General features: G+C 40.6%; 2 protein-coding genes across 2 annotated transcripts; one reads left to right on the top strand and one right to left on the bottom strand.

The window, feature by feature from the left end:
- Positions 1-19098: 19098 nt before the first annotated feature.
- Positions 19099-54159, top strand: LOC139450498 (transcription factor ovo-like homolog lin-48). Its single transcript, XM_071232220.1, has 5 exons — positions 19099-19459; positions 44419-44777; positions 48388-48493; positions 49148-49327; positions 53424-54159. Exons 1-5 carry the CDS (start codon positions 19294-19296, stop codon positions 53774-53776), a joined length of 1164 nt encoding a protein of 387 aa, XP_071088321.1. The 5' UTR covers positions 19099-19293; the 3' UTR covers positions 53777-54159.
- A 7612-nt stretch (positions 54160-61771) lies between these two features.
- Positions 61772-62449, bottom strand: LOC139451095 (uncharacterized). The gene has a single exon (XM_071232894.1). It carries the CDS (start codon positions 62447-62449, stop codon positions 61772-61774), a length of 678 nt encoding a protein of 225 aa, XP_071088995.1.
- Between the last annotated feature and the right edge of the window lie 9640 nt (positions 62450-72089).

The raw sequence follows: 72089 nt of genomic DNA, 5'->3' as shown, positions 1-72089 counted from the left end.
CATTTCGCTTACTTTCTTGTCATTATTGTCATGTAGTCTCGAATCCCGGTTTCTAGGTTTGTCAGTTCCATACCCATACTCGTGAATGGTACGCCTCCATCATTTCGTGACTTCCTCCCACATCAACATTACACTTAATGGGGGACACCAGAAATGGGCTTCACACATTGTACCCATGTCGGGATTCGAACCCGGCGTGACGAGCGAACGCTTTAACCGCTAGACTACCCGACCGCCCCCGATATAACGAACTGAAAGGGGCCTTCTTAAAGTCAGCTCTTAATACTCGAAGTCCGTTTTTCGCGTGAACATGTAACATTTGCAACACTTGCTTGTGAATAATAACCAGGTTTGATATAACCGGACATTCGACTGTCGGATGAACATGTACACAGGAACCTACTGATAATCTTTAAAGGTAGCCATCGAACGTTCAATCGAAGCGCTGCTTTTTCACAAACCAAGGCTTACACCGTCGTGTTATCGATATCTTTAGCGTCGCTGTCTTTCTACACAGATGTGTGCTGAAAGGGAAATTCAGTGTTACCTACGCAATTAACATATTCCAGCCTTTGAGTGTCACTTGATATCTACCTTTAAACTGTTGATAATTCTATTATTCAGAAGAGTTCGTAAAAAACACCGTCAAGACAGGTACACTTAAAAATTGAACGAATGATAATGAATGCAAAAGATCTCCTTGTAGCATTCTCAAATGCGTTTGTGGCTGTTTCCACAGTTAGGTAGGTAGCACTTCCACCAACAAAACCGGCATGAACGCGTCACAATATGAAACTAAAACTTGAAACTGCGTTAATTGTTTTAGATTTAAACACCACGACGTATCTTGTGGTGTACTTAAACAGATCAGAATTGCTATATCATTACGGAAACGGGTGTATCCTCCTCGTCATGTTGCAGTTGACTGTAACACGAACCGATTTATGACGAATATTACTTTCTTGAACACACGAATGCCGTTTCAACCAACGCTACAAGCATTCAACATTGACACTTTCTGATATCAGATTTAGGAGAAAAGTAAAAGATCCTCAACATAAAACGCACATTCTGTAATTTAGATCAATGTAAGTTGTTGTTTTTTAAAAAGAGAGAAATACTTCATTCTTTTCAGCAGGTATGATAGCATCTCTTCATCCTTGGCCTTTTCACTCAGGGTGTCGTTTTGGAAATTTAATGTGGTTATCCTGGTGTTTGTTACAGACCTCACGCTTCAGTGTCCTGTAATGTTAACTGTTATGGACACGCGTAATGACAAATCCTCATTTGGGGCTGGTTTGATTGAAGAGGAATCATGAACATGGATATTTGGTTCTGACTTCACGAAGGGTTGTTACATGTTAGTCTATGTGTCTGATCAGACACATTTCAACTTGTCTTCAACTAGGTATTCCTGTTTGACCGCCACCCGCGCTGAAAGATCACGTTAACAAAGACGACAGCTATCACTGGCGCAGATTGGTTTCAAATGTGGCAGAAATCGGCGGACCTGGGCAACCGGAGACATAAACCAAACACTGTCAAATTCAAAATCGTTCAAGCAGCGATTTTGCCATTTCATCGTGGCATTGATGGGTTTTGTTTTTAGAGTTTCGTTTGAATACCTGAAATATTTATCTTGATACAGTAGCTCAGTTGACATGTAAAAAGTCGAGAATGTCTGAATGATGAATTATGATGTAAAGGATATGACATCTGCTTGATTGAGGAAACAACAAAATACCTGATACAATATGACAGGTGCGATCTTTTGTATCAGTAAAGTTTCATGTTCACCTGTCTGTGAAAGAAATACCTTGAAACTCTCTTACAGCCACTTCGGATATAACTAAGTGATTTCCCTGAAACCTGACGCTACGGGCAAAACATAATGAAAGTAATATCGTTAACATCCGATATATGGCATGTATACAATAACGGTGACTGTTCCCACTGGGGTTTAAAGCAGACGCAATAACTCGATTTATCAACATTCGACATATCCGGACTTGAGGGTTTGTGGTAGTTTCAGTTATAAGGCATTATTGGATAATAATAAAGCCTATCTTCTTCTTTGATAGGCATTTAGAAGTTTGAGTAATAAGTAATGATTAGATTTATGGATAAACAACTTCTTTATTACAATTAAGAGCGACGTTTCGGTGTAGGTTCTCACTCCGCAAGTGATAGAACCTACACCTAAACGTCGCTCTTAATTGTAATAAAGAAGTTGTTCATTCATAAATCTTATCCTCACTTATATTCTTATTGTGTCTTGAATAAACACGATACGTATTAATAGAGATGTATTGATATCTCGAGTTGTCCGTAGTTCGAGACAAGCGGGGTGCCATATTAGATCATTGTGCCTATTTGGATTTTGCGGGGCCATAAAGCTACATAGTCATGTAGTCGAGTTAACGAGGTTTCCAGATAATTGTTATACAATGACCAATGTTTGACACATCGAGAGAAGCGACTAACGGGCCGGGATCGGGTGGTCAGGCTCGCTGACTTAGTTGATGCATGTAATCGTATCCCAACTGTATTGATCAATGCTCATGATGTCAATCACTGGATTGTCTGACGCATACTCGATTATTTACAGACTGCCGTCATATAGATGGAATACTACTTAAACAACAAGCAAGCAAACAAACAAAGATGTAACAGCTGTCACGGAACAAATACAATATAATGTTCGTGAATGAAAAATGTCTACATATTAGTAACAATCTGATGGGCTTAAGAGAAATAAGGCAGTTATTTTTCTTTTGCAAATCATATTTATAGTTAATATAACATATATTACCTTCCTTAATACGTAGGGAGTTAAGTGTTTTTCTCCTTCTGAGATGTTCTTATAGTACAGCACTACAATGACACTATCTGATATTATTTACAGTAAACTACGGTTATAACGAACACGCTTATAACGAACTGACGGATATAACGAACTTACTTTTTAGTCCCGACTATGTGCTGTGGTTATGCTGTATATATGCTTATAACGAACTACAGTTATTACGAACTAAAAAAAGTAGTCCCTTTGAGTTCGTTATAACCGTAGTTTACTGTACTTCAACAATAACTCTTCCACATAAAACACAAAAACAACGTTGTCAAGTTAAAGGGGAATTACGGTCCATGCATTTTCAGTCTTTTACTTTTTAAAAAGCGATTTTTTTTCGTGGAATAGAAGCATTTTATCAGAGTAACAAGGATAAAATTTAACGGTTAAATTGATCAACATGATAACATTTAAAAGTATTATAACAAGTTCTCTTACACACGAAACACCATAAACGAAAACGTAAGGCAAAGGGCTACTATGCTCCATGCTCTGGTTTATATTTAAAGTCTAGATTAAGAGTCTGTAAAACGTTATTTTTGTGGAAGAAAGGCATTGTCTCAGTATAACGAAAAAATTAACTGTTAGATTCATCAACTTCATAACACTAAAAATAACAAACAACAGACTCAAATCAAATTTGCTAGGACTGTCAATAAACCCGAGTCTTGTGTCCTTTAAATACAGGTCATATCTCGAACGTTTTCAGATGTTTATTGACATAGCCAGTTTAGGACTTTCTTGTTACCATCAATACCCCGTGTGTGGGTCATGTGGTTCACCTGTTACATTCACTGACCAGGTGAGACCATCACGATGCGCGGATACCTGAAGATTAATTGGCCATAAACAACTACCCGCGTATCGCGTTATGGCCAGGTGGCCGGTCCATCTCAGGCAGGCCAGATTCATGTCGGCCCTCGCCATAGACGCTCTCGTCGTGTGTTGTAAGGTGAGGTGATGTGAAATGGGGTTTAACGTATATGACGTGCATGTACGTGTGTGTGTTTGTGTGGCTGCTTGTACTAGTCCGGACTGATGCCGATTTATAGTGCAAGCTCACTGAGATACCATGCCGCAGTTTAACATGAATACCCCACTCAGACACAGTATACTGACTCCGAGCCAACCAGTCCTTGCTTTAGCCCCTTAATGCCGAGCCCAACAAGTACCATCTTTTAATGTCTTTTGGTATGACGCGGTCGGGGATCGAACCCCGGACCTTCCGCTCTCCGGGCGGACGTTTAACAACTAGACCACGGAGGCGATCCTGTGTGCTGTTTAGATTATATATAATGTAAAATGTGGTAAACTAATGCACGGTTGTAATATACCAGTCTCGGCTTGTATCCTGAATTTTGCAGGAATTTCATAGAAAACTGAAATGTTTCCTAAAGGTTTGGTAGTTTTGCGTAATAGTGAATCTTTGATGGAAGACAGTTTTTAACCACATATAACGATATATGATGACTAAAATCACATAAAACGACTATAACCACGTATAACGACATATAACGGCTATAACCATATATAACGACTATAACCACATACGATATATAGCGAGTTTAACCACAGATAACGACGAATCATATATAACGACACATAACGACTACAACTACATATAACCACAAATAAGTCGTAATTTGTTACTGTAATCACATATAACGATATATAATGACATATAACCACATATAACGACTATAAAGACATATTACGACTATTACCATATATAACGACATATAACGACTGTAACCATATATAACGACTATAATCACATATAACGATATGTAACGACTATAACCACATGAAACCATGTGTAACGACTGTTACCACATATAACGACTTATAACGACTGTAACCACATACAACGACATATAACGACAACAGAGACACTACGTCGCTTACTAAGATTTACTACTGCTCTTAAACAGCTAATGATAACAGTAAAGTGGCGAGACCTTCTCATCTCGTACGCCCTTGAACTGGATATGTATTATAACGATGTAACATTATCAAATATCGGCACTCCACGTATCTGGAACCACGGATAGCTCGAGGTCCTGATTTCCCAAGCTTTCACTGTAGGTGTACATGAATATACCAAACTTAGTGTTAGAGTAATTAAGCTAAGAGTTGAGGCTGTCAGATATGAAGTTATCCTTTATTATAAAAGATATTGCGTAAATGAAAACGTCTTTTTGTTGTTGAAGATAAATTTCACAAAAAATGGCAAAAATATATGTTGGTCCGAGCCCTTTTATATAATGAAGAAAATGTATGTATGTCTTTAATTGAATGTAATATATAACAAACAATCTCGAATTTCCCTCCAACTTGACGTTTGACACTCCTTACTCAATACCCATTACAACTCCATTTCCAAACACATATTTTCTTCCTTGTATCTAAGTTGAATTATAGATCTATAACAATATATTGCAAAGCTTTAGGCCCCTGTTTTACAAAGCTGGGGTGGTTTGGTAGCCTAGTAGTTGAAGCGTTTGTCCGTCACGCCAAAGGTCTGGGTTCGATTCCTCACAAGGATACAATGTGTGAAGCCCATTCCTAGTGTCCACGTCGTAATATTGCTGGAATCAATGTAAAACCACATTCACTCATCACACGACCGCGAACCAGGCCCGGACTGAAAAAAGGTAATCGTTCTGTATTTGTCGCTGACGATCAAGTTGCAAAACGTTGGTGATGATATATAGATCAGAATCTTAAACGGTCAGATATTACAGTTGTGGACACGGGCATGGGGCTTTAATGTCGCGAGGTGACATCTCTCAACTTCAGTGTCATCTTCTGACACACTTCACGCAGGCTATCATTACACTACGAGCCCTGATGTTCGTTGTATTGGTTCTTCAATGTAAATTCCAAATAAATCTTCCGGATTAGTCTTTATACATGAGTCAGAAGTCAGTTCAGGTTGCCTAGAGTCTACAAGTAGATATGTCAGTAGATATTAAACAAATTAAGGTTGGTTGGTTTGGTTTGTTGTTTAACGCCGCGCTCAGCAATATTCCAGCTATTTCACGGCGGTCTGTAAATAATCGAGTCTGGACCAGACAATCCAGTGATTGATATCATGAGCATCGATCCATAAAATTGGGATCGATGACATGCATCAACCAAGTCAGCGAGCCTGACCACCCGATCCAGTTAGTCGCCTTTTACGACAAGCATAGTCGCCTTTTACGACAAGCATAGTCGCCTTCTACGACAAGCAAAGTCGCCTTTTACGACAAGCATAGTCGCCTTTAACGACAAGCATAGTCGCCTTTTACGACAAGCATAGTCGCCTTTTACGGCAAGCATGGGTTGAAGGCTTCATATGTTTCAATAAATGTTTTGCAGCACCGCCAACCCCAAAACACAGGAAGGTGGAAAACGATTAAGTTCCAGTGTAAAACTTTTCTTTGTTATCGCCGTCTCATAATTTCGATTATGAGCGAGTGAGTTTAACGTCGCATCGCCATTCTTTCAGCCAGTAGAGACTATATTGAAAAACATATCACAAATTGTTTCCCTGAGACTCAGACAAGCGGAACATGTTCAACGACATGTAATTGTTTGCTGAAATATTGATAATATTTACACCCTCGCCGATACTCAGAACTGTAAATAGGGACTTTGTTATATAAATAATATTAAAATGGTTCATCATTATTGTCAAATAACACAAAAAATACCAAAAATAAAAGCGAGAATTACAGCTATTTTTATCTGGTACTACTGACCCTATATTCTTACAAAAGTAAAGCCAATCTTGATAGCTAATTTTATTTTTGTTTACTTTCGACCACATCCAACGATTTTAAGAGAAAAGAATTCATAAAGTAACTAATTAAAAAAGAAAGGCCAAAGTGGTATTGCTGACAATAGAGTCCATTTGTTACCAAACTCAATTTAATGTTTGACATCAAACGCAGCAACGAGAACATAAAAGTATTAAATACCGAGAATAGATAGTTACCTGACTATCCCATTACCGCCATATAATCCACGGTCATTATAAAAACACTTTGACACGTGAACATACCACTGGATTGCACTCTTAAAGTTACCCGTGAAATCCGGGTTAGAATAGGTCTTCAGCAACCCATGCTTGCCGTAAAAGGCGGTTATGCTTCTCGTAAGAGGCGACTAACGGGATCCGTGGGTCAGGCTCTCTGACTTGGTTGATGCATGTCATCGCATCCCGATTGCGTAATGCTTGTCGTAAAAGGCGACTATGCTTCTCGTAAGAGGCGGCTAACGGGATCGGGTGGTCAGGCTCCCTGACTTGGTTGATGCATGTCATCGTGTCCCAATTGCGTGGATTGATGCTTATAATGTCAATCACTGGATTGTCTTGTCCAGACTCGATTATTTACAGACAGCCGTCACGGCTGGAATAATGATGAGTGCGGCGTTAAACAACAAACAAACAAACATTCTTAACGAAAAAATATCAACTTACAATTTGTACATCGTAAGAAAGAGAAAATGATATAAGTATGATTATTATTAAAAAGAGACCCTTAAGTCAGTCACAATAGTCAGTCACACCGACATTAAACGGGGTTGCCAGTTTCCCTAAAGCGTAATCCGTCTTTGTTAGTGATAGTGTCAAGCTAACAAAGACTCTAAAATTAACCCTTGTGTGAAACTAGAATTTACACTGTCCGCCATGGGTTCCTCTTTAGGTACTATAGGTTGTACAACTACTTTCATACAGTTACACGAGTGATATGGTGTCGCGTAACACACTTTGTGGAACATAACAGTAGTATTAGTTGTACGGCAGTAAGTATACATTCACAATACAACATCAGGTGTTGGGTGATACCAGTCTGTCTGTTTGTCATGGTCCGCAAGGTAACCGTGTTTTATTTACATGTTCCGTAATTTAAAATATTTTTAAGAATTCTCCGAAATGTATTTTTTTCATAAAATTCAAAACAAAACATTTCTCTGAACTTTAAACACGTTTTTCTTCATTACCTTCAATAAACGATCAACTAATCTTTTAACACAAACCAGAAAGATCCCCTTTTCTAAATGAAATACTTACAAAACATTGAAATAATTTGTCAAAAACAAACTTCTCTCAGTACAAACAGGTTTGATATCAATTTTTTGAAAAAAAACCCCACTCATTTATGTTATATACTCTATACTGACGTGCTACCCCGTTTATCCTGAATGATAAAACCCCTATATGATGAAGAATACAAAGTTATCAATTAAAATGTTTAAAATGTGTGATCCATATGTCTCGAATAAGTAGATAGTTTCAAAGAATGTTGTATTTTTCAATTACTGTTGAAGAAAAGACAACAACCCATAATTCAATAATCATGTAAAACTTTCTCCATCCTCTTCCATTATCACATTATGCCACTCAAACATTATCATTTTGTTTATCATCCATAATTGACATGATTATATCAAATAATATTACAATATGTGCCATGATTTGAGATTTTCAAGTTGGGGTGGGTACCCAGTGCCACACGTTTATCTAAAAAAACAATCAGATCATGTAGGATTTTAAAATATTTTCAATCGTAAATAACCAATTCTAAAAATGTAATCGACACATCTGTACGAATTAACAAAATGGTCTGGTCGAATGATAAATGTTCGAGTCAGTTTTCTTTCCAAACTATTCGGTATCACTCGTAAAATCTATTAATCACGTATAAACATGTATTGATCATCTATAAACATGTATTGATCATCTATAAACAAGTGTTCACTTGTGCCATAAACATACAGAAAAAAACATTTGTAGGCAGAGAACGGTAAATGAATATAACAAACATCTTGAAACATTTTGATTATACTTTGTTTGTTTGTTCTTAAACGCCACAGTCATCAGTATTCCAGCTATATGAAGGCGGTCTGTGAAATAATCGAGTCTGGACCAGACAATCTGGTGATTGACATCATGAGCATCGGTAGGAGCATCGTATCCCACTTGCCTGAATCGATGGCTATGATATTAAACACTGGATTATCTGCTCCAGACTCGATTATTTACATACAGCCGTCATATAGCTGAGTGCGGCGTTAAACAATAAACAAACAAACAAAACAAACACACATGAGCATCTATCCACGCAGTTGGGACACGATGACATGCATCAAACAAGTCAGCGAGCCTGACCACCTGATCCCGTTAGTCGCCTCTTACGACAAGCATAGTCTCCTTTTACGGTTAATTTCATCATATTTGAACACCTGGGAGGTTACCTCCTTGCTATTTAAATGCGGGGGTTCTCTCTTTTTCGACTCGAGGTCTATTGATTTTTCACCTCCTTCGTAACTTTAGGATAAAAGTTAAACAAGATTTAAAAATACTCCATCTAAATATCAGGCTGATACAAATCAAGTGGAAACACAAATATCGCCAAGGGATCATATGTAACCGCTATAACAACGCTAACCACGTGCTGCACGAGCTCCACGTGCACGGGTCTGTCAGTGAAGGGCAACATGAAAGTATCACGTGACCCAGACAGGTAACTCTGTACCTCTTGTGTCAAAAGTGGCACCCTTGCGACAAGACACAGAACCCGTGTTGCGTGAGGAGAGGCAATCCATTGTCTTGTGTGTACAGGTTTAGAAACAACGGATACACATTAAGCCGATACAGTTAGCTTTCTGTCACCGATGCTATCTGAACGTTTGCAACTGAATATGGACAACCACTAGTCAATATTTACGAGAGATTTTGATCCTAATCTAAGGTGAATATGTTTGTCTGAGTTTGCAAAGTCATCTTCCGAGGAATTCTTTTAAAAGAAATATACATCTATTTTTCTAAAAATATAATATGATCCTATATAGACTTATTAAATTTTCCCTCATCATCTTGCCAATCACCACGGGTGGCCCAGTCGTCTAAGGCGCCGCGATTCGCTGTGCAAAGTTGCCTCCCTTGGGCACGCCAGACACCTATGATTGTGGGTTCGAATCCCGGTTCGCCCCGATTATGTTTCTAGGTTTGTCAGCACCGTGCTCGTGGGTTTCACCGAAGTGATAAACGTCTGAGACCTGCATCACTTGGGGCTTTCCTCCCACATTAAGCTGACACGCCGTGATATAACTGTAATACTGTTAAAAGCGGCGTTAAACCTAACTCACTCTCTCACTCACTCACTCACTCTTGCCAATCACTGGATTGTCTTGTCCAGATTCGGTTATTAACAGACCGCCGTAAAATAACTGGAATTTTCCTGATGCGGCGTTAAAAAAAAAAAAAAAAAATACACTCATACTGTATTAGCTTATGAATAATCTTTCGTTAGAAACCGGTCAAATGTTATAGGGGGTAGGGGATGGGGGTGTTGCGTATGTGTGGCTGGCTGTGTGAGTGTCATCAGAGGATTTTTGATGCGACACTGGTCTGTAATTATGGCCCTCCCCTAATGCTTGTCGTATTTTTTGGATGACCCTCCCCACGTAGTATATACTAAAAAGTATATATTTTATTGTAAAATATCTATATTTACATGACCCTCGAAGTATGTGTATTATTTCTTATGACCCTCTTTATTTGTTGTTCAACGCCGCAGTAAGCAATATTCCAGCTGTATGACGGCGGTCTGTAAATAATCCAGTGATTGATAGCATGAGCATCGATCCACGCAATTGGATCCCGTTAGTCGCCTCTTACGACAAGCATGGTCGCCTTTTACGGCAAGCATGGGTTGCTGAAGACCTATTCTACCCCGGATCTTCAAGGATCGATTTCCAAGTATGACAAATGACGGATCCCTTATTTGTAATTTTTAGGGAAAGTCCATGTTGGCACATTGGAAACTCATCGAATGGGATATGCATGCATTCTTAATTTATTCAAAGTGTGTTTTATCTCTTGTTGTAACGCAAGGGCGGATCCAGCATTTTTAAAAGGGAGGGGTCTAAAATATAAAAAAAACCCCTCTCAGTCAAATCTACTGCTTACAGACCCGTGAAGATCCGGGGTAGAATAGGTCTTCAGCAACCAATGCTTGCCGTAAAAGGTGACAATGCTTGTCGTAAGAGGCGACTAACTTGGTTGATGCATGTCATTGATCCCAATTGCGTGGATCGATGCTCATGATATTAATCACTGGATTGTCTGGTCCAGACTCGATTATTTACAGACCGCCCTCATATAGCTGTAATATTGCCGAGTGCGGCGTTAAACAACAAACCAACCAACCAACCACTGCCTACAACATACATGTACTAGATTTGAATTTCAAAAGGGGGAGTGGCGGATTAGTACTCCGTAAAATGCGACAAAATGGATCGGGTGGTCAGGCTTTATGACTGGATTTATTGCGTGTCATCGTACCTGAACGGCGTAAGACGTTGCTCAGGTTATCAATCATTGGTTGGAATATCGCTGCACCTGTCTTAAACAACAAACAAACACCAGTGAAGTGACTTCGTTCCCAAATGTGCATCTGTTCACCCATTCTCTTTACAATCTGAGACCCGTCAAGATCCGGGTTAGAAAATGTCTTCAGCAACCTGTGCTTGTCATAAGAGGCGACTAACGGGATGGGGTGGTCAGGCTCGCTGACTTCATGATGCATGTATTCATTGTATCGTCTGGCCCTGACTCGATTATTTACGGACCGCCGTCGTTTGGTTGGAATATTGATTACTGCGGCGTTAAACAACAAATAAACATCAAAACATTACAATCCGGTATTGTATTTCGATACCTTTCCTCTCTAAATGAAGATATGCGGTCGTGACAGGTGAACTGTCTGATCAGGCGGTCAGCGTCGAAGATTCGGGATACGAGTGGGCGAAGCATTCAAGCAAATCGCATTTCTGAATTTCCAGTTTATTTCTTAAATATGCAGCTCTGGTTGTATACCACCCAGGGAGCTGAGAATGCAGAGTCTATGCACAGTGATGGGACGAGAGGGGTAACAGTGTAATTCATGATGATCATCATCGTCATCATCATCATCATCATCATCATCATCGCAATGGTCGTTATTCTTCTTATAGGTGAAATTCGTTTTAGTGTTGCGCCCTTATATAGGCGTAGTGTATTGCACTTACATAGCGTCGTGGATCCATGTGTGCGTGCGTGCGTGCGTGCGTGCGTGCGTGCGCGAGATTATATTGCTTGATCTTTACCGGATTATTATAACCGGGTTTATAGTGCTAGGTCAATGAGTTGCCAGTTTAACAAACATATCCAACTGGACACATTACACTGACTGCGAGCCGACCAGTCTTTTTATTATCCCCTTCATGTGCAGAGCACCTGGCAGGGTAACATCAAGTGCCATATTTTATCGTCATTGGTTTAACGCGGCCGGGGATCGAACCACAGACCGTCCGATCTTCGGGCAGATGTGCTTTATCTAATAGACCAGCGGCGGTCCAAAGCGTAAATGCAATGATAAGTATAATGTTTTAGTATGAGTATATCATTATTGTTATCACCTTCATCGTCGTCAATGGCAACACGGTGTGCAATCATTTTATTACATAATGCTGCCTCTGAACACATCGGTACATCTCAGTCGTCATGGACTAATATTGAAAAATAGTGCGAGCTTTTATGATCTGCTCCAAATTTACACACAATCTGCCTCCATGGTCTAGTGGTGGAGCGTCCGCCCGTAGAGCGGAAGGTTAGGGGTTCGATCCCCGGCCGGACATACCAAAAGACGTTAAAAATGGTACTTGTTGTTACCATGTCTGGCGCTCGCCATTAAGGGGCTAAAACAAGGACTGGTCGGCTCGGAGTCAGCATACTGTGCCTGAGTGGGGTATTCATGGTAAACTGCAGCATGGTATCCGTCTGGACTAGTACAAGCACACACACACATACACACGCACGCACGCACGCACGCACGCACAAACGCACGTGCACGCATGCACGTTGCAATAATCATGAACGCGACGTTAAACCCCATTTCACCTCAACTCACCTCACTTCAAGATGTCCTTAAAATTGACGTGGGCGGGTGACAAACCGGAATAACGTTTCCTCGAGAACATGTAACAGAAATGTAATTTTGCTTCATGTCGTCCTTTGTCAATGACAATCGAACTCATTCATCAAACACACCTTTCCTTACCACTCCTTACTGATAATGGGCGTCGCTGCTTCCTGGTATAGCCCCTTTGTTGACTGCGACAACCAATATATGGCGGCTCAAGAAACAAAACCAAATCCAGGATGGATTACTTTTTATCATTTGTGCTCAAGGAGAAATGTGATACGACCGGGAAGGTTTAGTGATATGTTTTTAAATGTGCACCACACTCATGATTTGAAGCTTGTTGCGCCGGTATGAGTAAACGGGGTAATATGGAGTATTGTTGTGCGATGCGGTGCGGTGCGGTGCGGTGCGGTGCGGTGCGGTGCGGTGCGGTGCGGTGCGGTGCGGTGCGGAGGAATGGAATTTTTAAAAATCAGAAAATGGACAACAAGAATGTTACACCAATCCATAATTGGGGAGATCTTTGAGGAGACATTGCTGTCGGTATTGCTGCCACCAGAGAGCATTTGAGAGTTACTTACAGATAAAATAATTTAAGTGTGTGCTACTTTATTAAATTGCACATGTAATATCTGTCTATTCGAATCCCGTTTCATCATACACCTAACCATAAAAAAACCGACCACTCCCCTATCCCTCAAAGAAGAAATCTAATATCGAACTACTCCATCATCAGAGATTTGATTTCAAATTGGAAAAGAAATTCACAAAATGTATTTTTTCAGTTCGAAATCTATGGCTTTTGTCAATGACTGGAGCAGGATTACCAGGCTAGTGTAAAAATCGCGCCATTTCGTTAGGGTACGAACTTACAACAAGGCAGCCAGGCATACCCACCAATCAATCAATAATGGATGTTGCGTCTATGTCTATGGTTCCTCAGGACAATAGCGGGATAAACAAGGTGTCACAATTCGTTGTGCGTCCCTTTGCTGTGCCAGGATCCTATAATACCATAATCCTTGATTGTGTCCCACATGGGTACATTGCGTGAAGTCCATTTCTGGTGTCCGCGCCTTGATATAGCTGGAATATTGTTAAAAGCGGCGTAAAACAATACTCACTCCTTAACTATGTTTCAATGTTTGTCATCACCATACCTTGGTCATGGTTTCAACAAGGTCGTAAACGTCTAAGACCTGCATTAGTTCGGGGTTTCTATCCACCATTAGGTGGACAATATAAATCGCGATATAACATCTTTTCCCAGACAAGGGAGTTAACTGACTTTAAACGTCCAGTGTCCACCCTTGCCGAACTAGGCTGGAATTATGGAGTTATATTTGGGCTGGACTAACGAGTCTATGCATAGTCCAATCGAACCGTAACGAAATCGACGTCCGGTTCAGAAACAAGATGGCAACTGTCGTGCCGAATTCGTTCGATTGCAGGATTTTCAGAGCATCTGCACCGTCAACTGGTCGTCGACAGATATTTTATAACTCTTTTCATGTTCTTAACCAAGGTGCTCAAGTTATTTGTGTGAGTGAGTATGTTTTTACGCCGCATTTTAGCGACACCAGAAATTGGCTTCACATATTGTTTCGAGTCGAGAATCGAACACGGTTTTTCGGCGTGACGAGATAACGCTTTAACCACTAGGCTACCCGACCGTCCCTCAAGTGATTTGATGCACTTCGTGAGGTAAAATCCGTTTTATTACAATCAAGATCTATATTATCGCCGCGACTGCCTCCGTGGTCTAGTGGTAGAGCGTCCGCCCGGAGAGCGGAAGGTCCGGTGTTCGATCCCCGGCCGCATCATACCAAAAGACGTTAAAAGATGGTACTTGTTGTTACCCTGTATGGCTCTTAGCATTAAGGGACTAAAACAAGGACTGGACGGCTCAGTCAGTATACTGTGTCTGAGTGGAATATCCATGTTAAACTGCGGCATGGTCGTGAGCTAGCACTATAAATCGGCATCAGTCCGGACTAGTACAAGCAGCCACACAAACACACACACGTACATGTACATGCACGTCGCTATATAAGTGCAATAATCTTGGACGCGACGTTAAACCCCATTTCACCTCACCTCACCTTATTATCGCCACCATTTTGTTTGAAGCAGATGCAAGTCACAGGGGAGGCTGGAATCTGAATGATCAGTAGCTGGGACATAGAAGGGACGCGATCGAAACCAGAAATTCCAGCCAAGTTCTGCAAGGGTGGAAACTTGACTTTTGAAGTCAGTTAACTCCCTTGCCTCGGGCAAATGTGATATAACGGCAATACTGAATTCATATATGTATAAAATTGCACTTTGTTAAGCGATTACAACCAATGATCAACACAAGTACAATCAGAGCATACAGATATGTGTTTTTTGACATTTGAATGTCATCATAAAATATAAAGATGATACATTTTCTGATGTACTTAATGTATAATTTTATATATATTATCAATGAAACGTGTATCTTAAGAAACTATATACAGTTGAGCAATAAAAGGGATAGGCTGAAGATGCAATATACAAGTTGGCTCTGAATGAGTGGACATTAACTAATGCTTCACGAGGATGTTGAACAAAGGCGACACACATCTTATTACTTAGCGCTGAAGGGACTGTTTCGTAGAAAGGCATTTTTTATGAATCAGGAAAATGTGCATTTATATGTTGCCATGCTAGGCGCTTTTGCATACCCTATTGTGTTCTATGGCCTATAGAGCCAAGCTCTATCGAGGCATATCGAAACGGCCAAAGCCTTTTCAAATTACGCCTTAGAGTAATTGTGTAACTTAAGTTCAGCGTTTTAAACATGAAACCATTAAGACTTGCATATTGTGTCAGTTATGATTAACACTTTCTGGCTACAAATGTTTGAAATTTCTAAGGAACATCTGGAGAATGGTGCCTTTTTGCAGAAACGTGTTTCGAAATGACATGAAGACACACATTTTGACAAGATAACGCCTGTTTAAGCGCTAAGATGACCGTAACTCCCATACTTTAACATTGGCTTACAATAGTCGTAGCGCTGAGGTCGCTTTGCGCAAGTGGGCCCTGAATACATACCAGACTCCTCTATTTCAACGGTAACCGGAACACTGTACACAACCCGCATCTATTATATTTACATCTTGTTTTATTTGTCTGTTTGATTGTTGTTGTGTAACGCCACGCCTAGTTCTGCTGACATCGTGCCCTTACCGATGGAGTGGGTCGCGCGACCATGCTCGTACTGTATGTTGTTTAATGCATGATGGGCGACGCCTGTGATATCGTTTGCAGCCATCATGGAATATGCATGAAAAGGATTGCATCTATTTGAACCGAATATGCTACTTGGTGAAGAGAAGCATATTTGGAACGAAATCACTTGATTGTTTTTTTGTTGTTTAACGCCGCACTGTAATCTAATTCAGCTACTTGACACAATTGTGTCTCGGCCAAACAAATTCTGAAAAGGCATTCATATTACATGATATGCAGTCCTTTTTCATATATGAAAAAAGAAGGAAACTAATACCCCATTCACGAGCACAACATTTACTAACGTAAGTAATTTTACACATGTGTAACTGTACATACGTGTGTATATGTAAATTTACGATGCGTTCACATGAAAAGCATCTTAGGTGTGTTAATAAATATATGTAAATTGTGTAAGGCACACATATTCGTCAGTCTGTTCACGACTTTCAACACAAAACAGGTTGTTTTCCAATCAAAGTTGAACGAGAAGAGAGTTACTAATGTTCGCGTGAAGCAACATGTGTTTGATTTAATTTGTACACAAAGCTTTGACTCCTTGAAATCAAAAGAAAACATCGTCCTATCAACTCTGTATATACGCATAAAGGTTGACAAGTGTAGACAATTTGTTTGGTGTTGGCAAAAGAACACTGTCAGATATTTATTAGATCATACCTTATGTTGACATAAACGTTCACATTGCAACATATACACACACTGCAAATTTACATTCACATTTGCACCTGCCTCAGACATGATGCAAATTTGCTCCTGATGTAAATATTTACACATGAGGAAACGCGTTCACATGACAAGTATACTCACGTATGTATGTATTTCTACACACATATGCACATATACACCTATATGGGGGCGCATGTGAACGGGGTATTATATTCATTTTAATGAGTGAGCGGGGTTTAACGCCCCTTTGAACAGTATTCCAGTTATATGTGGGATGAAAGCTTGATGTGTGAGGAAAGCCTAAAGTGATGCAAGTCTTTGACGTTTACCACTTTGGTGAAACCCACGAGCACGAGTATGGTGCTGATAAACGCACTTACAATCGGGACGAATCGAAATTCGAACCTACGATAATAGGTTTCTGGAGTGCCCAAGGGAGGCAACTCTGCACAACAAATATCGACGCTTTAGACGACTGGGCCACCTGGGTCACCAACAGTTAAGACACTTAGATGATGTACCGTGTGTTTATCGCTTAATGACGCACTTAACAATACCCCAGCAGTATGCCGGATGTATGTAAATAGTCGAGTCTGGACCAGAGAATCAACTGATTGACATCATGAGCATCGGCTCACGATGACATGCAATCAGCAAAGCCGTCGGATCCACAAAGTCTTCACTTACGACAAGCATATGTTGCCAAGTACCTTTACCATTACCCGGACATCCTATGGTCGATTTCTTAATACGGGAACGAAGGATATGGGCGTCAAGTGGAATAAATAATATCAGGCCAATTAACCGTGCCATAATCCAATATCCTCAAAGCACGTATCCGGATTATGTTGAGCGGCTGTTCCTATTACCATTTCTTAGATTAAACGGTATACACTCTCTGTACTGTATAATATCTCTTGAATTTCCCACATGTCAGAGTAATGGGTGAAACCAGGCTTGATAAACACACACGGATCCGTGTACATATAAACCGTTACCCAAGCCAGGATATTTCCTTTTGTGGTGCTGTCGCATACTTAAACAATTATTGTAACTTTCAGCATGGGGCGTACTAAGCGGATAGATATCAACCAAGCAGAAAGTCCCTGTTGTGTTGAGCTTTGCGAACAAAGTCGATGTGTTTAGATATTGTCTAAAAACAGTGAGTGAGTTGGGTTTAACGCCGTCGCCTGTGTTCCCGTCATATCACGGCATGTCAGCTTAATGTGGGAGGAAAGCCCCGAGTGATGCAGGTCTCCACGATCACGGGTATGGCGCTGACAAACCTAAAAACATAATCGGGGCGAACCGGGATTCGAACCCACAATCATAGGTTTCTGGCGTGCCCCAGGGACGCAACTTTGCACAGACGACTGGGCCACCCGTGGCCCCTCTAAAAACAGGATCTCTCTGGCATCTCAGTATTCCTGAAGGATGACTACACACTTTATTTGCACTTTATGTTAGGAGACAAATTCCCTGCTTTCCTATACCTTTCTTCTAAAGACGTATATAGTTATTTATTGTTTGAAATGTACAGATATATGTATGGTTTTCATATTGATATTTCCTGAAACGATGATTTACCCGTTATCGAGATGCATCAAGCGATACACGTTACCTTAGACTGCCAGAAAATATATTATCGTGATTCGAATCTGGGATTTCAATTAATTAACATATTTTCTGGTTTGTCAGCACCAACGCCGTGTTTGTGGACTAAAGCCTGCAAAAGCTAACGCTGATGTACCGTTTTATAACTGTATTGTTCACTCACTCGTAGAAGGTTGATTGTGCTTTTGGTTTTTTTCTTCGCTTAATCTTTTTCATATTATTTTCTAGTGGCAGAGATCCGCATTCACGTATTCATTTAAAAGGATACGTATTCATTTATCTACAATTGACGTATTATTCGGAAACATACAACAATATGACGTTGATCACGCGTATCTTTAAATACCACATTTGTCTTTCTAAGCACAAAGATTTCCCCCTAACCTAAATGTACTTATTATTTATATATATAAAACTGATAATAAAAACCCATCCTTGCGGATCGGCTTGCTGGTAGCAAATCTTACGAATCCTGTTTCAGTGTTATTTTGATAATCACGTTACATGATAAGAGGGAAAAACTCAGCGCGTCCTGTTTCTCAAAATAGAGGTATCCCATGTTTACAGTTATCCTGAGCTGGTATATACGGGTGAATGACTACCGTTGGCTACCCAGCCCTCTCATCCTCAGTGGATATCTCGGGTAACTGTACACTCCCTCTATAATAGCGGCGTTCACTCTACCCGCTCACAATCTCGCCAAGCTTCTCTGCTTTAACTCATTCTGTTTCAAGCGGCCAATAGGTTTAGTATATAACTTCGTAATATTAGATACGCATATTACAGATATTGCTAATCGGTTTATAGTAAAGACAAGCAAGTAATCGGCTCGGAGTACTGTTAGTGACTATTGGCTTTTAGCTGAAGCATTGCAGTGAATGGATACATTCCAGCCTTGAGGACCTGTGATTAAATGTCGACAAGATGCCGAGAAGTTTTTTGATTACCAAATATTGTCGACGTCGTGTTACATATCGTGGAGATGACGATGTTGCTGTGACACCCGCGCGGTGTAGGACGTATTCAGAGGACTGCAATCCTGAATCCAGTGATAACAGCATATCATGCGACGGGGCCACTCCAACAATAGGTAAGATGCATGTACAATATCGACAAAAATTCAATGTCCTAAAAAATGAAAGTGTAAGATGATATAATACTGTAACAGTTCTGGTGGAATATAAAATTCGTTTTCTCCTCTCTAAAAACATAAATTGCCGGGCAAAAAAAAATATACAAAAAAAAAATTACAAACGGTATCAAAACGTTAGAAGACTGAGTGAGTGAGTGAGTGGTTAATGCTTAAAACCACATCAGCAGTCTTGCAGCTATTCGCGGCGATTACCAGCATGCTAAAAACAGTCGCCGAAACACTGCAAACTTAAGGTCCACACACATTTGATACCCGTATCAAATACATCACCATCGAATAACCATTTCTCGTTTGGTTCATTTTAACCACCATCAAACATAAGTGTGTACTTTCTTTTGCCCAGCAGTATATTTTGCCAGAGAAAGAAATAATCTTTTAATGAAAAGCCCCTGTACTGTTGACATCAGAATGAAAACCTATTTAAACGTTCGCTTCATCTAGCCATGGTTAAACATTCGCATATTTAACCAAATCAGCTCCCATTTAAATATCTCCTGCCATTGTACGATTGTGTCAAATTGTATCCATTTGATAGCTGTCAACGAAATTATAAACGATAAGATGTTTTCTAAACGTCATCTGTGCGTGTATTCTCCATGTCTTCTTTTTTGTGTTGATAAAACATTTGTAAAGCGATACAAAGAATCATATGGTCTCGCAAGTAGGAACTGTTCTCTAGATCGTGTGCAGTACAACCTACATGTAGTGAATACAACCCGTAAAGCGTCATTTAACCCCAAGCGGTGTATCGCCTAACCGGTAGAGCCTGACGTAAGCGTAAGCGTATGCCTTCGAACCCGACGATGAACGCACACAGGAATCCGCACAAGTAACGTTCATCATACGTCAGTAGAGGTAAACATGTCTTTGAAAAAAAGATTTTGTGTAATAGGCCTTGAATGAACATATGTAAAAATAAACATATATTAACAAGGTATCAGTTATTAGATCACCAGTTTTAATAAACAAAAAACGTGAGATCTGGGTTAGAATTGGCCTTCAGCAACCCATTCTTGTCAGAGGCGACTAACGGGATCAGGTGGTTAGGCTTACTGACTTGGTGCATGCTATCGTATTCCAATTGCGTTGGTCAATCATATGATGTCAATCACTTCATTGTCTGCCCCAGATTCGATTATTTACAGATCGCCGTCATAAAGCTGGAATAGTGCCGAGTACGGCGTTAAACAACAAACTAACAAACATACAAGCGAGAATAAGATAACACAAAAAGTACATTGTTTTAAGCAACTTTTTTAACATAACATGGATAACTAAAGAACATGGTGCATAGGTGCAACATGGGGACATAAAGCATCCCAAGGATGCTTGTGGAAAGGGGCACCTAACGGGATCGGTTGGTCAGGCTTACTGACTTGGTTGATGCATGTCATCGTATCCCAATTGCGTGGATCAATGCTCATGATGTCAATTACTGGAATGTGTGGTCCAGACTCGATTATTTACAGACCGTCGTCATCTAGCTGGAATAATGCTGAGTGTGGGGTTAAACAACAAACACACAAACAAACAAACAAGGATGCAGTTGAATAGTAGGACCATCCTCCCATGACTCTTACGTTATGAAGACCTCCAGCAGAGCCTGCTCCTGCCACATCAACCGTATCCATATCAAGCCTAGCAAGATATCGTCCTGTTCCATTAGCATCATTCCCTTACATATTCAGGCCATTAGAGTGATCGCACCAGGGTATGACTTCTCAGGGTAGTTGTACACAGGGTAGTTCTACCCATCTGTGTGTGCCTGTCACTTTTGTCGTACTAGCTTAGAACAGTGTGGGGTCCACCGAATCATCCCAGCAGCTCATGAGCTTCTCCGTCTATGGTTAACACGTGCAGTTCGCTATGTTGTGACCCGTGTGATGGCACTCACTAATCTGATCATCTGTCTCTTCCGGTAAGAGTCTAGCCCAGAAAAAAAAGATGCAGATAATTTGATGCATAAATTATTCATAAGGCACTAACCGCTTTTTCGACAAAGACAAATCTGTTTCGAAAAAAGGCGGACAAGAGGTGTCATGTACCCAGTGAGGCTTGTTAATTTGTTACAAGTGGTATAGATCCAGTTCTTAACTCTCATGTCAACAGCACCAAGATACATACATACATACATACATACATACATACATACATACATATATATATATATATGCTCCAATACACCTGCACTGCTCTTATACACTGCTCCAATACACCTGCACTGCTCTTATACACTGCTCTTATACACATGCACTGCTCTCATACACTTCTCCAATACACATGCACTGCTCTTATACACCTGCACTGCTCTTATACACCTGCACTGCTCTTATACACTTGTACTGCTCTTATATACCTGCACTGCTCTTATATACCTGCACTGCTCTTATATACCTGCACTGCTCTTATACACTGCACTTATACACATGCACTGCTCTTATACACTGCTCTAATACACCTGCACTGCTCTTATACACTGCACTTATACACATGCACTGCTCTTATACACTGCTCCAATACACATGCACTGCTCCTATACACTGCTCTTATACACATGCACTGCTCTTATACACCTGCACTGCTCTTATACACTTGTACTGCTCTTATACACTGCTCTTATACACCTGCACTGCTCTTATACACCTGCACTGCTCTTATACACTGCTCTTATACACATGCACTGCTCTCATACACTTCTCCAATACACATGCACTGCTCTTATACACCTGCACTGCTCTTATACACCTGCACTGCTCTTATACACTTGTACTGCTCTTATATACCTGCACTGCTCTTATATACCTGCACTGCTCTTATATACCTGCACTGCTCTTATACACTGCACTTATACACATGCACTGCTCTTATACACTGCTCTAATACACCTGCACTGCTCTTATACACTGCACTTATACACATGCACTGCTCTTATACACTGCTCCAATACACATGCACTGCTCTTATACACTGCTCTTATACACATGCACTGCTCTTATACACCTGCACTGCTCTTATACACTTGTACTGCTCTTATACACTTGTACTGCTCTTATACACTTGTACTGCTCTTATACACCTGCACTGCACTTATATACCTGCACTGCTCTTATACACTGCACTTATACACATGCACTGCTCTTATACACTGCTCTAATACACCTGCACTGCTCTTATACACTGCACTTATACACATGCACTGCTCTTATACACTGCTCCAATACACATGCACTGCTCTTATAAACTGCTCTCATACCCCTGCACTGCTCTTATACACTGCTCTAATACACATGCACTGCTCTCATACACTTCTCCAATACACATGCACTTCTCTTATACACCTGCACTGCTCTAATACACCTGCACTGCTCTTATACACTTGTACTGCTCTTATACACCTGCACTGCTCTTATATACCTGCACTGCTCTTATACACTGCTCCAATACACATGCACTGCTCTTATACACTGCTCTAATACACCGGCACTGCTCTTATACACTGCTCTCATACCACTGCACTGCTCTTATACACTGCTCCAATACACCTGCACTGCTCTTATAAACTGCTCTCATACCCCTGCACTGCTCTTATACACTGCTCTTATACACCTGCACTGCTCTCATACACTTCTCCAATACACCTGCACTGCTCTTATACACCTGCACTGCTCTTATACACCTGCACTGCTCTTATACACCTGCACTGCTCTTATATACCTGCACTGCTCTTATACACTGCACTTATACACATGCACTGCTCTTATACACTGCTCTAATACACCTGCACTGCTCTTATACACTGCACTTATACACATGCACTGCTCTTATACACTGCTCCAATACACATGCACTGCTCTTATACACTGCTCTTATACACATGCACTGCTCTTATACACCTGCACTGCTCTTATACACTTGTACTGCTCTTATACACTGCTCTTATACACCTGCACTGCTCTTATACACTTGTACTGCTCTTATACACTTGTACTGCTCTTATACACCTGCACTGCACTTATATACCTGCACTGCTCTTATACACTGCACTTATACACATGCACTGCTCTTATACACTGCTCTAATACACCTGCACTGCTCTTATACACTGCACTTATACACATGCACTGCTCTTATACACTGCTCCAATACACATGCACTGCTCTTATAAACTGCTCTCATACCCCTGCACTGCTCTTATACACTGCTCTAATACACATGCACTGCTCTCATACACTTCTCCAATACACATGCACTTCTCTTATACACCTGCACTGCTCTAATACACCTGCACTGCTCTTATACACTTGTACTGCTCTTATACACCTGCACTGCTCTTATATACCTGCACTGCTCTTATACACTGCTCCAATACACATGCACTGCTCTTATACACTGCTCTAATACACCGGCACTGCTCTTATACACTGCTCTCATACCCCTGCACTGCTCTTATACACTGCTCCAATACACCTGCACTGCTCTTATAAACTGCTCTCATACCCCTGCACTGCTCTTATACACTGCTCTTATACACCTGCACTGCTCTCATACACTTCTCCAATACACCTGCACTGCTCTTATACACCTGCACTGCTCTTATACACCTGCACTGCTCTTATACACCTGCACTGCTCTTATATACCTGCACTGCTCTTATACACTGCACTTATACACATGCACTGCTCTTATACACTGCTCTAATACACCTGCACTGCTCTTATACACTGCACTTATACACATGCACTGCTCTTATACACTGCTCCAATACACATGCACTGCTCTTATACACTGCTCCAATACACATGCACTGCACTTTTACACTGCTCTTATACACCTGCACTGCTCTTATACACTGCTCCAATACACATGCACTACTCATATACACTGCTCCAATACACCTGCACTGCACTTATTCACTTCTTCAATACACATGCACTGCTCTTATACACCTGCATTGCTCTTATACACTTGTACTGCTCTTATAAACCTGCACTGCTCTTATATACCTGCACTGCTCTTATACACTGCTCTAATACACATGCACTGCTCTTATACACTGCACTTATACACCTGTACTGCTCTTATACACTGCTCCAATACACATGCACTGCTCTTATACACTGCACTTATACCCTGCTCTTATACACCTGCACTGCTCATATACACTGCCCTTTTACACCTGCACTGCTCTTATACACTGCTCTTATACACATGCACTGCTCTTATACACCTGCACTACTCTTATACACCTGCACTGCTCTTATACACTTGTACTGCTCTTATACACCTGCACTGCTCTTATACACCTGCTATGCTCTTATACACTGCTCTAATACACCTGCACTGCTCTTATACACTGCTCCAATACACCTGTACTGCTCTTATGCACTACTCCAATGTACCTGCACTGCTCTTATACACTGCTCCAAAACACCTGCACTGCTTTTATACACTGCTCCAATACACATGCACTGCTCTTATGCACTGCTCCAATACACCTGTACTGCTCTTAAGCACTGCTCCAATACACATGCACTGCTCTTATACCCTGCTCTTATACACATGCACTGCTCCTATACACTGCTCTTATACACATGCACTGCTCTTATACACTTCTCCAATACACATGCACTGCTCTTATACACTGCTCCAATACACATGCACTGCTCTTATACACTGCTCCAATACACATGCACTCCTCTTATGCACTGCTCCAATACACCTGCACTGCTTTTATACACTGCTCCTATACACCTGTACTGCTCTTATGCACTACTCCAATACACATGCACTGCTCTTATACACTTCTCCAATACACATGCACTGCTCTGATACACTGCTCTAATACACCTGCACTGCTCCTATACACTGCTCTTATACACATGCACTGCTCTTATACACCTGCACTGCTCTTATACACCTGCACTGCTCTTATACACTGCTCTTATACACCTGCACTGCTCTTATACACTGCTCTTATACACATGCACTGCTCTTATACACTGCTCTTATACACCTGCACTGCTCCTATACACTGCTCTTATACACCTGTACTGCTCTTATACACTTCTCCAATACACATGCACTGCTCTTATACACTGCTCCAATACACATGCACTGCTCTCATACACTTCTCCAATACACATGCACTGCTCTTATACACCTGCACTGCTCTTATACACTGCTCTTATACACTGCTCTTAAACACCTGCACTGCTCTTATACACTGCTCTAATACACATGCACTGCTCTCATACACTTCTCCAATACACCTGCACTTCTCTTATACACCTGCACTGCTCTTATACACCTGCACTGCTCTTATACACTGCTCTTATTCACTGCTCTTAAACACCTGCACTGCTCCTATACTCTGCTCCAATACACATGCACTGCTCTTATAAACTGCTCCAATACACAGCACTGCTTTTATACACTGCTCCAATACACCTGCACTGCTCTTATATACTGCTCCAATACACCTATTCTGCTCTTATACACTGCTTTTATACACCTACACTGGACTTATACACTGCTCCAATACACATGCACTGCTATTATTCATACCTCACATAAACATGCATGTCTCTCATATAATGCCCCTATACACCTGCAATGCTCCATCAAAAGTTTCAGTCCAGTTCAACGGAGACAAGTGCATTTTTAGCTGTCATCACTAAAGAGCATCACTGAGAACGGATGAAGCACACCACAGGAGCTTTCAATGCATAGATCATTATCAGAGCCAACACTCATCGGTAAGGTAGCGTTGTCACAAAAACAGAAAAAATGCAACAGAAAATCCCCTTTTTCCAAAATTGTTTAATGCATTGTATTTAAAACTTAGGTTGCAGCTCGTTGTAGTCTCAAGAATGAAAACATAGTAACATGAAACTTTAATAAATTCTTAATGGGTATAGCTGACGACTAGCGTAATAGAGAAGGGCCCATTCATTGACTGGCAAGACAAAAATTCCATTCACAGGCGTATCGCTATCTACATTCCGAGGTGGTATAAGAATCAGATCTTTCAAAGCCACTTTCATTATGTCCTTCACGATTCCGAACAAGCAAACATTTTACAGTTTCTTGCTGGAACCTGAGCCAAAAGCTATCTAATTTAGTACAATGTATATTCTATTATGTTTTAATGCGAGGCGCGAGATATAGCATAATAACCTACTTAGTGACAGCGAAGTGACAGGCCAACTCCTTCTTTAAAGCCAGGCTGACAAGACAAGCAGCTGTTGGTTTGTGTTCACAGTAACAACCAATCGCTTGGCACATATGAGATAACATAACGGTTGTAATTCGATCCTTCGCAAGTAACGGAAAAATATGCCCATTCATCTCTTTCTGTGTAGAGATTGGGCCTAGATCAGTCCCTATTGTCATCATGAAGCATCTTATCCTATTAAAAACAACATTATTGTACGCATAAACACTATCCTTCAGCCGTATATCCGTTTTCTCAATGAAAATCGACTCTGTGGGGGTAATACGAGACCAACTTCCTGTCTTTTCTGATTCGCACGTCTAACGGTGGTCTATAACCATTTTGAGCCTGAATAAAACACGTATACATATATGCATTGTTATCATATGTCCAAGGGGCGTAACTGCAATGAAGACCACATATCTCACTCTTCCAAACGCCCGTCCTTGGCAAGGGGACCTGCATGAATCCATTATTAAAACTGACCTCGAGATCTCGTCCCATTGTCATGTGACCACAGGATGCCAAGCCCCGAATCATGTTGCAAGTGGCGCGATGTAACTGTCTTTACAGCCATTCAACAATAGAGTAACTGTTCATTCATAAGGTCACGTGGTTTCCATTCAGTATTCCTGTAACAATAGGTCTATGGCACTGTCTGCTCGTGTGAATGACGGGACGAAGTAAAGATGGCCGGTCGCATTCCTCCACACCCTATCAGACGGTTCTGTGTTTGTAGACGTCGGGAAAGAGATACAACAAACCCAGTTAGAATAGCGGTTCACCGTTATGCGGCCTTCACGAATAAATGAATTCTGGGGGATTTCTGTAGTAGGTCACAAGGTTAAATCGTGACAGGATACTCGTCTGTATAGATATTATTTTATAGAAGGAAGGCGTAGTCAGTCAAACAGACCCTGATACCAGTGTATCCAATACAGCCCATGCAAGGCTATAATAGTTTGGCAAGTCTATGTTACTGCAGTTCAGGAAAATGAACTGGACTTCCGTTTAATATATTGTTTTAAGATAAATTATCAACGTTTTTTTCAGAAAGATATTTTCATTTTAGAGACTAGATGTTAGTCTAGGAAAGGCGATATAACATGACATATGTCATAAAGTTTGTTTGATGCTAAATCACTCTTCTTGAATAACGATGAAAACGTGTATTGATTTGTAATCGAACAGTAAATTAACACCTCATTGAGGTGATATGTTGTGATGTTGAGCGAGTGAGTATGGTTTTACGCCACTTTTAGCAATATTCCAGCAATATCACGACGGGGGAAACTAGAAATGGGCTTCACACATTGTACCCGTCGGGAATCGAACTCGGGTCTTCGGCGTGACGAGCGAACGCTTAAATCACTAGGCTACCCGACCGCCCCTATTGTGATGTTGAGGTTCTGTGGTATGATGTTGTGGTGTGTTGGAAAAAAGGGGTGAAGTGAGGTGTGTGATGGTGGTGAGGTGATGGTGAGATTATGGTGAGATTGTGGTGAGATGGTGGTGAGGTGGTGGTGAGATGGTGTGGGATGGTGGTGAGATGGTGGTGAGGTGGTGGTGAGATGGTGGTGAGATGGTGGTGAGGTGGTGGTGAGATGATGGTGAGATGGTGATGTGGTGGTAAGATGGTGGTAATATGATGGTGAGATGCTGGTCAGCTGGTGTTGAAATGGTGATGAGGTGGTGGTGAGATAGTGGTGAGGTGGTGGTGAGATGTAGGTGAAATGGTGGTGAGATGTGATGAGGTGTGGTGAGGTGGTGGTGAGGTGGTTGTGAGATGGTGGTGAGATGGTGATGAGGTGGTGGTGAGATGGTCTCGAGGTGGCGATGTATATGGATATGATGGAAAAGGGCCACGTGACAAAAAGACGGATTTTACACATATGAAACTGACGCAAATACAACAGGAAAACGTGTAATGACCGGATTTGCGTATGTTTCCCGATATGTGCATAGCGTATTTCAAATGCATTTCTGCGGATTGTCAAAGGTTCGAATTTTTCAGACTATTTTCTAAAGGGTTTGAAATGTGAAAATGTCCTTGGGTGAGGAAACATTTGTAATTTTGTAATTTTCAAATGTTCACGCCTTAGAAAGTTATGTATCAATCCGGATATCACGGGTATATGTTTGCATAGTTTATATATGCAAATTTCCGGTTCTAAATAAATGATAATGTTTAAATAGGTCTTCAGCATTCGTGCCGTAAACTGCGATATGCTTGTCGCAAGAACTGACTAACGGGATCAGATGGTCAGGCTCTCTGACGTGGTTGATGCTCATGATGTCAATCACTTGATTGTCTGGTCCAGACTCGATTATTAACAGACCGCCGTCATTTAACTGGAATATTGCTGCGTGCGGCGTTAAACAGCAATCGACAACCAGTATATGAAGTATTGGATTCACATTGCTTCATTTTCACATTATCTGATACCTTTGCCATCAAAGCTCATATGAATGTAAATATATACTACAATATATATGACGGATGATATATATTTGAGTAAGGATAAATTAATATATTTCCTCTTATATGATCCTTTCAACATGAAAATAACTCGCTTACGCTTACGTGTTTTTCCACTGATTCGTGTATTGCACATGCTAAATGTATAACCTCATGAAAATAGTGGGGCAAATTTGACATAAACGCATACAAATCAGTATGACCCGAGGCGATCGGGTATCAGAAAACAACTGAAACGGAAAAATGACAAGTAAATCAAGAAATATTTTAGATGTTGTGTCTATGTAGACACGAAGCGTTCTTGATACATTTCTTCCAAAAATGATAACCTTACAGTAAACTACGGTTATAACGAACACGCTTATAACGAACTTACGGATATAACGAACTTACTTTTTGGTCCCGACTAGTTGCTATAGTTATGCTGTATATATGCTTATAACGAACTACGGTTATAACAAACTAAAATTAGTAGTCCCTTTGAGTTCGTTATAACCGTACTTTACTGTATTTTGTAAACCTACTGACTAAACATTACAATAGTTCCTAATGAGATTTTTTTTCTATTATTCGTTTGGCGTTGCTAACGTTCTTTCAGTTCTTGATGCTCATCCGACCCTATCGCAAATTATGAAAAGTAGGGCCTGGAGTCAATGTAGTCATGAAATGTAATTATAAAATGAACTTGCCAAACACACTGATATTGTTTTATGTCGGTATATTTTAATGAGTGTTAGTGAACTCAAGTTACACAAGTGCTGTTGCAGGATTTGAGACCGAAATGGTCAACGTTGTATGAGATGGGACAGTTCTCCCACACTGACTTTGCCTACACCAACGTAGCATAGCGACACTGTCCTGAACTTGGTAGAATGAAACGTCATATCAACTGTATACCATAATTTCCGGAGTAAGACGGCAAAACGTAGCCATCTTGTTATTTTTGTGAATTATCACTTACTTGCCTGGATATGATTAATTCATGCTGCAGAGTAATACGATATCCTCTGTAAAGCCGTAGGATAATGTGCAATTATTATTTCATGATATTTTCCGGCGTTGTGTTCATGCTCATTCAAAGTTACGGATCAATATTACGACATGTGTATACGATGGAAAACGTTGTCACAGACACTAAAGAACCCTGAGACTATCTGTGTCACAACAGCACATTCTTCTTTTTACGGCTTCGATGTCAAATGTTATTGTTTGTCAACTGCTCATCTACGTTGACGATATATTTTATTCATGTGGAATATATTCGTGAGGCAAAACACAGTGGTGTATTGTCAACGAGAAATGTTATATGAATTACGCAATTCAGTGCATTGCAGTGGAAAGGCTTTCCGAAATAAATGAAACTTTGAAATGGTCATTGCTGATGTGTTCTCTGCTGTTAAGTTGTCATGTCCGTTTTGGTTGGAATCGGTGGCGTTGTTTGTGAATTCTGAGGTGGTGGTAGGGGGTAGGGTGTGGGTGTGGGGACGGTGGGGGAGGTGAGTGGAGAGTTGATGCTGAAATCATCTTAAGATTAAGTGGAGGTGTCAGGATTGTGAGATTGGGTAAGTGATGGTGAGGTGGTGGTGAATTTGAGAGGAGATAACGAGGTGGAGAGTTGATGGTGACATCATCTTAAGGTTGAGTGGAGCTGTCAGGGTTGTGAGATTGGGTGAAGTGGTGGTGAGGGGGTGGTGAATTTGAGGGGAGATAACGAGGTGGAGAGTTGATGGTGAAATCATCTTAAGGTTGAGTGGAGCTGTCAGGGTTGTGAGATTGGGTGAAGTGGTGGTGAGGGGGTGGTGAATTTGAGGGGAGATAACGGGGTGGAGAGTTGGTGGTGAAATCATTGCACTGCAAACACGAAAACGTCGTTTTTTTCCGTATATGGTCATTGGACGGAAAAACGACTAAAAATTCATTAAAATTGATTAATTGGTCAGCGTCTAGAAAGTGTCCAGAAAAGGGTCGAGTTTTTCAAGCGTAAAATGGACGGAAAAACGATGCTTTTTGCTCCGCCTTGTACAACTGTTAACGGCCAATCAGATGGCGCTGGTCCCCCGGCGCACGTGATGTCCAAGGCTTCCTTTCCGAAGCTTTAGGTTTCGTATTTCTGGCATGCCTTGCTCTAGTATCTGTCGCGCGCAGTGCAGCGAGATTTGCTGATAAGCTAGTTTTAGGATATGTTACATGTTAATGGAATTCAGACACGCGCCAAGAAGTCAAACCAAACAATGTTACTAAGTTTATTGTGGTAACGGCTATGTACAGTTACCCCTATCGGATAATGGGTTGTGTTTCATTTGGTTATAACAATAACTAATTTTTTAATGTGAAGTTTACAAGATATACGACTTGGACCCGAGGTCGGTCACATGACGTTCTTCACGTGACTGTATTCTTGAAAAGGCGTAAACACTGACTGCTTCCACATTCCTGGGGAAAACCCTTGGAATTCCGTGGTACGAATTCATACAGAAGCGTGGTTGCAAGCCCATTTAAGGATACCTTCGCTACAACCCATCCCAGAGAGAAAAACCACGAAAAAAAATCCAAACTGTCGCAGTGACAATTTACAGAAATCTATGAATTTACCTTAGTATCTATTTGACACATCTTCACAATCACCTTTCAATGATCGGCCATTTGATCAGTGATGCCAAAGGCTTGAAATAGCAACAGGTTAATTAACAACTTCGAAAATATCTCCCGTCACGTTTATCGTGTCGGCCATTTTGACGTATTGTACTTGACGTTAATGTATTACGAGATTCTGTCATTGTAATTGACTTTCTGAGGTAATTCTGTAAAAGATCTTCTCATCTAATGAGGATATTGTTTGGAATATATTCCTTGTAAACATACTAAAACATATGTTCCTCGCTTTGGGGGGAACTATTTTATTCCGGGGTGGCCCATTAAATCTAGTAGTAAGTCAAGGCACCATGAGTGATCTGTTATTTTATGTGTTTAAATTACGATTTGGGGCGTTAATAAAATACACTGAGGCAAGTATATTCTATTCAAATCAATTGGATAATTGAATATGCTTTCTTTTACATATTACATAACATCACTGCACTGTATCAGACTGATGTGGGATAAAAATCCGAAGTGGTTCAGGTCATCCAATGGGTGTTCGGGAAAAGGTGAGCGTATCCTGCCACACAAGTGGCACCCGTCACAAACACATGCAAGGACAAGTCAATTGTTCACCTGAACAAAGCACGGAAACACACAATGATGCCCGTCCTCACTTTTACCGAGCATGTAAATTATTTTGTCCGTCAAAAACATGGACGAGTATAAACAATATGTTCATTCACGTAATACATGTCATACATTTGACAAAATGTATTGGCTCGGAGCATTATTGTTAATCACAGCGTATGCAGTTGAACTCATCACCCATCCCATTATTGATAACCCTTCTTGAAGATCTATTAAATCAGAAGCTGCAACACTCTATCTTTTAACTGGCATGTCAGACTTCTATTTCATTACTCAGTTTTATTTGCACGGATTACTATGGAAGGGACATTGTCTCGTTGTCGCATTGTCGCCTTGACGCCTTGATAAAAACAAGCAAAACGTGTCAAAATACTGATGTATACAGTATATTGCAGTTGATATACTGTATACTGCATGCGATACTTATTTGCGGAAATGTTACAACTTTCAAGATTCAAGATTCAATTGCATATATTTCATATACAACAGACCGCCGTCATATATCACTGGAATACTGCTGAGAGCAGCGTTAAAACAAATTGTTTTCATAATGGAGCGCTGCAGTCATTTAAAATAGAACCGTATACATATGTACATGTAGTACCAACTCACTCTATTTGTTTCGAATATTCAGCAGAAAATATATTATTAACCAGGTCTTTGGGAATAGATATCAGATTTTTATAAGCAGCCACATAGGGATTATAAAGGACCCCTCGCTGATTAGGTTCTTGTTTACTTAAGAGCAGAGTTGGCCATGTTAGATGATATAACCAAAATCCGGGAGCTCCGGCGGAGGGCAAGCTGGTCTTGTTAGTGTATGGTATGAGCTGTGACGTTGACCCAAGAGAATAATGTAAAACATGAGACCAACTCAAGTCTATAATGATTGGGAAAGTCTAGATTTCCACAGCTCTAGCCTGAAATTAAGAATTGTTCTATGCTCCATTTTAATTGTATTATTTTCATTTTGTAGACATGGATGGACCAACCAGGAAATAAATTGATTGAATATTAATATCACATGTTACCACTGATCCAGTTAAATTCATCACACAATAATAAATTAGTATTTGACATTACGGCATTTGATTATTAGGGCATGATCATGTACATGTTCACTGTAGTAATGTACACACCAGTCAACTTGATTATAATTTTTATCAAAGTGTAGCGCGGCATCAACGATTACTTTATGATATCCTCACTTGTCATCGATGTATTGACATCGAACAATGGACGGCAATTCGAAATTCTTATGGATAGCTTCAATAGGGACAGCGCCGGTGTCAGTACAATTTTCCTAGTTAAAATAAGTATCTACAAAATATAATCTGAAGCAGACAAGAACAATATTTTTTTATTAATGCTTACTTTCATGGATAGAATTAAGGCAATCTAGGCTTGCCAAATCGTTCTAGACTTGAGCTGGATTCCTTTTAAATTTATTCTGTATGGTCTGGGAGACGAACGGGCGTCAGTATCGCATGGAGAACTGGGACAGCCTTAATCAGTGTAATCGGATATGTTGTGGAATTTCGGTTTTGGGCTGTGTGCTGAATATATAGAATTGCGAGTTATGTATACTCTGTATTCTTTCGTCATGGTAGCATATATATTTTCTATGTTGCTTTTTGAATTATCCACAAATAATGGGACTACAATGTAAACCTCTGTCTGGAGATATGCAATAATACTACTGAAGGGCATATCTGAAAAATGGGACTTCTCGACAAATATTTCTTTCTTAAATACTACCCGTTACAGGCATTCTGATCATTATATCATACTTTGTACAGTTTAAAAGTCAAATAATGGCAAATTGTGTATCTTTCTACATTTTGAATTAATTATATTTTCTGAAATAAAACCTTAGCATCAGAGAGTGATATAAACGAATATGATCTATACTATTATAAATGAATTATCAATTTCGTATTATGAATTAGATAAACAGAAATATGATAGTAAAACAAATTATTTTAATCTACTCTTGTGAATAGATAACGAGAGATCTAGGCAACGCACTAACGTAGCCATTTATGAAAAATGAAATATTAAAAGTTTAGGGGTTTGAACATGCACATTGAATGACAGGGAAGAAAGCAACGCAATAATTAAATTATGAATCAAATTATGTTATAAATATAACAGAATATTTAGAAAATATAAGTTTAATTTCTCATTGTTGGAAGGTGTTTAATAATTATATAGATTTTGTTTGATTGTTTGTTGTTTAACGCCGCACTCAGCAATATACCAGCTATATGACGGTGGTTCGTAAATAATCCAGTCTGGACCAAACAATTTACTCATTATCATCAAGAGCACCGATCTACGCATTTGGGATACGATGACATGCATCAACCAAGTCAGCGAGCCAAGTCGCCTTCGTAGAAGCATGGGTTGTGGAATGCCTATTCTAACCCGGATCTTCACGGGTATTTTTTTAAATAATAAGGTACAATGAAATTCTGTATATGTCCATAATAAGTGTGTATAAGTAGATGGATAATATGTCCATACACGCCAAGTAAATGGTATATACATTAATTTAAATGCAAATGATTCAATGATGAGTTCTTTCACAAGTCCATATTTCAAGGCATGTATTTGATATTCATAATAACTTCACAAAAGCTACACAATGGCAACAAAACGGTACCAGCATCACAGATACCAATAATACATGAGATACATATAATTACTTTAAAGTTAAAACATGTATCTAAATAGAAAATTAGAAGGATACACTTCCGACATTTTTCGTATTTTGTTTTCGTTTGGAGAGAGAAGTTGTGATTGGTATCTGATGGGTGCAAACAGGTGTTCCCTTCCGCCCAGGCCTTGCGGCAATGCTATAGCCCAAAATGAAACAAGCCTTGTTCAACAGGTTCAGACTCAAATTTCTATCCCACTTGGGCTCCTTTTAAATTTAAATATAATTTCTCGTGTCGATATGTGTCAGAAGAAATGAAATATTACAGCACTGGTGAATAGGTTATATGCGCATGTCAGCGTCGATCCTATAATATCCTTTTATGCAAAATACATATTTACTGATGAATTAAGGTAGTAATACTACGCAAATATATGTCCAGATGCATACATCAGTATCATCTCGTGATCTTAATTCGTGCTTTGAGCCCTTTTTCTACCGGAGATTCTGGGGTGTTACATCACACCAGAAAGCCAGGTCCAAATTCAAGTCATAATTTCATGGTCCGTCTTGTATGTTGGAAACCAATATCGCAATATGGCTAAATTTTGCTGAACGTGGTATTAACCCGATTACTCACATTATTATTCCATTTTCTACAGTCATCTACGAACACTAGCTTTAAGGAGGTATATCTGTATCATCCAAATGTCCATACATATATGTCCACATTTATATGTATAAAGCAAGTCGTCCTGCACTCTTCCTTAAAAGATAAATGTTAAGCATTTCCTCTGTATGGATTTATATAATGTAATATCGTTTTAATGTAATGCTGATGCAGTAAACGTACCACAGACCTGATGCTAGAATAACATCTAATTTCTGAAATGAACATATTTTACAGAAAAATACAGTTGTTTAAACAATACTTATAAAATATAAGAACAAGGAGCCAAGAGCCAAATATTGGGATGTGTTGGACATATTTGTTTCGGGGTCTTATGACAGACAAACCTGATGCCTTTAAGTATAAAGATAAGTAAGTATAGATGTTGTACATATTCAAATATGTTCGTGATTAACCCAACCTTGAAAAATATTGAAAGATGAGTGGTAACTATTTATGCCATTATTTCAAATTAGAATGAGAGCACATCAGGAAAGCATGGTACTTTAATATACGTATCTTGTTAACCCAATATTCTTTTTTAAGTAAGAGCAGCATGTATATCGAGAGCATAGGTTTGGTGCGTGACTTATCACACAGTACTTTCAGAAAGTGTGCATATTCTGTTTATCGGCAATAGATAACATAAGACGATTCATACGGGTAAATACGATTTACTTCAGAACTAGTATAGATTATTTAAGGTTAGGGGGAAATGTATGTAATTAACAGAACTTTGGCCGGGTTTGAAGGATTTGGGTCCTGGCTTGGGCTTTGTGTTGGACGTGTAGACGGCATTTCCAGGTTTGACGTATCAATGAAAAAAATGATGTCAGATGCAATTCTTTGTCTTTTCGGGTGAAAAATTGGCTTGCCTTTGGTTGTGTTTGTGGCGGGTGCCACTAGTGGATCGGAATGAGCTCGCGTTTTTGCGAGCATCCAATGTCATCATTTATTATGATGAATCATGAAAGATGCTCCTGATGTTGTCGCAATGGTGCAGTTGGCGCTACTTTTGGCAAGGGTTTCTCATGATAATGGAAATGCTTATGTCTCTTTTGTTGACCGATAAACATGAAAAGATATAATGTTAGTGTATATGGTCATGTAATTAAGAAACAAACGACGAGTGGGAGTTGTTTATTGTACGATAAACAACGACCGAGACTCGTTTATTTCTATATGAGATATCAACATTACGTACAGCCTCTTTTAGGGTGTTAAATTAGGAAAATATACACGCTTAACAATATTTACCCGTACTTAAATAATGATGATTCCTTTAATAGAATCCGACAGAGGCCATTCTAGATAAATCCATGGTCCCGCATATTCTCACAATTTTCTCGTCAATCATATGTACCTTTTCCCCCAATACCGATTGTCATATCACTCTCACTTTCGGATTCTCCAGCAACATTTATTGGGAACAACTCACTAGACACATACCTCTCAAAAATAAGGTCAAATTTACAAATTTTACTTTTCAAGTTGCGAGTGCATGTTCGAATTTCAATAAATGATGTCATGATAGAACAATGTTTTATCTTGAAATAAATATCGCTTCCTTCTTTGTTCTTTGTGATTTATCGCGTAGCTATCTTATATCATGAAATGCCAATTTCTAATAGCTTTATCATGACGTATCCGTGTCATGTAGCAATAACATACACACATATCGTTGACTTCGACGTTGAATTGTGTCATGAAATATGATTATCCTCTTGTGTGCAATATTTCTGGTTGATAAATCTACCATATTCTTACTTTAAGAATAGCGACTATACATTATTATATATCCCGTATCAGGTCTCTGTAACATTTGCAAAATGATACAAATATACAAATACAACTGAACCTAAATGTAATGTTTTAATATCCTTACGTTGCTGAGTGCAGCATTTAACAACAAACAAACAAAACATAATATCTTTAAGAATTATGTTAACAATTCCGATGCTAAAAATAATCTCACAATCTCCATACCTCTTTCTCTCTATGAAACAAATAACTTTTTTTTAATAATCTGAAGGAATAATAATGGCAATACTATCATAATTATCATCATTATGTTACTTATCCTCAAGTGAATTAGTCCTCCACACTGTACATTCAGTGAAGAAGCCCATGAACATATGAACTATGTAACATACATTCATGGAAATTAGATGAACAGTTGAAGTAAGCAAATGATATTATTCGGTCGAACGTCTATCAGCCATCTATTCTATTCATGAAGAACATTTCACGTGGGACCAACAGAGGGAATTATGACTATCGACTTGCTAATTATTTTTTATATTCATGCCAGCTCAAACGATCTATTGGCTTGATTTATTGTTATGGTATCCACAAAATAAGTAGGATCCGATTTTTTCCGTTTTTGTTGAAATAAAACTGAATAATATTTGCTGTTTACATATCAAAGTTTGCCAAATTGTTACAAAATGTTTGCCCACAGCAAGGCTACGTATCCCCAACATATTGTGCTAGGCACAGTATCACTGGACTGAGGGAGGGCGGTATTCCTCCTTGTGGGTCACCTGCTTGGCAATATGGGACGGGAAAACTGCAGGGGGTGAGGGCAGTTAAGTTGATGGTACAGACAGATAAGAGAGATCATTTTACAAATGTGAAACCTCAGTCCACAAAGGAAGAGGCGAAAGCTGAAACTTGGTGAGGTTTACAGAACAAAGGCAGTTATTTCTAGTTTCTTACTGACTCTCGAAGATACATTTAATAAAACAATTAATGTGTGTGTGCGTGTGCGTGTGCGTGTGCGTGTGTGTGTGTGTGAGGTAGAAGAATAATTGTACATCATAAAAATGGCTACGTATGTATTTGGGGTAGATATGTTGAATGCCCGGCCAGTATGACCTTTGAGTCACTACAGTTTCAGTCATTAAAATGCGTAAAACAGTATTTGAGTGAAAGAAAACACTACAAGTGAGTGAAACAAAAGACCTCAGTACAGGCACACCCAGTCCCCAAACCCCAAGTCTGCATGTATCAATACTCATACTTGCCACATCCTCAACCACTTAACTTACTCACACAATCATCTGACAACATGTTCCCCAACCCTCGTATCACAACGCATGCACGCATGCACGCACGCACACACACACAGACACACAGACACACACACACACACACACACACACATCACATTCTTCTTTCCCCACCATTATGTCTACGTCAGCCATCATGGATCCATGCGCATGCTTTCATACATAATCCATCCTCCCACCATTCCCCAACATCCATCGATCTATAACTATATCCGCCCTCATGTATCGGTATTCGTGCTTTCATACATACATACACACCCCTACCATTCCCCTACATCCATCGCAGTATAACTATGACTATAACCGCCTTCGTGCATCCGCACTTATGTTCACATTGCATTGCATATGCATCGAATTACACGTTTAAAATATCGTAAATATTTTACAACATGTACATATTATATATCAGCAAACAGAGATTATTATAACGCAATAGATTTCATCCGTCAAAACATCACAGAAAGAGGGGCAGCCTGGAATTTTACAATGGCATCTGAATGCACTAAGACGTTCAACTGGTCAGGAGGTGAGAGTTGCGGAAGATTACGGTAAACTTCAGTTACAGATCTCCATTACGAATATCTAAAGTATGAATAAAGATCACAGCTTGCTATGACGTGTACTTCATGCCTGCAGAAATAGCAATGTCCTTAGCTCTAAATTGTATGTCTAAATGCTTATGTAGACAAAGACCCAAATGTATATAGGCATGACCATATTATATTCTACGCAAATATCACCACATTTAAAAACAAAGCTAGATTGAGTCTTTGAAGGGCATTAAGAACTGATACACACAAGGAAAAATATTTATGGATGTCAATGGAGGAACACTGCGTTTCGGAATATATACTTTCTCCTTCATCAGGTGCATATTATTAAATGCTATGAGGCAGAGAACATATATTTGTACCTGTAAGAACAACAAAAGTAAAAAGATAGCAAAGAAGGGAACGCAACAAGGGAAGCCAACAGATAACTGGCATGGCGCTGATTACCCCGCCTCCCGTTTGCCCATTGTCCATTTCCCATTACCAATCATTCATAAGTTAAGTTTTGGCTTTAATTTGTTCATTGATAATGAACCATCAACGTCTATTATCTCCACCCTAAAATATGTAGTTTACTGAGAAAGTGGTATCCAAATATAATGTGTGTTACTGTTGACCACTTTCTTAAAGGCATTGTTGGTTCAAAGCTTTCGGTCATAGAAGCCGTGCCATTTTTCTCTTGTCAGAGGAGTACACAAAGTATACGTCATCTGGACTAACATTTTTGGACGGGACTCAACCCATAAAGTACGAGAATCTGTACTTTACTCAGAAAGTGTTATCCCAATTATAACATTTGTTGTCAAGAAAACACAATAAATGTATATTCGGCTTTGGATGGGTAATGATATCACAGACATATACGGATATTGATGATGACTTGGAGGAGCTTCGTAACGCACGTCTTCTCAATTCAGGGATTGGTAAATCCAAATATGTGTGTGCGTGCGTGCGTGCGTGCGTAAATGTGGGCCTGTTGGGTGTTACATAAAACATTTATCTTGAGCGGGATGGTAGTTCGAGTTGGATTAGCATGTTAACTATATGATCTTCTTTAGGCAGAGAATGCCGCGCATAAATGTATTGATGAAATTCCTAGGTACATGGGGCCTTTTCGTCCCCAGGAATACCCACAGTGGAGACTTCAATGAGGATAGGGTGTACACAATGTGCTAGCTGGTAGATTGTGTGTCATCAGACCGGACAACGTTGGTCTTTGACTGATTGTGGCGTAAAACACACTTATTCATTTACTTATATCGGAAATTGAATGTTCATCTTAATTGTTATTGTTGAACATGTAATATATTTTTAAAGAAATAAAACAGTGACATAATAACTACAACTTTATGTGAGCGCGAGTAGCTTTTTTGGAATGAGATGAATAAGTCTTATAAAGTTGTAAGCTTCTTCACAACCGTGTAACTATGAATTGACTTTATTGGGTAATCAAAAAAGAGATAGGACCTAAAATAGCCAAATTTCATACGATTTCACTTGTCCACCATCTGTGGATGCAAGGCGAAAACATTTCAGCGCGTTTGAAGCCACTGAGAATGCCCCCTGCAGAGTTGAACGAACATTCTGCGGTGGCGCGGCTGAGTTGACCAGAGGCTATCAGCAGTATTTCCCGTCCAGGTTATTTAGGTCAGTTGTTTGTGTGTGTGTGTGTGTGTGTGTGTGCGTGCGTGCGTGCGTGCGTGCGTGTGTGCGTGTTTGCGTGCGTGTGTGTGTGGGGGGGGGGGGGGGCGTGTGGGGGGGGGGGGGGGGGCGTGGGGGTGAGATTGGGGGGATAGATGATAGATTTAGCAACAAGTAAGGTCATCTTGAATGGAGGGTATTCGCAGATGGATTAGCATATGAACTATGATTCTCTTTAGGCAGAAAAATGAGGATCCACGATGTTGGACCTGGTAGAAGTGTGTTATCAAACCTCACAGCATTGGTTTTTTGACTGACTGTGCGTCAAAACAAACTCATTCATTTACTTGAACTGAATGTTCATCTTAATTGTTATGGATAGTCACGGAGCCATGATCCAGAGTACAGGGTGTCATTAGATAGAAATAAACTAAGTAATAATAGGATTACCAGAAAAACGGGGTTTTACACACAAGCCAATAAACTTCGCTCATTAACACCAGAGTAAGTCAGTACAAGATTGAAAACTGCCCCATAATTATGTATTACATGCTTGTCGGGTATTGCTACATATTTATGTGAAAACAAAGTTATTAAAATAAAGAGCAAAACTGATGAAAGTTAACAATAAACGTGTATACGTGTTATATCGTCACTGCAAAAATAATGATTGTTTGTCTTTAGTATTAACATTCAAATACGTTATATCTGTATTAGCGATATTGTCTTTGTTCCACCGGTGAGTCAGCGTTAGCCGTACTATCTCGTAGTATAATTGTATTTCTGAAGACATCACGATACAGTTTTTACAATGCATCACGTCTGCACTAGCGCTTGATAACAGCCTTGTGTTTGGGTGTTTCAGTGGTTCAAATCGCTGCTCTTGATAGTGTTGATTAAACTTTGATACTATGAACAATATAATGTTATGTGAGCGGTTGACTTTAGAACGGTAACATACTAATAGTATATAGGATGACATAAACAGAACAATGAGAAGTTCGTCCAGATTAGTGTATAGGCAACATTTAATAATTAAAATAATTACATTAAACAACTCCCCTTTTAAGTCCATTTTCCTGACTTATAAGTAAATGCAAGAACAATCGGCCGGAATACAATGTAAAGTTCTTCAACAACTCATCTTGGAATCTCCCATATCACTGGGGATCTTCAATTTAAATGGAGTTACTCGTTACGATTCCGAACCTTCACGTGACTGTGTTTATGAACCATTGTCAAATAGTGGTGACATTAAATCTAGGAAACAATACGCGAAATCGCGCATGCACAGAACGGAAAATTTGGTCAAGGCATTAAGTAATCCGCATGCGCAGAACGATTGATTTCAGTACTTCCGCTAAGCGCTTCGAGTGCAGCATCAAACGCGGGCCTGTAATCTAACACGCGGGGACTGACCAATGAAATCTGAGAAGTAGAAATACCGGTAGACGCTGTTGCTTGATTGACAATGTCAATCAAGAAAGGGAGGAGCTTAACGCTATCGTTCTCTCCCAGTAAATTCCGATGTCAAATAACGACGTTATTTGGACGGAAAAACGATGGTTTGAAAAGGTCCAAATATCGTCGTTTTTCCGTCCAATGACCATATACAGAAAAAAACGACGTTTTCGTGTTTGCAGTGTTGTGAAGTGGTGCTTAAGTCGAGTGAAATTGTTTGGGTGGTGGTGAAGTTGAATAAAGGTGACGGGATGGATAGTTGGTGGTGAGGTGGACGTTGGGTTGTTGTTGAGAGGAGTGGAGGTAACGGGGAGGATAGTTGGTGGTGAGATGGGGGTGAGGTGGACGTGGTGTGGTTGATGAGAGGAGAGGAGGCAACGGGGTGGATAGTTGGTGATGAGGATGCGTGGAGATGACGACTTGTCTTGATTATGCATCACTCCGAGGCAAGGGAGTGAAATTGACTGTAAAAGTCAACTTTCCACCCTTGCGAACTTGGCTGAAATTACTGGGCTCGATCGTAGCGCCAGAAGTGGTTATTACAAGTTATGTCCCTTCTATTTCCCCCCTACTGACCAATCAGATTCCACTTCTCATAGCACCTGCATTTGCTTCAAACAAAATGGCTGCGCCTCGGGAAGATGTGACTGTGATGATGTGATGGTGTGGGAAGTTCGCGATACAGTCACAGGAGGTGGCTGGGATGGAGTGACTGTATGCGTTGTTGGGTAGTGAAGGTAATTTTACGGTGTGCACCTGCATACATTGATGTCCGTCATTTTGACTCCCTTAGAAGGAAGGTAATCAATCTCTAATTGCAGGTGCATATGATGCTTGTTCACGCCACTCCATTTAGCAATGAAGTGGGCGACAAATATCATCCATGTGACAATCTTTATTAATGAGGGCGTCTTGGTAAATTATTGTTTCTCTAGATTTCGAGAATAAACGTAAAAAAAACATACACTAAACGACGACACAAATAAATCATTCATGTGAAGACTACAGACACAAAAAAACAAGAACCCAGTATCTTTTTCAGGATCTGTTATTAGAGCATTTTTATGCATATGAAAGCATACAATTCTGTAGCACGTAAAAAATGATGACACTCAGACAACGATGTGATATGCGACCTGGCGGACACATATGAGTTAACAGGTTACCACACATCCTATTATCAGAAAATCAACTTTATCCGGGAGGATAATAGGCTATGCCTGTTTAATGGCCATCTGCGGTATATGATAAATGCTTGATTTAGATTAGTGGAACGATTAAAGTCGTAACACATACTTGTATGACTGAAAAAATAGCGTGATGTAAATCTTTAAAAAACCCAAACAGTGACGCCTTTTGAAAGAAAAACATATTCTTTACCACCCACAGTCTGATATTGACCAGGTGTATCCATCCATCCATCCATCCATCCATCCATCCATCCATCCATACATCCATCCATCCATCCATTGATCATCCATCCATCCATCCATCCATCTATCAACCCGTCCATTGATCATCCAACCATCAATCTACTCATCGATCCATTCACCTATCAACCCGTCCATTGATCATCCACCCATCAATCCACCCATTGATTCATTCATCCATCCATCCATCCATGGCATACTTTCAGACAAAACATATGGTATTGGAACGAGAGGGTATTCTGTAATGTGTACTGTGACCAAGCTTTTGAATTCTGGTGCAACGTCATCATCGGACTAGAATATTACTGCAGAAGGGATCGTAGCTATGTATTAGCGACCTGTAGATGTCGGATAGTATAAGCGGAGTTTGCGGAGTAGGTACGATTTTGCATCTATGGTTTGCATTGCCTAGGCTGGAGTGCCAGGTCTTCTTGGTTGTAGCTTTGATACGGCTTAACTCACCATTTACTCACTCACTCCATTATACTTGCAGATGAAGATGTTCTTCTCAATACACCGGTACCACGTGATCCCAACAACAATCACTTGGAGCTCTCCTTGGTAACAGATTCCTGTTTCCGTGACGAAAAGCAAATATCTCCACATCACCTGTATCCCCCCAGATCCCATTCTCCAGATCGTTCGTCATATCTGCCATCATATCCTATTGTGACCTCACCCCACGGACCACTCCCCGGGTCATTCAGCACCTCCCCACCCGCATACCCGTGTTATTACAGTCCATATCTCCACCCTCCGCCACCCCACCTACAACATGTGCCGCACCACTACTACAACCACGACAACACAGCGGAACACAGCATCGTCACGTCACCAACCCCAGTAATACAGGTAGCGCCTACATTCATTATGTCCTTGATGTGTGCTTGAGGCATGTGTGCCAAATCGCCTGAGAAATTCGTGATATATACACTGTGCGAAGTTGCGTCCCTCAGGGACCTGTCATCCAGACTTCGAATCCCAGATTCGCCCTGGTGATGTCAGCTCCCGTTCTTGTGGGTTTTATTAAAGTGGCAATTGTCTTAGACCTGCATTCCTTCGGGGTTTTACTCCCATGTCAAGCTGACACGCCGTAAATAAAATACAGTAAACTACGGTTATAACGAACACGCTTATAACGAACTGACCAATATAACGAACTTATTTTTTAGTCCCTTTTGTTGTATATATGCTGTATAATTGTTTATAGCGAACTACGGTTATAACGAACTAAAATTAGTGGTCCCTTTGAGTTCGTTATAACCGTAGTTTACTGTACTTTTCAAACTGGCGATGAATCCAACTGTCTCACTCACATTATACACTGTACAGAAAACATAGTTTTGGAACAGAAGTTGACGTCCCAGAAGTTGTTGAGTTCATCAAACATAGAACCTACATTAGAATTTATGTTAAACCTCTTCTTGGTTACCGCCGTAATATGGCTGCAAGGTTAAAAAGGCAACATCAGTGTCGCTTCACGCAAACTGTGAAGGATCATCCGATGGTGGGTTCGAATCTCAGATTCGTCTGCCCTGGCTCTGCCAGCACCATTCCAGGGGGCATGGGTGGCCCAGTCGTCTAAGGCGCCGCAATTCGCTGTGCAGAGTTGCGTCCCTTGGGCATGCCAGAAACCTGTGATTGTGGGATCGAATCCCGGTTCGTCCCGATTATGTTTCTAGGTTTGTCAGCACGATACCCGTGCTCGTGGGTTTCACCGAAGTGGTAAACGTCTTAGACCTGCATCACTTCGGGCTTTCCTCCCAAATTAAACTGACACGCCGTGATAAAACTGGAATACTGTTAAAAGCGGCGTTAAACCCAACTCACTCACTCACACTTTACCAAAGTGCCCTTCTTCAACTGTCAGCATCATACCCCATGTTCGTTGTCTTTACCAAAGTGACCTTCTTCAACTGTCAGCACAATACCCCATGTTCGCTGTCTTTACCAAAGTGCCCTTCTTCAACTGTCAGCACAACATTCCATGCTCGTTGTCTTTACCAAAGTGACCTTCTTTAACTGTCAGCACCATACCCCATGTTCGTTGTCTGTACCAAAGTGCCCTTCTTCAACTGCCAGCACCATACCCCATGTTCGTTGTCTTTACAAAAGTGCCCTTCTTTAACCATACCCCATGTTCGTTGTCTTTACCAAAGTGAACTTCTTCAACTGTCAGCACCATACCCCGTCTTCGTTGTCTTTACCAACGTGCCCTTCTTTAACTGTCAGCACAACATTCCATGCTCATTTTTCTTTACCAAAGTGCCCTTCTTTAACTGTCAGCACAACATTCCATGCTCGTTGTCTTAACCAAAGTGCCCTTCTTTAACTGTCAGCACAACATTCCATGCTCGTTGTCTTTACCAAAGTGCCCTTCTTTAACTGTCAGCACCATACCCCATCCTCGTTGTCTTTACCAAAGTGCACTTCTTTAACTGTCAGCACCATACCCCATGCTCGTTGTCTGTACCAAAGTGCCCTTCTTCAACTGTCAGCACAACATTCCTTGCTCGTTGTCTTTACCAAAGTGCCCTTCTTCAACTGTCAGCACAACATTCCATGCTCGTTGTCTGTAACAAAGTGCCCTTCTTCAACTGTCAGCACAACATTCCATGCTCGTTGTCTTTACCAAAGTGACCTTCTTTAACTGTCAGCACCATACCCCATGTTCGTTGTCTGTACCAAAGTGACCTTCTTCAACTGTCAGCACAATACCCCATGTTCGTTGTCTTTACCAAAGTGCCCTTCTTCAACTGTCAGCACCATACCCCATGTTCGTTGTCTTTACCAAAGTGCCCTTCTTCAACTGTCAGCATCATACCCCATGTTCGTTGTCTTTACCAAAGTGAACTTCTTCAACTGTCAGCACCATACCCCATGTTCGTTGTCTTTACAAAAGTGCCCTTCTTTAACCATACCCCATGTTCGTTGTCTGTACCAAAGTGAACTTCTTCAACTGTCAGCACCATACCCCATCTTCGTTGTCTTTACCAACGTGCCCTTCTTTAACTGTCAGCACAACATTCCATGCTAATTTTTCTTTACCAACGTGCCCTTCTTCAACTGTCAGCACCATACCCCATCTTCGTTGTCTTAACGAAAGTGCCCTTCTTTAACTGTCAGCACAACATTCCATGCTCATTTTTCTTTACCAAAGTGCCCTTCTTTAACTGTCAGCACAACATTCCATGCTCGTTGTCTTAACCAAAGTGCCCTTCTTTAACTGTCAGCACAACATGCCATGCTCATTTTTCTTTACCAAAGTGCCCTTCTTTAACTGTCAGCACCATACCCCATCCTCGTTGTCTTTACCAAAGTGCCCTTCTTTAACTGTCAGCACCATACCCCATGCTCGTTGTCTTTACCAAAGTGCCCTTCTTCAACTGTCAGCACAACATTCCTTGCTCGTTGTCTTTACCAAAGTGCCCTTCTTCAACTGTCAGCACAACATTCCATGCTCGTTGTCTGTACCAAAGTGCCCTTCTTCAACTGTCAGCACAACATTCCTTGCTCGTTGTCTTTACCAAAGTGCCCTTCTTCAACTGTCAGCACAACATTCCATGCTCGTTGTCTGTAACAAAGTGCCCTTCTTCAACTGTCAGCACAACATTCCATGCTCGTTGTCTTTACCAAAGTGACCTTCTTTAACTGTCAGCACCATACCCCATGTTCGTTGTCTGTACCAAAGTGCCCTTCTTCAACTGTCAGCACAATACCCCATGTTCGTTGTCTTTACAAAAGTGCCCTTCTTTAACCATACCCCATGTTCGTTGTCTTTACCAAAGTGAACTTCTTCAACTGTCAGCACCATACCCCATCTTCGTTGTCTTTACCAACGTGCCCTTCTTTAACTGTCAGCACAACATTCCATGCTCATTTTTCTTTACCAAAGTGCCCTTCTTTAACTGTCAGCACAACATTCCTTGCTCGTTGTCTTTACCAAAGTGCCCTTCTTTAACTGTCAGCACAACATTCCATGCTTGTTGTCTTTACCAAAGTGCCCTTCTTTAACTGTCAGCACCATACCCCATCCTCGTTGTCTTTACCAAAGTGCACTTCTATAACTGTCAGCACCATACCCCATCCTCGTTGTCTGTACCAAAGTGCCCTTCTTCAACTGTCAGCACAACATTCCATGCTCGTTGTCTTTACCAAAGTGCCCTTCTTTAACTGTCAGCACCATACCCCATGCTCGTTGTCTGTACCAAAGTGCCCTTCTTTAACTGTCAGCATTATGCCCCATTCCCGTTTTCTTTACCATTTTAAAATGTATCTATTTTCATCTTCAACAGAAAGCAAACACTCTATGATATAACATAGATATTACCCGAGAACCTCAATTACTTTATTAAATAGAATATAAAGGTTTTTATTATTATTATTATTATTATTATTATTATTATTATTATTATTATTATTATTATTATTATCATTATCATTATTGTTATTTCTGTGGCAGCACATGACAAGCAATGGCGTGGAGGTCATCAACGGCGGCTACGGGATCAAGAACCCCTTGCTCGGACAGACGGCGGTACAGAAGGAAATAACACTGTCCAGCTGTGGTGTGTACCTTTTGTACGTTGTAGTTACATCTGTACGTTGTATGTACGACTACATGTTGTGTGTGTACATCTGTACGTTGTGTGCACATTCTTACATCTCCGTGTCGTCTGTATGTCCGGTGTGTAAATGTATCTTTGAACAATACCTACTTTTTGAAGAGTATAAGTTTGTATGATCATTATCTGAAGTTTCTCATGGATCATACTCATGATATAAAGTTGCCATGTTCTAAATTCTACTGAAAATCTGTGTTATATATTGCACTTTAAAATTAAATTAAAACTAGTCCTAGATACAGTATTTATGAATGTTCCCCATTTGAAATTTAGCAAGTGTGATGTTCTATGTGCCTGACTGTTCCCCAAACAAAGCAAGTCGGGTGTTCTAAATATATGACTGTTTTCCCATTGAAGCAAGTTTTTTTGTCCTAAAATGCGACTGTCCCCTAATTGAAGCTAGTTTGGTGTCCTAAATATGTGTCTGTTCCCCAACTGAAGAAAGTTTGGTGTTCTAAATATGTGACTGTTCCTCAAAGGGAAGCAAGGTTGGTGTTCGCTATATATGACCGTTCCCCAATTGACGTGAGTCAGGTGTTCTCGACTGTTCCCCAACTGAAGCAAATCAGGAGTACCATGTATCTTCCTGTTCCCCAGGTTTAGAGAACGACAACGACAGGTACGCATGTCGGGTTTGCGGCAAGCTGTTCCCCCTTCAGCGTCTGCTCAACAGACACATCAAGTGTCACAGTGATGTCAAGCGATATCTTTGCACCTTCTGTGGCAAGGGTTTCAATGACACATTTGACCTGAAGCGACACACCAGGACACACACAGGTAGGTCGAAACAGCAAATTCTCAGACTATCCACCGAATTCTAGGTCAGAACTGACGTGTACATCGCAGTTGTATAAATCCCCGCTGAACTTGGTCACAGATGGTCACAGGATATGACTATTAGACTATTATCCTGATTGGCTCGATCTTGCCAGGTCGTTGTACCCCATGTGCAAGAAAACCATCTCTGAGCCGCTTTAAAGGATGCCATTGAGGGATAACTAAAGGGTGGAGGACCTGAGGGACCACGTGATACATACTTTTAAATAGAAATTGCCTTTCTGAACACGACACCAGTATTATAGCTACCACTCAGGACGTCTGTGTTGCAAAAATACAAAGCAAAACAATGTAGACCTCAATTGAGTATTAAGCAGGGCTTGAAACGAGCGGTCGATGGTTATCTTTAATACATAGACAACACTATTGACTGATCTAACACCTCTCTTGTTCAAAACCAGGATTCTGTCATGATAAACCTCGCTGTGATACAAATACTACCCCAACATGTTTATGGCATGACAGTAACTATAGTAACATGAAAGAATCCTCATGGTCCTTAAATATTTAAGAAGTATATGTACAGGTGTAAGTTAATTTTGATCGATGTTATCTTTTACAACCTTACTATTCTGCCTTATAAATAGAATCCAGTCAACAAATTATTTGTTCTGCTGTGCTATGTATTTCTATAAGGTGATACAGGTGACACATAGTTTTTCTTAACCGTCATAACTTACTTTTGAAGGTTCTTATTTCATGTGGTATCAGAGCAGATGTTAGTCACAAGAACCGATGGAATATAATTGATCACGATCAACCCATTTGGGTTTTATTCAGCAGAGTTTATCTTGGCCATTCGCCATTCATCTGTTTTAAATCAAGGCTAGTGATGGTAGCTTAAGATAACAATATATTCCTGCGAAGAAATGGTAAACAAATATCTTGGGGAAATATGGGTATATTCGGCAGAAACAATTGTTGAGGTTCGAGAAACATGTGTAACACGAAATCAACAGGAGAACAAAGATAAGAACTGCTCGTTTAATACGAGTGAGTGAGTGAGTGAGTTGGGTTTAACGCCGCTTTTAACAGTATTCCAGTTATATCGTGGCGTGTCAGCTTAATATGGGAGGAAAGCCCGAAGTGATGCAGGTCTCAGACTTTTACCTCTTCGGTGAAACCCACGAGAACGGGTATGGTGCTGACAAACCTAAAAACATAATCGAGGCGAACCGGAATTCGAACCCACAATCATAAGTTTCTGGCATGCCCAAGGGACGCAACTCTGCACAGCGTATCGCGGCGCCTTAGACGACTGGGCCACCCGTGCCCCCTCATCATGGTTGATGTTGAAGATACGTAACACACACCAGGACACGCAGACATCAACGTGTATGGAGTTCAATGGTGTCATCACTAGTTTAATCTATTCGTATAATTATCACCACTGATATGTTTACGGCCAATGGAATCTGTCTCGGCGGATGCTCGAGACTGGTAGTCCTCTGGCGTTTTATGCTTACAGGTGTGGAGCTAATACTCAGCATAATTATTCATGAATACCTTTCATGATTGTGATCTCTGACAACAAATCATCTGAGAAGCATGACACCTGTACGCATCGTGGTCATGCATAGACGTTATACACGTTGCTGCATATCTATCTGTCTGTGTAAACAACCCCGCCTCATGAACTTTCATTTACCAAATGCAATCATATGTGTCACTTGTTGGTAAAGAACAACATGCATCACACCGGAATACAACTGTTATACCACTTACTAAGTACTTCTCACATATGTGTTTTCTCATTAAAACACCAATCTCCTGCAGGTTCGTTGAATGCTCCGCTACATTTTTTGATACTCTGTAAAAAAGTAATATTAAGTCTGTATCTTTCACCCCAATAAAGATAGAATTTCATCAACCCGAATTACACCTGCACGGCAATATGTAAACATGCCTTCAGTGCCAACTTTAATCATTCACTGATGGATGCCTGCGTGACAGGAAATATATTTTTTGTAGATGTTCTGATATTGAAAAGGTGCTAGCATGGCCACGATGATTTCAATCAGGGAGGATGCTTGTCAACATCTTTTGTCCAGGAGAAACCTGCAGAACTAATTGCTGAATAACATATCTTCTTTGCTGAATACCTTACATTCCACATTCTCTATCAGTTGCATTAAATAATGATATCACAGAGGGCCGTGGAACGTCTTGACAGACATGCTCTCGCAGGTCGACCTTCTGTCTTCACGACCGTGTAGATTGACATACAGCTGGGATACAGCTAAAAATGTTGAGGATATCTTCCATAGGACATGCAAAGACGGTTTCTCGGCAATACGATATCTGTTTTATTATGGTAATGAAGCTTAATAATCGGCGTTTTGTAAAGAGGTTTTGGCTATGCTCTCCCCGTTGCATCGCCATTCGCGATGGGACAATGAGGCTCGAGCCAATTGGCAGCCTAAAGCAAGTTTCATTCAAGGTCATCCAATCCCAGTCTCTGATCTCAACTTTTATTAAGTGGATCAATCTAACCCGCCGGGCACAAAATATTATACACCTTATTTGATTGTGGCTAAATATGACATGGCTATTTGATAGTGATACATTGAATACGGGTATCATACTTGTGTTTCGGACCTAAGATTGGCAGTGCTGGGGCGACTGTTTGCAGTTATGTAATTTGTATAAAAATGTTTTCAGTAATTTAGCTTGTATGAAAATGTTTTCAGTAATTTAGCTTGTATGAAAATGTTTGTAATTCTCTGACCAAAATCCAATTTTCAATTTTTGCATACTTTCTTTTGCAAGAGATTTTAGCAGTCAGAACTGTCAAAGAAAAGGTTTTCAGTAATTTAGCTTGTATGAAAATGTTTTCAGTAATTTAGCTTGTATAAAAATGTTTTCAGTAATTTAGCTTGTTAGTAAATGTTTGTAATTCTTCGGCCAAAATCCAATTTTCAATTTTTGCATATTTTCTTTTGCAAGGCATTTTAGCAGTCAGAACTGTCCATAACCACACTGAGACAATGTCCCCGTTTCACGCAGGGCATTAACTACATCATCCGGATGTAGACTGGAAATTAGCACATGTGTATAGTCCGCCTTTAAATAGGGACAGTTCGAGGTGAAGACTTTTTAATTAGTGAACAGTGTTAACTTTACACACTATGTTTGTGTAATTAAGGTTATCATTTACTGCTAGATTGATATTCATCATAATATAGTAGTTTACACTTACAAACAGAAGGAGTTTGGAATGGCTGAAGCAAATTTGCTGGGACTGCCAATGGGTCCTGGCTTAATCCCCCTTTAAGAATTGCAAGCTGGCGTAGTACGTTGATTGGCAATGCCGTACTTGACACAATAACGCATAAGCTCCCAGCAAACTTTAGGTGACATGTAGGAACATACGAAACTGCAAATAGCAATTATGACAAAGGGTGTCCTAAAAAAAATATTTACGAGTTTGGCATCTGTGAAGCAGACGGGCATGGTGCAGAGAAGTTTCGACTCTCCTTATGCATATGATGTTAACATTCGTGGTATGAAATTCCTTTCGATCAGGGACCGAATCAGACAGACATATGTAATTAATTTGTCGAATAATTGTTTTCTAAATTAAAGGTGGTATTGCCAATGGTCTGGTCATATGACTATCTCTTTTTATGACCATCACACAATATAAGGCTATGTCCTCTTTGTTTGTCTGTCTCTCCCCCTCTCTTCTCTCTCTCCCTCCACCTCTACCCTTCTCTCTGTGTCTCTGTGTTTCCTTCTCCGTCTCCCCCTCCCCTCTTCTCATCTCTCCCCCCCTCTCTGTGCTTCTCTCTCTCTCTCTCTCTCTCTCTCTCTCTCTCTCTCCCTGTCACCATTTGTTCTCCGTTAGGAATCCGGGTTATAAGAGACCCTAAGAAACCTAAGCTTGTCGTGAGTGGCGCCTCGATGGATGGTTAGCTTACTGGTCCAGACTCTTATTTCTAGACTGCCTCCATAGCTGGAATATTGCTGAGTGCAGCGTTAAACAACACATGGGCACCAATCTTGTAATCTATCATCTTTCAAACTACCATTTCAGGTGTTCGTCCCTACAAATGCTTAGTGTGTGGCAAGGCATTTACCCAGCGTTGCTCCCTTGAGTCCCACTGCAAGAAGGTTCATGGCACGGATCAGTCCTATGCTTACAAGGAGAGACGGAACAAAGTATACGTGTGCGAGGACTGTGGACACACCACAGAGGATCCCGCTCAGCACTACCTCCACCTCAAGAACCTCCACCCAAACAGCCAAGTCCTGCTCAAGTTCTATGACAAAAGACAGTTTAAGTTCTCCGACACCAGTCTCTCCAAGATGATGTACCCGTCTATGGCGTCGGACAGACCAGGACAGTCCCTCATCACCACCAGTCCAGATCTGGAAACGCGGAGCTGATGACTTCCTGGACAGTGTTGTGTGTGCTTTGGTGTGGTTTGTCAAGCTACTTGTTGACTTCGTATACAGCGAATCTGTCTTTGGTGAAGTACATTGGATGGTTTTGAGATACTGGGGTCCACATGCACGAAGCGATCTTACTCAGACAATCGTAACCAAATGGATTCGAAATAGGATATGCTGTAAAAAATGTGCAAGAAGGTCCCGAGGATCGAGATAGAGAGAGATTAAAAATGTAAAATGAAGAGATAAGCACTATTGAAGATATCCAAGGTTTGAGATAATGAGAGTCCACAATGATATTATTGATTTATGTGAAAAAACTCTATTAACTGATTTTATTTTACAAGAGCAGTAACCTTCCGCTAATTACAAATGACACTTAAAGGGTTAACAAAAGGCACAGTTGTATGAAGCAGCCTTGACTGCTGTAAGTTAGAAAATGGGAGACACGACAGACAATATCATTTTTTTAAACAAAGTCCATATTAACTGACATGCTGCAAGAAAATATGCCCTACGCTCAGCGAATAAACAAAAAACGTATTAATCCAGGACCCAGCTTCACAAAACGATCTTACGCCAGTTGTAGCGCTGATGTCGCTTAGTGAAACGGGGCCCTGGGTCCTGGTAATGTCAGCATTACAACGGTCGCGCTTCATAAGTCTTAATGCTAAGGTTGTTTTGTTGAACGGGAGCAGGTGTTTATTAATACAGTCGCTAGACAGACGATATAAAGTGTGACTTACCCATGTATGCTCTCGTGAATGGGACATTGAAATCAGTATTACTATCATGAAAGCATCACATATCAAAGGTGAGTTTTGTTGGCAGAAATTAACTCTCTGTATAAATTTGATAATCAATGGCGTGTGCATCAAGCCGCCCTTTGCTATATTTATCTATCACAGTACACGCATCTGTGACAATGAGAGAGTACAGTCACGTACCTGTGACAGAGAGAGAGAGAAAGTGGGGGGAGAGAGAGGGAGAGAGAGAGAGAGAGAGAGAGAGAGAGAGAGAGAGAGACATTCACGTACCTGTGACAGTGGGATTGTACAGTCACGTACCTGTGACAGAGAGAGAGAGAGAGAGAGAGAGTACATTCACGTTCCCGTGACAGTGAGAGAGTACAGTCACGTACCTGTGACAGTGAAAGAGTACAGTCACATACCTATGACAGTGAGTGTGTACAGTCACGTACCTGCGACAGTGAGTGAGTATACTTACTTGTGACAGTGAGAGAGTAGTCACGTACCTGTGACAGTGAGAGAGTATACTTACTTGTGATAGTGAGAGAGTACAGTCACGTACCTGTTGACACAGAGAGAGTACATTCACGTACCTGTGACAGTGAGAGGGTACAGTCACGTACCTGTTGACATAGAGAGAAAAAGTCAGGTATTTGTCACAGTGAGAGAGTAAGTCACGTACCTGTGAGAGAACTCGTATCTGTGACAGAGTATATTTTCAATATCATTCGTTGTTTACTAAACTCACTTGTTTACAGCCTTGCAATATACATTGGTCAGAAATACATGTTTTGTGATTGCTTTGTAAAAAAGCCTTCTTCAGGTGGTCAAGGCAACGCGTTTTCACTTTACAACGACATTAACACCTGATGATAAAGATGATGATGATATTTGCCTGTTACAGGATGTTGGATTTCTTTGAATTGCCCATGGGTTTGAATTTGCTTTGCTACATTCTGATTTCAGTGACACAAATGATTCGTTTACCTTCGTAGTATAATTTAGATTTTTGTAATTTTCAATGAAGATAACTTAATGGCACTTGTACCCTGCCTAACTGCACATACATTCTTACTTTACACTTTTGTTGATATATGTTGCATTTACATTTTGTTAACCAAATAAACAGATATGTATTATACTTATGTCGCTGATCAACAAGTAAATTATTCGACATGGCATTTTGAGCTTGTCACTTCATTTACTAATACAGTAAACTACATTTATAACGAACACGCTTATAACGAACCGTCGGATGTAACGAACTGTTTTTATGGTCCCGTACATTGGCTGTATATATGCTTATAACGAACTACGGTTATAACGAACTAAAATTTGTGGTCCCTTTCAGTTCGTTATAACCGTAGTTTACTGTATATCTAGAGCAAGGTTAGATCATTATAAATATATTTCTATCTACCATTACTGAGTGAGTGAGTGAGTGAGTGAGTGAGTTGGGTTTAACGCCGCTTTTAACAGTATTCCAGTTATGAACGGTGTTTCAGCTTAATGTGGGAGGAAAGCCCGAAGTGATGCTGGTCTCAGACGTTTACCACTTCGGTGAAATCCACGAATACGGGTATGGTGCTGACAAACCTAGAAACATAATTGTAGGGGCGAACCGGGATTCGAACCCACGATTATAGGTTTCTGGCGTTCCCAAGGGACGCAACTCTTTATAGGGAATTGCGGTGCCATAAACCACAGGACCATCCGCGTCCCCCACCCCTACCCCACCGGTGACACAGAAGACCTCTTAACAGTTGCATGTGGTGAATAGTCCCTACACATACCAGTGGGCAAAGTGAGTCAATTGGGTATTATTCCATCTTGACCGAAACTAAACTATGCCCATCTTCCCGAGGCAAGGGAGTTAACTGACTATAAAAGTCCAGTTTCCACCCGTGCCGAACTTGGCTGAAATTTCTAGGCTCGATCGTAAAGCCACCAGTGGCTTTTGCGAGTTATGTCCCTTCTATGACCCTCCTATTGACCAATCAGATTCCACCTCTCATATCATTTGCATTTGATTCAAATAAAATGGCGTCGCCCAGTGAAAGACGATCTGATCGATAATCAAGATCTATATTGTAATAAAACCCGCCTTGATTACAAACATGACGCGATTTGGAAAAATCTGTTGATGCTAAGTTGGCGGTACACATGCTTTGCAAATCTTGGAATCGAATGAAATCTGTACGGCAGGTTTAGAACCGAATGTCGATTTCGTAACGCGATTTTGATTGGACTGTGCCTAGTTTCGTTAGTCAAGCCCAATTATAACTCCATAATACCAGCCTCGTTCGGCAAGGGTGGAAACTGGACTTTTATAGTCAGTTAACTCCCTTGCCTCGGGAAGATGCACTATGCCATGGCGGTCTTCAAAGTATTATCTGCTCAGGCACACGCAAACACAGGGTTGTTAGTATGAACAACAATTTATACTCGGTGTACGATGTCTACCAACAAGCCATCACATCTGATCGTTTGGTTGTGACAAGTGAGTATAGTTTTACGCCGCATTTAGCACTATTTCAGCAACATCACAGGGCACATCAGAAATGGGCTTCACATATATTACCCACATGTGGAATTGAACCTTGGCCTATGGCGTGATGAGCGATCGCTTTAACCGCTAGACTACTCCACCGCCTTTGTCGCCCTTGTGACCATGCGATCCTCAATTTAGTAAGATATGAATTATCAACTGACTCTTATTTGGTCAAATTGTAGCATTGGTTCATGTAGCATAAGTCAAGAGTGATGACTGCAATGAACATTCGTTTTTTTTCAAAACTTACTCATTTAGAATTATTTGTGTCATTAATATTTCTTAATAAGCAATTGAATGAGTGAGTGAGTAAGTTTGATTTTACGCCGCTTTTTTCCAGCAATATCACTGCGGGGGACACGAGAAATGGGCTACACACATTGTACCCATGTTGGGAATCGAACCCGGGTTTTCGGCATGACGAGCGAACGCTTTAACCTCTAGGCTCCCCGACACCCCCCCCCCCCCCCCCCCCCCACACACACACACACACACACACACAATTGAAAGGAGAAGAAAGATGAAACAACATATGTAACATAAGCAATGAACGTTTCTAATATTTTGAAATTTGATTTTGAAGGTTAAGAGATCCTACAAGAAACTCTAACAAGCTCAACCTGTCGTTGAGTAATCGTCTCTGTGATTAGTTAAGACGTCATCGCAAAAGCACGCCCTATACAGATTGAGGTAGCAAAGCCGAAATATCATTTAACCTTAATCACGGAAATGACAGTCATGACAACGAATTTTCCTCGAACGTACTTTTAATAGACACTTCATTCTAAAGATGACAAGCTTTCATTAACGATAAAAAAATGTCCGTCAATGGCGTTGACGTTTCAAAAACTAATTACAAAATTTAACATTGCGACACTGAAACCTATCGACAAATCGTGTGAAACATTTTCACGTATAACTATCAAACTTGTTTTAAAAGAACAGGACACATCCAACTGGAAATTAACAACAGGTTCATATTTCCAATGATTTTGACTTTGTGTTGGTTTGCGTAATGGATATTGTGTCTCATTTCAAGCATGATCGTGAGAAGGTCGAATTTCACCGACGTTGTGCATCGTCATCAATCTTCGTTAAAATTCTTCCCTGTTTGGCGCTGTTCGTGTCGAGTTACTTTGAAACCTTCATCCACTTTTTTTGAGATTTTGAAAGAAACGCAACCACGCCATTTTGTAGGGTAGTGAGAAGTCACATGATTAAGGAACGTTTTGGTAATTTTCTGATAATAATAACATCCGATGGTTATAATTACCCGAGATATATAACCCCGCGGTATAACTCCCACCAATGAATTATAGGCTTCTCTTTCATAACAGTGTGTCCATTCAGCCGGCAGAACATTTTGAAGACCTTACTGTTACTGCGTTTAATACATAGTCAAGTAACCGTGACAACGCGCTTGATTACCTTAGCAGGATAATAACCATCTAGATTCTAACGGGATACGTGAAACGTATGGCCATTTGTACCTAGTCAAGCGTAAATGTCAGTTGAAGATAATTGACCGTGATTTAAGAATTATTTTCAATAACTGTATTTTCGGCAATAACGCCAAAACGTAACGTCACGATGCGTGACGTTGCCGTTCCCTTGCGAACCTCTGTTTATGCTCTGCACAAAGATATGTTGTTTCTCACGGCCTGAAAGAGAAAACATTATCGGTATGACTTGGATTACAATATTCCGCATGTCATAAAAACAGACTATTGTGCTGTCAAGGAGTGTGCGTGGGAATCGTAGCGACGTATTGTTATCTGGCAACTTACGACAGCGCAAAGGGAGCAATACATCAACATTATCTGGCTACGGTAGCACAGTGATAACGGGACATGCTTTATACATAATTCACACTTACCTTCACATCGTCTATAGGAATATATTAGTTGATGTTGGCTTTTTTCGATAGATATTAACTTTGTGTGACCTGTTCTGATCTTTTGTACGCCTCATCTTTTCTACAGTTGCGAATATGCACATATCCATGCAGACACACAATGCGACATTGTACATAATGGTTGTTTGATATCCCAGCTTGAGCAATAAATAAATGAGAATAAAAAATGATGTAGGATGGGTATGCGACGTCTTGGTCCATTTGCCAAAGCGACCTTAACGCAACGACGATGGTAACTCAAAGACTTGCATTAGTCGTAGCGCTGAGCTCGCTTTGTGAACGCGGGGTCTGGTTGAATGTAGTTTAAAGGGAAGATCGACTTAATGTCAGAGCACGGGAATATTGTTTCGGGACATATTGTGATCGACACCTTGTAGGTTTTAAATGGAGTCAATGTGGGAGAAAAATACACAGGCCCTTGTGTCGTTGCTTTAACAGATATAATAGTATAGTGTATTTCTGACACTCGTGGTATTAATTGATCTGGGCCCACTTGCACAAAGCGATCTTAGCGCTAATATGATCGTAACACCCATACTTTAACATAGGCTTACGATAGTCTTAGCGCTAATATCGCTTTGTTCAAGTTGCCCTGGAAATATTTAAGCAACGACACAAGGGCCTGTGAGAAAGGCAAAGATACTAGCTCTATCTCATACTAATAGTACCTTACACCATACTAAACTTTAACGTAGAGAACGACTTTAGCATTAGAATTATCCTCATAACTTTAATATGATGTGAGTGAGTGAGTGAGTCACCACAAATATGAACTATATTTGATCAGGGGAAACTCAAATCACGCATGTCGTAGACAGCTTGAAGCTGATATGGTGTTGACCAAGATAAACAATCAACACGAATTAGATTCGAACGCGTGACTAAGGATGCTGCACGGCTAAGGGACACAACTCCCTTCAGGGTTAGGCACCTTAAACCACTAGATCACCAGCCCCCTTAAAAGAGAGTAATTCAGCATTGAGGGCTACAATTACAGGATATCATACTTTTCCATGGCACAATAACGTTCATATATGACGTCAACGCTAGAGAACAACCAATCTCGATTAACCATTGAGAGTAAAAAACACAGAGAACACACTATAAATGGATCATTGAATTCAGTGATTACGCCAGGTGTTCGCGAAAAGGGTAAGCATGTCCTGTTCTACCGGTAGCACCCGCCACTCACACAATGTGTTAAAGAAGTAAGTAGGTGTTTGTTGCCTTCCGCTGCACAGCAATACTAAGCTAAGATATGTTAAATATTAAAGTGCAATTTGCTCAGTCCTTTGCCCATCAAACATAACCATGCTACTTATACTTAAGCTGCATTCTACACCTGCTATTGTCACAACTTGATTGGGCGGTCGGTACCTAGTGGTTAAAGCGTTCGCTCGTCACGCCGAAGACCCGGGTTCGATTCCCGACATGGGTACAATTTGTGAAGCCCATTTCTGGTGTCCCCCGCCATGATATTGCTGGAATATTGCTTAACGCGGCGTAAAACCATACTCATTCATTGATAGTGATTCATAAAGAAATGCGTATGACGCAGTCGGATAATACTACTGCTTTAAGCAGAGATTTTGTATGGTTATGAAAACGGTTTTGTCGCTTCTATCTACAGTAAGCTACGTTTATAACGAACACGCTTATAACAAACTGACGGATATAACGAACTGTATATTTTTGGTCCCGTCCATTTGTAGTATATACGCTGCATATATGCTTACAACAAACTACGGTTATAACGAACTAAAAGAAGTGGCCCCTTTTGAGTTCGTTATAACCGTATTTTACTGTAACTGTACCATGCATCATGTGTGTGTCGCTTGCAAGACTGACTTGCTGAGCGAAATCAGACACATCATGAAAAATATTCTTTAACATCTACCCCTAAACTATCTTTACCTTAATGTATAAAGCATGTGCAGGTTTTAGTACAACTGACAGACCGTATGTAACACATTGGCACTAAACTGCACGTCCTCTTTGTTGTCTAGAAAGGATGTCACCACGTCCATAGAGAGTCATTGATGTGGTTGTAACTAAAAAAGTCCTCTAATATTTATTGCTTGGTAATAAAACAACATGATAGGGTCCCTGTTGGGGTCTTTTTAAAATCTGAAAAATCATAAGTTTATTATCAACGTGAATGTATTGCGCGACAGGAACCGCATCATGAGACAAGAAAAAGTACACCAGCATGAATTCATCACACGTTTAAAATACGTCATAAAAGAATGCATAAATTCGTGTACCTTTGATATTTGCAATTTGATTTTTTACTTGTTTTGCAAGCTGACATTAATGTGTGGATGAGTGGAAGGGTTAGTGGGTTACTGTGGTTAAAGTGAATACTCTTTATAACAACAGGTTCAAGTCCACACAATACACTGTACAGTAAACTACGGTTATAACGAACTCAAAGGGACCACTAATTTTAGTTCGTTGTAGCCGTGGTTCGTTATATGCATACAGCACACCTACAGCAAATAGTCGGGACAAAAAAGTAAGTTCGTTATATCGTCAGTTCGTTATAAACGTGTTCGTTATAACCGTAGTTTACTGTAGTACAATTTTGGCGCTCGTTCTCTACGTTCTCTGCCGTGATATCACTGGAATACTGCTAAATCAGGCGTGAATACAATCCATACCCATTTAAGTATGGTGTGAAAGTATAAACAATATACTGAAGGGGTCGTTAATGTAAACATGAAACTTAAAAGTTCAGAAGTAGAATATAAACAAAAACCCTAGGTATGCCTGCTATTTTAGAGACGGAGATGTGGATCGGGATAGAATGGCGACGGGAATGGGGGATGTGGATCGTGGTGGCATGGTAACGGTAACGGTGACGAGGACGAGGACGAGGACGAGGACGAGGACGAGGACGGGTATAGGCACGAGGATGGGGATATGGACGGTGGCTGTGACGGGGATGGGGACGTGAGTGTGACGGAGATGGGGGTGGGGACGGGGACGGAGATGGGGACGGGGACGGTGACTGGGACGGGGATGGGGATGGGGATGGGGATGGGGATGGGGACGGTGACTGTGACGGAGATAGGGACGGTGACTGCGACGGAGATGGGGACGGTGACTGTGACGGGGATGGGGACGGTGACTGTGACGGTGACTGTGACGGGGACGGGGACGGGGACGGGGACGGGGATGGGGACGTGACTGTGACTGTGACGGAGATAGGGACGGTGACTGTGACGGGGATAGTGGTGGGGATGGTGACTGTGACGGGGGTGGGGACGGTGACTGTGACAGGGATGGGGACGTGACTGTGACGGGGATGGGGACGTGACTGTGACGGATATGGGGGTGGGGACGGGGACGGGGATGGGGATGGGGACGGTGACTGTGACCGAGATGGGGACGGTGACTGTGACGGAGACGGGGGTAAGGGTCTTTAATAACAGAACCAACTTCATGGAGATCATGACCCCGTTTGCTGTGTATCAATTCCGATTATGAGTCATGTTCTTACACACAGTAATTATACCCTACTTGATACGTGTAAGTCGGTTTGCCATTACCTCTTTAACTTGGATATCACGAAATGATGCCTCTCCCTACACGCTGTCCCGGCGTTTAAGTAGCCCAGGTGGACATAAATCTTACTCATAATTGCCGCGTATGCCAGAAATTTGCTTCAAGTTTTATTTCAACACTCGGCTGACTTAATCACATACACCTGTGGTATACTATGAAATAAAAACATCGGGGTGCAAGAAGAGACTGTCCTTTGAGCTGTATATTTACAGTTATTTCATATATATTAACAATCCCCTACTACGCAATGGAACATTGCACTGTATGCATCAGATATCTAAGAAGAAAGGCCTTTCATCCCGTCTACGGTTGACAGAACATCTAACATCTTGAAGACAACGAAATACGTTTAATACTCCTCTTAAACGGACTTTAATATACACATTTTCGTGAATCTTGTTTCACTGATTTACGATCCTGTAAAAGTTGGGAATCGAACCCCGGTCATTGGCTTGATGAACTAACAAATAATAATAATGCCATGCTTGTGGTTTTGACACAGAGGTCCATCCATGATACGAATATGTAGCGAGCGTCATGGAAAATAATAAATACAAAATTCTTCGTAATAGTCCCGTTTACAGCCTCAGACGTATCCAGGCCAACACACCTCATCTTGTCTTTTTTCATTAATCCAATGAAATCATTTATATTATTGAATTTTCTGTCCCTTTTGACACTAATGTGATCGACAGGATTAAGGAAAAACATGGCAAATATGCGGACCTCCCTTAAGAAATGTCTCGCTTACATCCCAAGTACCAAGTTGTCCGACTCCCCATTGTTCTTGGTGCCTTAGGTTTGGTACCTCCCAATCTGTTGACTGACATTGGGAGAGTACCCGGGTTTGCTACCAGGAATACATCCCTTCTGACAATCTGGGTAGTACAGAAGGCTGCAGTGTTGAGGAGTCTTCACCCTCACCCTGGGTGGGTTTGACTTGGCAGTCGCTGTCTGGGCTGCGTTGTAGAAGGGGCAAGGGCCTTGAGCTGATGATGAGCCAAACCAGCCTGACTGTGCCAGGATCACCCAAACCCTATTTGCTGCATTTATTATTTTAATCTGTGAATAATAAATAAATAAATAAATAAATAAATAAATAAATATATAAATAAATAAATAAATAAATAAATAAATAAATAAATAAATGATGATGATGATATTATTGATAATAATAATAATAATAATAATAATAATAATAATAATAATAATAATTAAAAAAATATATATATAAAAACAAACAAAGCGACAATTCCATATCCAATAGAAATCTCTGCATAGAGCAGAGTCGATTGTACAATTCCGATTTTATCATGAGCCTGTGTTTATGAATCATTATCAGATGGTAATGATACCAGGTGAAAAGGTGAGCGTATCCTGCCCCACCAGTGGTACCGTCACAAACACATCCAAAGGCAAGTTAATTGTTCACCCGAACAAATACTGGAGCATATGGTACATATAAAAATAAGGAATTGCATCGGACATTTTTGTCACTGATGCGTCAAATTTGGAAATGTCCTCAACATGTCTACCATAAAACTTTCTGAAAGCTTTACTGAGGCCTTGAATGTTGTAACCTTGATCAAACAACTTCTGAGCAAGAGTCGTATCAGTCCCCCCCACCCCCAATGACCTGATTATATACCCAACACCCAAAACAAGAGAACATTAGTTTAGGAATCTCAATAAAATGATACTCGAATTAAACAGAAATATATATTAATGCCACACGCGGAATTAATTACATCAATCAATTTAACTTTAAATGCCAGAACCGCAATATGACACCCACGTTTGCTTCCTGTCGTTAAACCCAACGCTTTGAGACCAATAGCTGCTGGGTGTCATTTAATTCGTTGGGAAGCCTCCATGTACAATTAATCGTCACCTCTAACACTACAGCGTTAGGCACAGCTATAAAACTAACATGACTGTCTATTATATATGTTCTCAGTGGCGGCAAATATGATATGATCTTTTCGGTATCATTCTCTGGTACATTGATGGTTTTGTTGCTTCACATTCCTGAAACTTTTTTATGGTGTCCCATATCTTCATCTACCGCTATGCATCTGCGGCAAAACACTGTGTTTGTTATATAGGCGATGCTATCAGGCTCCCTTGTGAGCGGATTCACGGGAACGAGATAACATCAGCTGTTAGAGAGCTTCTTCCAATTCGCTTCTCTTTGAAGATAATTTCGGCCGAATTTTTTAACTTATTTAAACAAGCTCTATGAATAACATATCTGAAAGACAGGTCATTAGTTTTCGGTTGAACTCACATTTATCTTTCATTATTTAAAAAAACCGAATCCTCGTTATCTTGCCTGCGAAATCGTCCGGCTTAACGAGGGCTAATCTTCCTTTTACATTATATGGACGTTCCCACAAGTAGACGGTGTTCGGGTGAACGAGGTTTCGTTTTAAATATATATTCAAATATTGATATTGTAAGCTTCGTGATACAAACGCTTCTTGTATGACGATACAAAGAGTATTATACAAATATATACAGATTTATAACCGATTTTTATTTCTAGGGAGTGAGTGAGTGAGCGAGTGAGTGAGTGAGTGAGTGAGTGAGTGATAAAGTCCCAAGGGACACAGGCCTTAGAATTGAATGCTTTTGGTAAAACCCACGACCATGAAATGATACAAAGAAACCAAGAAATATAATCAGAGTTTATATGGGATTGCATAATTCCTGTTTACATTTCAATATGTGTGTGTCAATTTGTCCAAAAAATCCAAATGTGTTTCATCAGAAAATATACAGGATGCGAAAATACATAATTGTTATGTTATCTGAAAACATCAATACTTAATTATTTTTCAGGTGTAAATAACAAACGTGTGTTCCAACAAACCATAACGTGTATGATCTATGTCCTTTTGACATAATGTGGAGTACCATGCCTTGCGCCTACCTCTCTTTGAACGTTGTTTTCATTATCAAGATAAACATCGTATTGGCAATTGAAATTACCTACAGTACGTTAACACATCGGCTACGAGGGGTGACTGAAACATTCTGAGCCTAACTAAGAAGGACCGCGTTGATGAAGTTGGATTTCTTATGAATATGGAAAGGGTTTTGTCGCTTTTGTTTATTGATAAATAGTTTTCAGCTAATCCCCTCCGTCCACACACTTCTACCAACGATGCTGGAGTGCTTGGATCATCCCACTGGTAGAGGAGGCTTCCTTCTGGTAGATTAAAACGTTCTCCACACCACACATGACGTCAGCATCATTTCTATAACGCTTGCCAAGTTTGAGAAATGCATTGAAATGGGTTGTACTTATCATTTAACAAAATCTTTCATTCGATCATCATAAGTACTACTGTTTCCAAATGATGAAATAAACAATACTTTCTCATTCATAGCCCTAACGAAATTACAAGCTGGTGTTTTAGAATATTTTTTTCATGAAACAACCAATCCAGTATGAAAAACGAAAAATAATCAACAAAGTATTCTGAAGACACCAAAACATTTCTCTATTTTTTATCAACAACTCAGCAACACGTGCATTATGGACATCAATAACAAGTGATATCAGAATTTGGCTTAGAAAGATTAGCGGGTCAACACCAACTGTTTGATGTTAATCTGGAGGGTTAAGTCCGAGTAGTTCTTTAAATCACCTCTGACTTTTCCAAAGTCCACCCCCTTACGGGGAACGCCGAACTGGAACACAGTCCCTCCCCATCCTGACAAACGTTAAACCCGACACTGCTAACACGTCTCCGGACAAGATTTAAAGGTTTGTCTTCAATAGCCTGCACAAAGGGGAACTGATCACTTCCGATACAAACCTCTTCAGAGGTGTGAGATAGCGTCAAAACTCGGGTACAGGGTCGGGATCTATGACCCACGTCTTTATCGCCAATCAATCTCCTCACAGTGCACTCAGAGAGACGTGTTCACAATGGCTGTTTCTACACTAGTGCCCTGGCTTGACAGGGATGACTGAAGGCTGGACACGCCATTATTAGGAATCTTGTTACATCTAAGTTGGTTTGATATATGGTAAATGTTGGAACTTACATGAGATAGGATGTCAACAGCAAGGTGATACATAATTCTTTCTTGTTGTAACGAGGACAAAAGTTTCCTTTCAAGTTAACACAGGGGTTTCAGAAAGTTGAGATGAGGTGAAAGCGGGTTTAAGGTTGCGTTCAATATTCTTGTACTGATTTAACGAAATGCATGCAGGTATATGTGACTGCTCGTACTAGTCCGGACTAATGCCGGTTTTATAGTGATAGCCCCCACTCATTATTCGGACCCCGAGTTCACCAGTCTTTGGTTTAATCCCTTAATGTCGAGCGCCAGGCAGGGTAACAAAAAGTACCATTTTTAACATCTTTCGGTAGACGAGTCAGGGGATCGAACCATCGACATTCCGCTCTCAGAACAGATGTAACGGTTACTATGCTAGACGTAAGGTCCGTATTTATGTGCTTAATGAATACAATAACCATATCAGAATATAGAGTATTGTTATCTTCTGAAGTGGAACAGTATTATTCTATAGAATCGTAGACAGGAAGGATAAAGGTTGATAAAAACTAACATGAAATATGAGACAACAAGTTAATAAAATATATTTTGTTTGCCTTATGTAAGTGAGATGTTTGGTGAGCGAGTAAAAAAACCGCATCTTAATGATTCAGGCATATAGCACAAATCACATGGGCGTATCGACTTCAACAACAAAATATGTTCCTGAAAATGCTGGGAAACAAAACCAATGTATTACTCGTTCGCTGGACATGAGGTTCTGAAAGGTAATGTTTTATAGATCCTCAACTGTTCAGATAAATATAGCGTATGTTTTGAAGCGGTGACTGGAAGAATATCCTGTCTCAAACAAAGCTCCCAGCCCCAGAATATTAAATGGCCGATCCCTAAGGTGTGATAATACAAGGCGAGAAGAGCGAGCACGGAGACGTTACACATTCCAGTCAGTTACTGCAGATGTCTGGCAGGTTCGGCCCCAGTGACGCGTATAAAGGTGGTATATAATTATGTGAGGGGTTCACCACTCCTCCAATACCTATGTTCAAAGTGTCATTCTTGTGTTTTGTTCTGCGGTAGGGTTGTTTTTTTTCTTGTGAGAGAGCGGCGACACAGGGCGGGGTAAGAAGCTCTGGTTTGACACGGTGCGGAGAGGAGCTTTGTTGCCACTTTTCGGATGTAAGCTGATGAAACTTGATATCATAACTGTAACAACAGCTAGAAGGAAAAACGTTATTTATGCCGGTTATATTCTCAATAGGTACGTTGGGAAAAGAATGTTTTTTAGATTTTTAATCTCGTGTGAAATTGATTAATACGAAGACTTTGGTGAGAAAAATGGTGAAGGGTGGGAGACAGAAAGAGAGAGCTACGTAGAGGATGGCGACGAATGAGAGAGAGACGGAGAGAGAGAGTCACAGAGAGAGAGAGAGGGAGAGGGAGAGAGGGAGTGAGTGAGACAGCCAAATTAGAAGTTAGAAATATGAAACAACAGTACCGATCTTTACCCCGTGTATGGTGGAATTTATTAACACGCACGTCTATGCATTTGCACGTGCATAATGTATAGTGTCTCATAAGCGTCTCGACCCCAGTATTTGTTTCATTTGCATCTGCTATTTTATTGTGATTGCCATGTGATTTGTATTGGAGTGTGACACTGAAATAAACCTCTCTCAGATACAAATTAAAATACTGGAGTCGAGGCGTCTCTCTCTCTCTCCATCTCTCCCCTCTATCTCCCCTCTCTCTTCTCTCTCTCCTCTCTCCCCCTCTCTCTCTCCCTCTCACTTCCTCTCTCTCCCTCTCTCTTTCTCTCTCTCCCCTCTCTCTCCCTCTCTCTCCTCTCTCCCCACCTCTCTCTCCCTCACTCTCCATCTCTCTCCCCCCTCTCCCTCTCCCCTCTCCCTCCCTCTCCCCCTCTCTCTCCCCTCTCTCCCCATCTCTCTCCTCTCTCTCCCTCTCTCTTCCTCTCTCTCTCCCCACCCTCTCTCTCAACCGACTATTATCTGCTGACTCATCAGTAATCCATCGTAAAAAACATCATCTTTGCTTAATAATAGCATGTCGGACGGCAATCTACTTTGCACAACTGTAAATGGTACTTTGATACAATCATGGTACAAGCTTGATACTCAATATGGTAGCACGTTACTCGAAATTAAAGCTTGTGACAACAATGACAAACCGGGTTACACGTGAAGCCTTATTTATGTGGACGCATTTGCATACTTGTGATTTATTACTCAACCAAGTCAGCAACCCCGACCATCCGATCCCGTTAGTCGTCTCTTACGACAACCATAGTCACCTTTTACGGCAAGCATGGGTTGTTGAAGACGTATTCTACCCCGGATCTTCACGGGTCTTGAGAAGGGATGAAGCTGCTGGAATATTGCTCGACATGAAGGGAAAGTTGACTATTGGAACGTTGAAGTCATCCCTCTTGTCATACAGTCTTGTGGAGAGTTCTACGCCACTCTGAATCTGAATAAGAAACAGGGGAGGCGGGCTCACTGGTCTCTATTATGTCTAGTTTAGGTGGATATTAATAGACCCTTTGATGAAAAAGAAAACTTTAACGAGAGGAGAAACTATTTCCTTGTCCGGGATAATATAGTCAAGTAATATTATCCCATGTCAGCGTGTTCTCAAAATGTGCAACCGGTTGATAAAATACTCGTTCAGGGCCCTATGAAATTGTATAGAGCCTTGTACCAGGCGCTGTAAACGTCAACCTTAAACCAAGCTCTGTCGCACGGGAACAAGCAGCAGAGAAAACAGTCAAAGTGCCTGTCGCATAGGCCACTCACACGAATAGCTCAAGACTGCAAAGAGTTCTGGTTTATGTTTAAAATATTGTCCACAAAGGAATATAATTTTATAATTAAGTAGTACTACCCGTGAATATCCGGGTTAGAATTGGCCATGCTTGTCGTAAGAGGTGACCAATGGGATCGGGTGGTCAAGCCAGCTGACTTGATTGATGCTTGTCATCGTATCTCAATTGAGTAGATCAATGCTCATCATGTCAATCATTAGATTGTCTGGTCCAGACTCTGGTCACATAACCGGAATATTGCTGACTGCGGCGTTAAGAAAGAAAGAAAGAAAGGAAAACTAGAATTAAAGAAGCAGGGATGTGTTTTAAGTACCTGTCGGCTCGACGATTCTCATTAACGAACCGACAGGTACAGGCATGTGCTTCTTAATACACGCGAGTTTTACGAGTGTGTTGACCATGAAACTCTAACGAACGTCATCGTATCCCCATGCACCCTAGACGCACAAAACACCGATGCCATCCCAAAGCTCTCTTATCATGCGCTTTTATATGTAGTGTAACAAGGTGATGTGACTTAACCTAGAGCCGTTTTCAATAACGATCCCTTCCTAGAACACGTTTTTAAAGTGTCTCGTCATTGTCACCGTCATTAGGAAACCCAGTCACGTCTAACGTTTCCAAGTCCGACACACACCTGTATTACATCGGTATGAACAAGACCAAGGTTGTGTTAATGTATAGCACTCTTGCGTACCTTAATTAGGTATCAGGTGTATTTGTCTTTGTTGTCTTTCCCACGCGTGACATTCGCTTGAACTTCTTAATCAATTCATCAGTGGTTTTTTTAACGTTTAGTGTAGTTTAATGGCATGTCGTGCTTATGATTAATGGGAATCTGGTTCGGATAATTGCTGCAACTAATATCTGCTTAAATCTGTATGAGAACACTGATTGTCTTGATAAAGTGGCTTTATTAGCGAAGACCGGGCTAGGCTTATATCCCCATTGTAGGAAACAGTTTTTTGAAAATGAATTCTGTTCACGTTGATTCAGTATTATGGGCGTTGAGTGAGTAAAGTCTTTGGGTTTAACCCCGAGTTTCAGCTTTCTCACAAGACGTCTCAGCACCATGTAGAAACCACGAAGTGATGCAGGTCTGGGACGTTTACCACTTGGTGAGTAAAAAATCTTAACCAACGATCACAGGATCCTGGTACACTTAAGGAACGCAACTCTGCACTGCGAATTGCACTGCCTTAGACGACAAGGCTACCATTGTCCCTTTCGTATTTAATGGAAGTTTTGTATTATAAATGATAACACATTCAAGATATGTGTTGTAGTTGTGACGAGTGCGGCTAGTGGATTAGGAGACGCTCACCTCTTCGCGAACACCCGATAAGATTACTATTTGAATAGGAATCATGAACACATGATCATGATATAATTGGAATCGTAAATCGACTCTGCTGTTAGCAGAGATTTCTTATGAGTCCAGAATGAGTTTGGTTGCTTTTATTGCAATCTATCATTTGGCTTGAACTTTCAATATCATATTCAAGTACCCTCACACTCAAATAACATTACTGCTCCTCTACCTAATAGAAGCAAGTCATCCAGCAGTTATATTAACACAAATGTTAAGAAGGTTGTTTGTTAGTGTTACCTACATGAAGACGTGTCACCACATACTTTGCAGCTTCTGGTCCATAGCATCCTATGTTCCTTTGTAGTTAATACGACACATGTTGCATCCGTTAATCTGGTAATTTGGGAGGTTGCTGAAACGTATCAATTGTTACACCCGAGTTGTATTGCCTGGCTGAGACCGGAGGCTTATGGCTAATCCCTGACTCATCCATCAAGGACTATCTCTATGGAGATATCGCATGTTCACCGCAGGTATCGTCGACCAAATGATGTGCTGAGAAGGGTTCCGTTGTTTGGCTGTTGCTTTGTTTATTCCCGTTTATAGACTTGTTTATGCATTTACTGCCTGTGCGTAGTGCATCAAGAAAACTCTGAATCTATTTGCACAGTTTACAGGACACAACAACGTCAAATAAGACGGAGAATCGGCTATAACAGAGTGGATAAGACGAAGTATCTGCAATAAGAGAGTTGTGTAAGACGAGAAATCTGATATAAGGATCGGATATGACGAAGTATCAGCTATAACGAAGTTGGATACGACGAAGTGTCTGCAAAAACGAAGTATCGGCTCTAACGAAGTCAGATAAATATTAATATATTTGTTAATACAGAATTGAATATGACGAAGTATCTGCTAAAACTTTGTTGGATAAGACGAAGTATCTGATATAAGGATGTCGGATATGACGCAGTATCAGCTATAACAAAGTTGGATAAAACGAATTATCAGATATAAGGATGTCGGATATGACGAAGTATCAGCGATAACAAAGTTGGATAAAACGAAGTATCTGATATAAGAATGTCGGATATGATGAAGTATCGGCTACAACGACTTGTAGTTACCAATCTGTTGTAACCACCCTTTTCAGAAGAAAAACGAACTTAGATGATCTTCTCAACGTTTCGGTATGTACTGGGTGTATGACGCAATCTAGGCAATGATCGGAGAGCAAAGCGTTAAAACATTTTGGCAAGTAGGTGTTATGAATAAAGAAACAGTTCTTATTTCAGCGAACGTTTGTCGCCATCAATTTGACACCTGCTGTTAGTTTGTACTT

The sequence above is a fragment of the Haliotis cracherodii genome, unplaced genomic scaffold, assembly GCF_022045235.1.
Source record: "Haliotis cracherodii isolate W230 unplaced genomic scaffold, xgHalCrac1.p SCAF_8, whole genome shotgun sequence".
In the NCBI taxonomy this organism is placed as follows: domain Eukaryota; kingdom Metazoa; phylum Mollusca; class Gastropoda; order Lepetellida; family Haliotidae; genus Haliotis; species Haliotis cracherodii.
The sequence above is the reverse complement of the archived record's forward strand: the minus strand, read 5'-3'. Positions and strand labels throughout refer to the sequence as shown.

Coding starts and splice junctions, on each gene's coding strand:
- LOC139450498 (XM_071232220.1), top strand. CDS start 19,294: ATGCCGAGAAGTTTTTTGATTACCAAATATTGTCGACGTCGTGTTACA. Junction 19,460..44,418: donor CGGGGCCACTCCAACAATAG/GTAAGATGCATG, acceptor TTATACTTGCAG/ATGAAGATGTTCTTCTCAAT. Junction 44,778..48,387: donor CACCAACCCCAGTAATACAG/GTAGCGCCTACA, acceptor TTTCTGTGGCAG/CACATGACAAGCAATGGCGT.
- LOC139451095 (XM_071232894.1), bottom strand. CDS start 62,449: ATGATCTCCATGAAGTTGGTTCTGTTATTAAAGACCCTTACCCCCGTC.